Source organism: Adiantum capillus-veneris, chromosome 4 (assembly GCF_014529385.1).
Source record: "Adiantum capillus-veneris isolate H3 chromosome 4, ASM1452938v2, whole genome shotgun sequence".
NCBI classification, from domain to species: domain Eukaryota; kingdom Viridiplantae; phylum Streptophyta; class Polypodiopsida; order Polypodiales; family Pteridaceae; genus Adiantum; species Adiantum capillus-veneris.
In genome coordinates, this window is record NC_140934.1 from 2,116,375 (window position 1) to 2,188,463 (window position 72,089).

A 72,089-nucleotide genomic window follows, 5' to 3' on the forward strand; every position below is an offset into this window, starting at 1 on the left:
GGAAATGAAGCGAAATTAACAAGGGTTAGTATGAAATTAGTGAAATTGGGGGTGGAATTGAGGGTTTGGGGTATTCATAACTCAACATTAGCATCAATTTCTTGCACAACATTATCAAATGAAACCAAAAATTGAGTTACACGCACTCAAAAACCGAGAAATTAGTAATGAAATTACTCTATTCTAAACATCCTATACTCACTAGCTTAGGTTATCGATCCCCGGCAACGGCACCAAATGTAGGGAGGCGTTGTAGTACAACCTAATCGCAACCCACACAAAATTATCAAATTCGTGGATCGGCAACCCGGCTAGGGCATGGAAGCATGAGCATCGGATGAATAGAAATAGAGGATTCAAGAGATCACCTCTCCAATGCAAGTAGAGATTAGCCATGGCAAGACTAACTCTAAACATACTATAATCACTAATCAAACAACTCCTACACACATTAAGTCCACCGAAGTCCGACTTACCATAGACTAGAAAACCCCAAGCACACTACTGATAAGCACATACTAATTACCACATGTTAATCACGGCACTTCATCAATAGCTACACACACGAGGTGAATGGTGCTTGAGTTTCATAAAACCTATCTACACACAAGCAAACAATAGGGCACACCTATCTACACATAAGCAAACAATAGGGCACACACACTAATTACAAGATTAAGACCCAACTTAGTCAACCTAATTAGTGATGCTAAATATCACAAATCGAATGCTTGTAGAAGAATAGGAGTGGTTAATATCAAGAAGTACATACCTCTTTCAAATCTAGAATAATGAGAGTGTAATACTACTCCATGACCTAATAAAATGTAGAGAAGATAAGACTAATGAGAAAATAGAAATTAGATTAATCAAGAAGAGCTTACTCTAATTACAATGGATTAGTCATAGCCTCTTAAGCATGGACATTAAGCTCAAGGCTAGGCCGTAGAGTGAACACTCAAGAGAGAGGGAGCTCTCAAAAGTGGATCCTCAAGAGTGGATAGTCAAGAATGAAGCCTCCTTGCATAAAGGCTTTCACCACAATCCCTTCTACTATGGGTTTAAGCTTGAGCCCTCTAGCTAGACTATACAACTTTGGAACTCCAAGTGAGCCCAAGATTTATACAAAGTGAGTGGGAAATATTGTGCACAACCACAACATATCTCTCGCTTGATGCATATTCGATGTAGCTTGTGTTAGCTTGTTGTTAACATTCTCCCCTTCCTAATTTGGCGCACATCCTCGTGTGCTGGTTAAGCAAAACATGGTGACATGGTAGAAAGCAAGTCCATGAAAGAAATGTTGAGCTGCAAATCATAAAAACAAGTAATGAGCATCAAAGACCACCAAGAATGAATAAAACATGAAGCTCAATGAACAATCATGCAAAGTGAATTTTTTGCTTCCAAAAGATGGATGAATCATAGTCAAAAACTACACAACATAAAGCAAAAAAGACACATAAACTATCGTGAAGATTAAACCACTTGAAATTTCAGTTTTATGCATGAAACACAAGCAATCAGTTAAGACCCTAGGCTAATGCAAGGTCATAAAGACCCTAGATTTGATGTGTGTTGGAGTTGTTTGATTAGTGATTATAGTATGTTTATAGTTAGTCTTGCCATGGCTAATCTCTATTTGCATTGGAGAGGTGATCTCTTGAATCCTCTATTTCTATTCATCCGATGCTCGTGCTTCCATGCCATAGCCAGGTTTCCAATCCACGGATTTGATAATTTTGTGTGGGTTGCGATGATTAAGTCGTGCTACAATGCCTCCCAACATTTTCCATGGATCAGCAACCCGGCTAAGGCATGGAAGCACAAGCATCGGATGAATAGGAATAGAGGATTCAAGAGATCACCTCTCCAATGCAAGTAGAGATTAGCCATGGCAAGGATAACTCTAAACTCACTCTAATCACTAATCAATCATCTCCTACACACATCAAGTCCACCGAAGTTCGACTTACCATAGACTAGAAACCCAAGCACACTAATGATAAGCACACACTAATTACCACATGTCAATCACGGCACTTCATCAATAGCTAAACACGAGGTGAGTGGTGCTAGAGCTTCATTAAACCTATCTACACACAAGCAAACAATAGGGCACACACACTAATTACAATATTAAGACCCAACTGAGTCAACCTAATTAGTGATGCTAAATATCACAAATTGAATGCTTAGAGAAGTATAGGAGTGGTTAATTAGCAAGAAGTACATACTTCTCTCAAATCTAAAATAATGAGAGTGTAATACTACTCCCATGACATAATGAAATGTAAAGAAGAAGTAGATTAATGTGAAAATAGGGATTAGATTAATCAAGAAAAGCTTACTCTAATTGCAATGGTTAGCACTAGCCTCTTACGCATGGACATTAAGCTCAAGGATAGGCCATAGAGTGAACAGTCAAGAGAGAGGGTGCTCTCAAAAGTGGATCTTCAAGAGTAGATACTCGAGAATGAAGCCTCCTTGCATAAAGGCTTCCTTTTAAAGGCTTTCACCACAATCCCTTCTACTATGGGTTTAAGCTTGAGCCCTCTAGTTAGACTATACAACTTTGGAACTCCAAGTGAGTCCAAGATGTATACAAAGTGAGTGGGAAATATTGTGCACAACCACAACATATCTCCCGCTTGATGCATATTCGATGTAGCCTGTGTTAGCCGTTGCTAACATTAATAAAAGAACCAATAAGAATTAAGCTCTCTAGAAGACTATTGGACAGTCTCCCAAGGGGTCCAATGAGCATTCAGTAGCCCAATGGCTTGCCTGATTCCTATTGGCCAGGAGACAAAGGGGTCCAATGAGAGTTTAGTAGCATTAATTAATTACCTAAAGCTCTCACAAAAGGGGAAAGGGGGACACATGTCAGAAGGCTATCACTTATGCTGCTTAAATTCCATTGGCTAAGGCAGGCATGGACCAATGGGGTGTCAGGATTGAAGTCGCGGAGCGGAGCGTGGGTCAACTCTCTCTCTCACACACACACACAGTGAGCTTACACAGTACACAGTACACAGAGATCTGTTAGAAGGGTTATCTACTAATTCCTTAGTATTCACAAAGAATATGTTAGTATATACAAAGAGTTAGAGGAAAGTGAGTTAGGCGGGCGGCCGGCCATATCCGCATAAGAGGCCACTTGGGCTTTAATCCCAACAACCTCCCACTTAAAGTCCAATGTGGCACTTTAAGTAACTGTAAATCTATGAACATAAATGTACAAAGATTTACATGGCTGCCATCTATCCAATGCCCAATAACTCACGACAATGCACAAAGCCCTCTCCTGGAAGTCCCTTTGTGAGTAGATCAGCAGGATTGTCCTTGGTGTGGATCTTCAGCAGTTGTATCTGCTTGTCTTCAAGTACTTCCCTAATGAAGTGATACTTCACATCAATATGCTTAGTCTTCGAATGGAACAGTGGATTCTTTGCCAATTGTATAGCACTTTGACTATCACAATATAACTCTGGCATATCTGCATTGATTCCCAAGTCTGCAACCAATCTACCAAGCCAAATAGCTTCTTTGCATGCCTCATTTGCTGCAACATACTCAGCTTCTGTAGTAGACTGCGTAACACAATCTTGTAATCGAGATCGCCATGATATGGCACCTCCAGCCAATGTAAAGACATAGCCTGATGTAGATCTCCTCTTATCCAAGTCTCCTGCATAATCTGAGTCAGTGTATCCTCTGACACTCAAATCCTGACTACCATAGCATATGCGCATACTCTTTGTATGTTTTAAGTATCTCATGATACCTTTCACTGCCTCCCAATGTTTCTTGCCGGGATTTGACATATATCTGCTAACCACTCCCACTGCAAATGCAATATCCGGACGTGTAGCAATCATTGCATACATCAAACTACCCACTGCAGACGCATATGGAATCTTATCCATTTCAGCCTTTTCTTCCTCAGACACAGGACAATCTTGTTTGCTAAGTTTCACATATGGTGGCAATGGAACACTCAATGCCTTTCCCTTCTCCATATTGAAACGTTGCAAAACCTTGTCAATATACTCTGTTTGAGATAACCAAATCAACTTCTTTGATCTGTCTCTCTCAATGCGCATACCAAGTATATGACTTGCCTCACCCATGTCTTTCATGTCAAACGATTTTGCCATCTTTGACTTCAAAGCTGAAATTTCTTCCAAGTGTTTGCCGGCAATCAACATGTCATCCACATACAAAATAAGGATCAGCCAACTGCCATCCTTAGCCTTCTTTGTATATAGACAGTGATCGAACTCACTACGTTTGTAGCCTTGAGAAAGCATAAACTGGTGGAACTTATGGTACCATGCCCTCGGTGATTGTTTTAAGCCATAAAGACTCTTTAACAACTGGCATACCAAATGTTCCATGCCTTTCTCAACAAACCCTTCTGGCTGCTGCATGTAAATTTCCACATCTAAATCACCATGCAAGAACGCTGTCTTGACATCCATTTGGTGCAACACCAAATCCAATATAGCAACCAATGCAAGAAAGCATCTCAATGTAGTCATCTTGACCACTGGAGAGAAGACTTCATCAAAGTCAATGCCTTGTTCTTGCTTAAAGCCCTTGGCAACAAGCCTTGCTTTGTACTTTGGCTGACTATCATGAGCGGTGATCTTATACCTGTAAACCCATTTACAAGGTAGAGCCTTTTTGCCCTGTGGTAATTTAACCAACTTCCATGTCTGGTTTTTATGCAGAGCTGTCATCTCTGACTGCATGGCCAACTGCCATTTTTTCGAGTCAACCACTTGTAATGCTTCCTTGTAACAAGATGGTTCTCCGCAATCTGTGAGCATGACATAATTTAGAGATGGCACATAACGATCAGGTGGTTTGGAGACACGCTCAGAACGTCTCACCACAACTGATTCTGCCTCTCTAGCCACTATAGGCTGTTCCTGAGCCTGACTATGCTGTCTTGATGTGCTAGCACTAGGTCCATCTTCCCTGAAGACAACTCTTCTGATCTCCTCTGTCTTCTCTGGCTTAGCGTGAAACTTGGCTTCATTGAAATGCACATCATTGCTACGAATAAGCTTTCTGGACTCAGGATCCCAAAGCCGGTAACCCATCTCGCCCGATTCTCCGTAGCCAAGAAATATACACTTCTTGCTCTTTGGTTCTAACTTATTTCTGAACGCCTTAGGAATATGGCTATAAGCTTCACAACCAAAGACTCTGAGATGCTTATACGAAGGTGCCTTGCCTGTCCATAGCATCTCGGCCACTGCACTCTTATCCAGAACCCTACTAGGAGACCTGTTGATCAAATGGACTGCTGTAGCCACTGCTTCCGCCCAAAATCCATCAGGCAACTCAGCATTTGACAACATGCTTCTGACCTTCTCTTGTATGGTCCTATTCATACGTTCTGCAACCCCATTCTGTGAAGGATTATATGGTGCAGTAAGTTCCCGCTTAATCCCTTTTTCTTCACAAAAGTCTTGAAAAGCTTTGGAAACGTACTCTCCACCATTGTCAGTTCTCAAGCACTTCAGCTTCTGACCACTCTGATTCTCCACCAGCTGCAAGAATGTCTTAAAGACCTTGAGCACCTCATCCTTGTGCTTCAAGAAGTAAACCCATACTTTGCGAGAATAGTCATCTATGAATGTACAAAAGTACGCTTTAATCCCAACAAGGATAAGCAAATAGCAAGAGGGATCAACCAAGAGAAAGAGGGGGCTGATTTTCTCAAGGCATTATTGCATACACACTCAAACTAGTCCATCTGTGAAGAAGAAGACTCTCTCTCTCCTTCTCAAGCTTTAATGGAAAGCTTATGACCTACTCCAAGCTTTGTGAGAAGGGAGGCCTACACCAACAACTCTTGGCTTTGTGATGCAAATCCAACCAAGAGCCAAGCTTCGATGCGTGCTCATCTCCTCTACCATGCTAATTACTAAGCTGAGCTATGCTAATATGAGTGATTATGTGAGGAGATGTACATCTTTCTCGTAAGACTACTCCTTCTTCCTCTCAATCTACTCTCGTACCCCGCTAGCTCTCACTATCTTCGAAGGTGTGTGAGGTCTTGGGTCTGAGACCATGAGGGAATTGATGTTGTGTTTGATAAGTGTTTTGCTTAGTGCTTGAAGTTTCCATTTTCATTGCACTAGCTAGTATTGAAGGAACACAAAGAATTGTATTGTAAAATGTCTTTCTTGATGGGAGAAACCATAATACAAAGCCTTTTGGAGGGGGGACCGGCTCCATATAAATCTGGTCCTCAATTGTTGTCAATAGCTTAATTTCTCTCTCTTTTGAAGTATTGTTCATGCTATCTAACTAGGTGTTATACGTTTTATTGCTCTCTCCACCAAGCACTCTTGTTATTACCATTAGGAATCTATTCTAATGAAATGCTCAGTATGTTCATGCTATTTTTCGCTACACACAAGTTACTAGGCCATTAAATGTTGCAATCGTAGAGTCAAACACTCACGCACAATGCACAGTAAGATGAGAGCACATATCCTAGTCAACGAAAACCATTTCTTAAAGGGGTGCCAGCTTACAAAGCCATGTCATATGCTTTTATAGCTACACCATCTTTCTGAAGAACCCCTCAAAATATTTATTGCACAGCATATTGTTTTCCATGCATTTTTGTGTATGCATATAGGATGTTCCATCATTGGACATATGCAATTAGACACTCTTTTTTGCTTCCACCTATGCACCTTGAGTGGACTACAACAACAAAACCAATGTTCCATCATGCTACCCTCTCATATTTGCTGCCTTTTTATTTCCATATCAATCAGCAAATAATCCCTTGAGTACCCCAATAATGTGTGTATCCCAAAGGAACTTTTTTCCCACTGGGTTTTTCCTTTTGGTCATCCAGGTATTAGACCCTAATTTAAAACCTCATCATTATACTTCCCTTCTATATACTTTTCATAAATAAATAGAAGCCTCATCATTATGCTTGGACAAATGCAACATCATCTCTCACAACACATATTCGGACCAATGAAGATGCTGTAGCAAATTGAACCTCATCAACAAATTCAACTACAAATGAAGACAATCAGACCATCAAAAACCAATCAAAACCTTCCAAAGCCTCCACAGACACTTTTCAACCTTGCCCGAGGACGGGCACTAAAATCGGAAGGGGGGAATGTTAACTCAGTCAACGTCAGTTAACAGGAGCTGCTAAAGACTGAAGACATATGGATGCACATCAAAGATCAACATGAAGAAGCAGTAAAAATTAGAGTTACACATTTTCCACATTTTTCCAAAATGGTCATGTATTGTAAATTCCCGATTTATTTCAAGCCATTGTAATATTTTAATGTGTTACGGGCTCAATGGGAGTTCCAAGCTGTAAAGAATAGGTCAGTTAGTGTGCATAGGTGGCAGATTTAGTAAGTGGTGGAGCCCTAAAGGCCTTGGGCACCTCGACATTGGATATTTTTACTCGAGGTATATAAGACAGTGTGTAAAAGAAATTAGGGTCTCAAGCTCATTTGTTGAGAGCACTCTTTGGTGAGAGCTCTTGAGGTGTGTGGCTATGGAGTTCTTGAGCTTCTCCTTGCTCATGTGACTTGGTTAACACTAATCGATGCTTAATTCTCTTTCACTATGCCTCTCTCATACTTCTTATGATTGCTATTGATGCTTAGATTAGCTATATCTTAACTAATTAGTGGTTAATCCCGTTCTAATCTTGTGTAATTGCCATTTTTTGCTTGTGTGTGCATGTAGGTTTGATTGAAATGTGGTGCTCGATAGATCTATGTGTGTGTGTGGTCATGATTAGTGTGTTGCATGATAGGATTAGTGTTGTGTGCGTCTTGGAATTGTTAGTGTGTGTGATTGGGTTGATTAGAGGTGAAGAGAAGTGGATGTGGAGATTGCTCATCATTCCGACTTAGCTCCTCCATAGGCCAAGGAGCTCACCTCATAGAGTCACCATTTGTGTTGCCATGATTAGCTCACTAATCGTGTGAGTGTTTCCATGCCCTAGTCGGGTAGCTCATCCCTCCGGATTGATAATTATGTTGGTCAGTGGAGCTATGCAACGATGGAAGCCCCCAAAAATTATTTATTTTTATGCATCTTAATTCTCATTGGACCCTTTTAAAGCCTGTCAAATAGGATTCAAGCACAACATGAGGGCCACATGTGGAGGATTTTGACATATGTCTTTCATGCTTCTTAAGTCATTTGGTTTGAATTGAACACTTCAAACACTTGGTCAATTAAGCATGGAAACCATTTATGCCTCTTGAGAGTTTATCTTTGAATTGAACACTTCGAGAACCTTAGTCATTTAAACATGAGAATCACCTCAAGCTTGGGCAAGGTTCCCACAAACACTTTAAGCACTTTAGCAAGCCGACAAGCACCTCATGCTTGGGTAGGATTCACATCTCAAAGTCAGTCCTAGCTTGCCTAAGGTCAAAGGACTTTTTTACACTAACTTTTGGAGGTCTTTAATGAAGCTAACCCTAAGGTATTTTAAGATCCATTAGATGCACGTTGCTCTTTGATAGACTACCTTCTTTTGGACCCCTATTGAGATGTAACCATCTCTCCTCTTGGTCCTTTGCTGAGGTAAATCTAGAAGCACTTATTGCACATTGCTCTTTGGTAGACCGTCTCCTTTTGGACCCCTATAGAGATGCAACCATTTCTCCTTTTGTTCCCCTGTTGAGATAGGTTTAGAAGCACATATCTATATCTTAACTCTTGTTCCCCTTTTATCTTCCCATATTAATTGATCGGTTTAATATGAGAAAATCATTTGGTAAAGTTAGATATTATATTTTATGACATGGAAGGTAAGGAGCTCAAGTTTATCACCCAACCACAGAGGGCTAGAGAGTGCTCTAAGCACCACACATGACATGCATCATATGATATGATGAGGATAATAACTCAATGCCTTTCTATATAGTGGTGGCCTACCTGTCCACACTAGCCTGAGTACCCATAGGCAGTTTGATCCCAGGTACACATTCAAAAATGCATTCTTTGGCTGCATGCTCGTTGTGCACGGTTGAGCTCTACAACCACTAGTAGGCGTGGACCACAAGCACCTTTACATGCTACATGACAAAGCATGACCTAGCAATCAATGTACTCATGGACATTTCATTAACAAATCTGCTTGATTAAGCTTTTTTATCAACATCATTATTGTAATGGAATTTGCCTATTCAATTTGAGAATAGCGGAATTTAATGAGAGTACTTTCAAGAAATGATTTTGTGAGCATAGCGGGTAGACATAATTGAAGATAGCAACATAATCATAGCAATTAGTTAACTTGGCATAGACAATACTTTTGCAAGAGAGAGAGTTTAGAGAACATGACAACAATTGAGGACCGGATTTATGTGGAGCCGGTCCCCCCTCCAATAGGCATTTGTATTATGATTTCTCCCATAAAGAGAGACTTGTTACAATACAGTCTTTGTGTTCCTTGTGACCTAGGTGATGCCATGAAGATGGAAGGCTTCATGCACCACAAACATAACATAAACTTGAAGAAAGCTTTAACTATCCCAAGACCTCAAACACCTTCGAAGGTGGAGAGAGCTAGCAGGGAATGAGGGTAGGGAAGAGGAAGAAGAAACATTTTGTAGGAAAAAGAATTAGTTCCTCACTTATCATACTCTTGTTGCTAGCATACATAATAGCATAGTAATGAAGAAGAAGGAGATGGCAAGCTTAAGCATTGAAGCATGGCTCTTGGTTGGATTTGCACTCCATAGCCAAGAGTGTTGGTGTAGGCTCTCAACCTCTACTTGCTTGGAGAGGGAGCTCTTGCACTTTGCATATCACACAATGAGAGTGCTTGTGAGTGTGTGTGGGTGAGTATACCCCCTAGGCACCCCCCTAGCTTGCTTGGGTCGACCCCCCCTTGTAGCTCATGCCTGAAGCTCATTGGACCCCTCCAGGCCTAGCCAATCACAAGCAGGAGCCATTACAAGCAACATGGGTAGCCTTGGGACAAGTGTCCCCCTTTCCCCTTTGAGAGAGAGGACTTGATAAATGCTAAAACAATTAGATAATTCATGTAATTTATCATTGGACCCCTTTGAAGCCTAGCCAATAGGCTTCAAGCAACACATGAAGGTAACATGGGTAGGGGCCTGACATGTGTCCTTGCTGCCTCTTCAAGATGGGCTTCCCTTGTGTGTGTGAGTGGGTGTTCTCTCTCTAGGCCCTAGGAAAAGGGCTCGCCCCCCCTCTTGTTGTGAGTGGGTGTTCTCTCTCTAGGCCCTAGGAAAAGGGCTCGCCCCCCCTCTTGTAGGAATGCTTTTGACTTTTAGGTGATCAAGCACCTTACTCACCAAGCATGACAAAGCACTTGAACTAGGGGGGGTTCCCACAAGCATCTCAGGCAAGCTTCTCAAGGCACCTCAAGTACTTTAATCATGCAGCAAGTCAAGCACCTCAAGCATGGAGCCAGTCAAGCACCTCAAGCATCTTAATCAAGCACCTCAAGCATGACAAGCACCTCAAGTAGGACAAGCACCTCGAGCTTGGGCCGGGTTCCCACCTCAAGCTCAGCCCTAGCTTACTTAAGGTCAAAAGGACTTTTACACACATTTATTGGAGGTCTTCAATGAAGCTAACCCTAAGGTCTTATGCTCCATTGGTTAGCCTTGCTCTTTGATAGACCATCTCCCTTTTGGGCCCCTTTACATTGGCCCCGTGTTGAGATAGATCTAAAAGCACATACCTATATCTTAACACTTGTTCCCGTTTATTCTCCCACATTAAGTGATCAATTTAATATGAGAAAATCATTTGGGTTAGTTAGATATTAGATTTTATGACATTACCTCTCTCTTGAAATCATAGTCGTCCTCGACTATGAGGTAGAAGAGATAAAGTCTTAGTCATTAGTCAATCGTACTTAGCGGGTAAAGGATCCCTTTTTACCCTACGACATCTTTCCAAGATGGATGACTAATCCATTTGGTGCTTGGGAGACATAGCTGCCGCAAGCATGTCTGCTCTTTAGTCCATTTCATTCTCCCAAAGTAGAGTGACAAATTCTACTTGGTGTTTGAGAGACGTCGTCATCACAAACATGATTCTAAGCATGCATACTAGTTAAATTTGTGCACAATTAAAAAGAGGACTAGTCATATAAGACAAAAACATGAGTTATTTAAAAGAAATTTGTACATTTGCTTACTCTAATGTAGCATTGTAAGCATTGACAAGGTTCATACTATCCTTAAGTTGTACTCCTTGCATCCATTTAGCATCTTCAAAAGGATAATTTTTGAACTTAATAAGATACCGTCGGATAATCTTACCATGTCGTAGTACCTTGTCTTCATGCCGAAGGATAGCTTCGGGTTGTAGCACCTCTTCTTGGTCTTCAACTTCGGGAGGGTCTTCAATAATTGGTTCAATTGGTGGCTCTCCTTTGTAGGGCTTAAGTAAGCTTACATGAAAGGCATTGTGTATAAGCCAATGGTTGGGCAACTTGAGTTGATAAGCCGTCTCATTGATAGGCTTCAAGATTTGGAAAGGACCATAGTATCTTTTTGCTAGTTTAGCATAATACTTTTGATGGCCCGTAGGATTTTTGCCCGTCGTTTGCCTTAATCGAGCCTTAGGAAACTTGAGTAAGACCCAATCATTTTCTTTGAACATGAAGGCTCTTCTGTGCTTATCAGCAGCAGCTTTTTGCCTTTGTTGAGAGATGGCTATAGCCTCCCTAATCTTTTGAAAAGATTCTTGTAGGTCACGGCTATACTCATCGGCGGCGAAGATCTTCCCATGTACTTTCAGTAGCAAGGGACTTTTAGGTCTTCCTTCTATGATCTCGAAAGGTGCTTTGCCCGTAGAAGTATGTACAATATTATTGTAGGCATACTCTACTAGCGGTAAATACTTTTCCCATTGTGAGCGTTGATCTACTTTGGTAACATAAGTCTTGAGTAGATCGAGTATCGTAAGATTGGCTATCTCACTTTGGCCATCCGTTTGTGGGTGATAGGCCGAAGAGAAATTCAATCTTGTTCCTAGATTTTCAAAGAGACCTTTCCAGAAATTACTGGTCATTCTAGGATCTCTATCTGACACGATGGATGTGGGTAATCCATGGTGTTTGAAAATCTGAGATATGAAGAGAGTTGCCATTTGATGTGCCTTAATAGTCTTTTTGACAGGAATAAAATGTGCTTGCTTGCTAAACCTGTCCACTATTGTCCATATTCCTGTATTCCCATGGATAGACTTGGGTAATCCAAAGATGAAATTCATGGATATACTCTCCCATGGTGAATTTGGAATAGGCAATGGCTGGAGTAATCCAGGTTGCTTCCCTCTATCATACTTGGTCTTTTGGCATACTACACATTTTGAAACATACTCTTGTATGTCCACTTTCATGGTAGGCCAATAGAAATACGTCTCTACTCCTCGGAGAGTAGGTTGAATACCTCTATGCCCTGCATATGGAGGAGCATGGGATTCATACATAACCTTCTCACGAAGGGAATGGGTAACACATAGCCTATTGCCGTGGAGAAGATAACCATCCTGCAAGGTGAATGGTTCCTCTTTCTTCCCCAAAGCAAGGGCTGACATTATGTCTCTAAAGTCAGGGTCAGTAGCATACTCATCTATCATAGAGGATAGATCATTGTGAGTAGCTATAGACACCGCATTAACTTTTGGTCGTCGTGAAAGTGCATCGGCAACTTGATTGTGCTTACCAGCTATGTGAGCAATATGGAAATTAAATTGCGAAAGAAAATTTGCCCACCTCATTTGTTTGTCGGAAAGCTTGGTTTGCGTCATGAAATACTTGAGACTTTGGTGGTCGGTTCGTAGGATAAATGGAGTCCCCAATAGGTTGTGCTTCCATGTGTCTAGGGCATGTAGAACAGCTAAAAGCTCTTTCTCATAAATGCCCAAGACTCGTTCATCACCATTGAGCCTTCGGCTCTCATATGCTATGGCATGCCCTTCTTGAAGCAAAACCGCTCCAAGGCAATCACCACAAGCATCACATTGGACCTTAAATGGCTTTGAGAGATCCGGAAGCACGAGGACTGGTTGGGAAGTAAGCTTCTCTTTGAGTTTTTCAAAAGCATTTTGCTCCTTAGCAGTCCATACAAACTTAACGTTCTTCTTGGTTAAGTCGTGTAGTGGTCCTGCTACTTGAGAGAATTTTGCTATGAAGCGTCTATAGTATGCACACATACCAATAAAGCTTCTTAGCTCATGTAGATTCCTTGGGTTAGGCCATGATTTTATTACCTCTAACTTTGATGGATCCATACGAATACCATCGTGAGAGATAATATGGCCTAGATATTGAATCTCTTGAAGGAAGAATTCACTTTTCTTTTGGTTGAGAAAAAGTTTGTTCTCCCTCAAGGCTTGAAAAATCACTTGGAGATGTTGCTTATGTTCCTCCAAAGACTTGGAGTAGATGATGATATCATCGAAGAACACTCCAGTGAATTTTCGATATGGTCTAAAAATTTTCTCCATCAAACGATTGAACGTAGCTGGTGCATTAGTCAAGCCAAAAGGCATGACTAGATATTCATAAAGACCAAATGTTGTGCGAAACGCGGTCTTTATGATATCCTCATCCACTATCCTTATTTGATGATAGCCACTCTTAAGGTCAATCCTACTGAAGTAGGTAGAGCCTTGTAGCTTATCAAACAGATCTTCTACCCGAGGTACGGGAAATCTGTTTTTGATAGTGATATGGTTTAGTGCTCGATAGTCCACACACATACGGTATGTACCATCTTTCTTTTGCACTAAAAGGACTGGAGAACAAAAGGGAGAGGAACTAGGCCTCACCATCCCTTTGTCTACCAGCTCTTGTACTTGCCTCATGATCTCCTCTTGTTGAGCTTGTGAGACTCGATAAGGAGGTTTGTTAGGCGGTGAGCTTCCTGGAAGGAGCTCAATACGATGGTCATCATCCCCTCGTTTTGGAGGTAGGTCCATAGGGATATCATCGATGAACACATCTTGGAATCCTTTTAGAAAAGTAGACAAGTCTAACTCTTCTTGATTCCTATCATTTTCATTTGATGAAACATTATTAGCTTTTAGAGACTCTTTGACATAAATCATGTACGCAGAAACTGAGCTCTTCATTGATTTATCAAAAGAAAGAGGATTTACAAGTGGAATAGTGAGACCACGCTCACTAGCATCTATATACATGTTCTTTCCCCTGTAGGTGAAGTAAATTCTCCTTTCAGGGAACTTCATGTTGGCAGCCATGCGATCAAACCATGGTGCCCCTAGGATAACATCCTGATGTTGGAGGGGAGAGATGAAGAAGTCTTCTTTGTCGACATAGCTTTGGACATGAAGCCTCAACTTCCCAATCAAGGGAGTAACGGAGGCTTGTTGTCCCTTGAAAGCTGCATCAGCTGTTACTATATCTCCCATCTCAAAAGCTTGAACGCCCAACTTGGTGGCCAACTCTATTGATATGAAGTTGAGAGTAGAGCCAGGGTCAAACAAGATGAAGGCATCATGCTCTCTTACCTTTCCCCAAGCATAGGAGAGTGATGATCCTTTGCAATGAGCATCCTCTTTTGGAGCTTCAATGGTGGAAGCCCTAGGAGTCTCATTGCGAGTATTCTTCTTGGGGCAAGAACGATAGCCATGTCCTTGCTCCCCACACTTGAAACACTTATGGTCCTTGCGAAAAGCTTCAAGCTCTTCAGGAGAGAGTTTGTTTTTACCTTTGTAAACTCCCTTCTCCTTGGACCGATTGTTGTTGTTGTTGTTGGAAGTGCCTTGGGAATTATTTTGAGCATTGGATTTCCCCTTTGCATCATTTTTATCTTTGTTTTCCATGGGCTTGACATTACGTCTAGCCCCTTGATGGAAATTGATGCGTGAAGCAACCATGGTGTGGTGGATTACTTCGGTAATAGTATCGGGCCGTTGAGAGTTGATATATTCGGCCATCTCTTCAGGTAATCCCGCACAGAATTGTTGTCTTTGCTCGGCAAAGTCTATCTTTTGAAAGACAGTAGCTTTGAGATGTAAATCCCAAAACTTATCTACATACTTGTTGATAGACTCATGAGAGAGGAGCTTCAAGCCGCGCCATTCGGTAAGAACTTTATCTTTAGTATCGCTTGGAAGAAATTGCTTCATGATGGAAACTCGTAGAGTTTTCCATGTCTTTGGGGCTTCTCCATTGCCACGAAGGCTAGCCCACCATTGACGAGCTGATTTTTGGAAGTGCATAGCTACATGGCGTAGCTTGGAGGATTCTGTGAAGCCCTCGTCCCCAAAGGCCGCATCAAATTGCTGGATGAAGGCCAACACTTTGTCGGTAGCACCAAAGGTGCCATCGTAGGTGAGAAAAGAGATACTCTTTCCTCCCTCCTTGAACTTCTTTAGCTTTTGTGACATTCGCCATGCAGGAAATGATTTGCGATGCCCTCCCCTCTTGTATTCTCTAGGAGAATAGCCATAACTTTCATCGGAAGAGAAGGAAGGTGAAGAAGAAGGAGAAGAGGGTGACCTCTTCCTAGCCCTTTTCTTCCTTTGTTTCCTCTCTTGCCTTTGAGAGTGATGAGGAGAAGGACTATGGGTTGCTCTTTTCCTCTTGGGAGGAGTAGGCGATCGTCTAGACCGCCTTCTTCGTGGAGCCACATCTTCAGAAGAACTTAGACTTTCATTGCTTTCTTTCTCTTTGGATTCCTCCTCTCGAATGGGAGAGAGTCTTCTTTTGGGGGTCTCTTCAAGAGGCCTCCTAAGCTCTCTCTCCTCTTGGAGAGGAAGGGAAATTCCATAGGCACGAAGTTGTTGAGTAACTTCGGCTTGCAAGGTAGGGTTGCCCATAGCTTGTTGCAACCTAGTCACAAGATAATTCACAAACATGGGAGCATCATCATTAGCACCTTCATGTGCAAAATCAAAGCTATCAACGTTCATTCTACTCTCTTGATTATTGTCAGCCATGTTAACAAAATTTTATGTATGTACTTAGTGTATGCTTTGGCAATTCAAAACCTTAGTTGCCACTCCTCTTAGCCTTTGAAAATCGGCTCTTAAGTATCTACACCCACGGCTCAAAGTGGTTAATTATAGAGAGTAGAGGAGTAGGTCTAACATAGCAGAGTTGCCAAGGGCTAGCTCCTTTCGGACTTCTTATGGCTCAATAATGGTAAAGCCGTAGGCAAGTCTAAAAAGACTCCATTATTAAGTCCAAAGCTCCCGAGGTGTGCACCATCCCCCACATAGTGGGCTTAACAAAACCGGTATTAGATCCCAGTTCCACTTACTCTATTATAATTAACAACATCAACCATTTATAGGCTACTTAAGGACCTCTCTTCTTAAGCAAGAAAAGAGAAACCAAATGCTCTGATACCAATGTAATGGAATTTGCCTATTCAATTTGAGAATAGCGGAATTTAATGAGAGTACTTTCAAGAAATGATTTTGTGAGCATAGCGGGTAGACATAATTGAAGATAGCAACATAATCATAGCAATTAGTTAACTTGGCATAGACAATACTTTTGCAAGAGAGAGAGTTTAGAGAACATGACAACAATTGAGGACCGGATTTATGTGGAGCCGGTCCCCCCTCCAATAGGCATTTGTATTATGATTTCTCCCATAAAGAGAGACTTGTTACAATACAGTCTTTGTGTTCCTTGCGACCTAGGTGATGCCATGAAGATGGAAGGCTTCATGCACCACAAACATAACATAAACTTGAAGAAAGCTTTAACTATCCCAAGACCTCAAACACCTTCGAAGGTGGAGAGAGCTAGCAGGGAATGAGGGTAGGGAAGAGGAAGAAGAAACATTTCGTAGGAGAAAGAATTAGTTCCTCACTTATCATACTCTTGTTGCTAGCATACATAATAGCATAGTAATGAAGAAGAAGGAGATGGCAAGCTTAAGCATTGAAGCATGGCTCTTGGTTGGATTTGCACTCCATAGCCAAGAGTGTTGGTGTAGGCTCTCAACCTCTACTTGCTTGGAGAGGGAGCTCTTGCACTTTGCATATCACACAATGAGAGTGCTTGTGAGTGTGTGTGGGTGAGTATACCCCCTAGGCACCCCCCTAGCTTGCTTGGGTCGACCCCCCCTTGTAGCTCATGCCTGAAGCTCATTGGACCCCTCCAGGCCTAGCCAATCACAAGCAGGAGCCATTACAAGCAACATGGGTAGCCTTGGGACAAGTGTCCCCCTTTCCCCTTTGAGAGAGAGGACTTGATAAATGCTAAAACAATTAGATAATTCATGTAATTTATCATTGGACCCCTTTGAAGCCTAGCCAATAGGCTTCAAGCAACACATGAAGGTAACATGGGTAGGGGCCTGACATGTGTCCTTGCTGCCTCTTCAAGATGGGCTTCCCTTGTGTGTGTGAGTGGGTGTTCTCTCTCTAGGCCCTAGGAAAAGGGCTCGCCCCCCCTCTTGTTGTGAGTGGGTGTTCTCTCTCTAGGCCCTAGGAAAAGGGCTCGCCCCCCCTCTTGTAGGAATGCTTTTGACTTTTAGGTGATCAAGCACCTTACTCACCAAGCATGACAAAGCACTTGAACTAGGGGGGGTTCCCACAAGCATCTCAGGCAAGCTTCTCAAGGCACCTCAAGTACTTTAATCATGCAGCAAGTCAAGCACCTCAAGCATGGAGCCAGTCAAGCACCTCAAGCATCTTAATCAAGCACCTCAAGCATGACAAGCACCTCAAGTAGGACAAGCACCTCGAGCTTGGGCCGGGTTCCCACCTCAAGCTCAGCCCTAGCTTACTTAAGGTCAAAAGGACTTTTACACACATTTATTGGAGGTCTTCAATGAAGCTAACCCTAAGGTCTTATGCTCCATTGGTTAGCCTTGCTCTTTGATAGACCATCTCCCTTTTGGGCCCCTTTACATTGGCCCCGTGTTGAGATAGATCTAAAAGCACATACCTATATCTTAACACTTGTTCCCGTTTATTCTCCCACATTAAGTGATCAATTTAATATGAGAAAATCATTTGGGTTAGTTAGATATTAGATTTTATGACATTATCATCTTTTTTGGTAGGCTTTAGAGATTCTTCATTTTCTTAGCCAACAATTCCCCATTCTCTTAATTTAGCATCTAGACCCTCAAAAAAAGACTAATGGGAGATAAGACCCATTAAACCTTATTGTCTTTGAACTCAAGTTCTAGTATGGTAATCATAGTTTGATTAGTACAATAGCCATAGTCTTATCTCATAAGTCTCCACTCTTCAAGCAGATTTTGTTTCTTGAATAATACAATAGGAGTGTGAGAGAAAGAGAGTGCATGTAATCATGTGAGATAACTATTTATCTTATGGTTTTTTTAATGCATGTGCAAGGAGAGTAAGTCCCGAGAAAGTTAAATTGGGCTTTCAACCACCGTTTAATCATTTAGTATAGCTAATGATATGCATGCACACGCGAGGCATGCATTATATACATGTAGAATATATAAATTGTTGTTTTTATGTGTTGCTGAGTGCAGGTTCATGTTAATACTCTACCTCATATATTACCTCAAAGTCCTATTTATTGTGCAAATGAAGTCAACAAAACTCCCTTTCTTCTCTCCCTCTCTCTCATATCTGGAATGATGTTGCTTCCTAAGTACAACAACAAGATTGAGTAAGGTCTGAGAGATAATTATTGACATCTTGTTTTGTATACATATGTATGGGAATTAGCCAATTTAGACTTGCAATTGCTATTTTAATAATTTAATACTAGCTATACCACAGCATAAGATGTTTAACTATTTAGTACTAGCTATATCACTGCATAAGATGTATACTTATTTTGTGTGTGTGTGTGTGTGTGTGTTAACTAGGTTAATGGCTATGGTTGCTTGTTGTTGTTGTGTGGACTATGTATACGAGATAGAGACGAGATATTGCTTGCTTCAAGAGCCTAATTACTAGGTGCATGAAATCTATCTTTCTCTCTTCTTCTTCTTCTCACTTTGTGTGTGTGTTCATCTTTTAATCACAACACATCCTTATTTATTTTGAAATCACTTACATCAATTCCACACATACATGTACAAATGGGAAACTAACGTTGCTCTCATAACAACATGGGACTCATAAACTATCTTTATGTCTACTTGAGTGGATATATCATAAAATGTCTATCTTGAGAACTATCTTGCCACTTTTTAAAGTTATATATTTTACAAAGATGAGCTCTATCTTTATGGCATGCTTAGTCTTGAAGCCCTTGGCTCTTTAAACAACACACAACTCACATTCACTTTTGCATACAAGCAAAATTTCCCCCCCTTATATAGCCCTTAACAACAATGAGCATCATAACCATCAATAATCCTCTACCATGGCATCCCACAACAACACTTTCATATTTATTGACCTTATTGGAAACCTCATCAAAAAATCCGGTTTTCTTGACCATACAAGTTTCCACTTTGAACATGAATCAAATATTTATCGATAATTTTGCATCCTTTAGGAAATTATGTTGATGTTTTGACATCCAAATATATGTAACCTTCTTTGACAATTAAGATGTTGCATCAACTAGAACCTAAATTTTCTTTGCACTCATTGCCATATCCAACCTCCTTACAAAGGATAGCTCTCCTTTGAAGTCCTCTCATCTCTGTTGAGTATGAGGTATGGAGCTCAAGACTTGTTGGATAGGTCAACATCATCTACACTGACAGTCAGAGCGCATTGGCAATTGCGAGGAACCTAGTTTTTCATTCTCGCATAAGGCACATTGAGGTGCATTATCACTATGTCAGAGAGAGACTCTCAGTAGGAGAGATCAGCTTGGCTCATGTGTCGACACAGGACAACCTTGCAGGTATGTTCACGAAGGCAATGCCTCGTGAGAAGTTCGAAGCTTTCCGCAAAGCTTTGGGCTTGCTTCCATGTATGGATTGATCATGCACTCAGGGCATGGCACTTCCCTATACACTATGTGCCAACTCCTGTCCACCACATCACTCTTAGGGGAATTTGTTACCATACACATGTGGTAGTGATGTGTGTGAACACACTTAGGACCGTCGAAGCATTTTCCCCCCCTTTTTCCCTCACTAGGAGGTTTTTTCCCCCGTGCATTGATATACGCCCATCATTCTAGGGCTAACTTATCTTTCATTGTGCACTAAGCAATGTACTCTCTCTTATGTGTCTTTAGCTTCTTCATCTTCTCCAAGCTATGCGTTTTCCCCTACAAACCTATTTCCAAAAAACTTCTCAATCTCGTATCAATATAGTGTAATGGCAAACTCCAATAATCTCACAAAAAACAAATCTTATTGCTCAATGATTTTAGCTTTGATGACAAGACATTAGTTTTAAGTGTATACTTTGATAGGCCTAACATCGACCTTTCTAAATCTAAATGGAAGCCTCAACATGTACAAATGACCAAATGTTTCAATTTAAAACACAAGGCACGAGACCCATGCAAATAAACTAGTGTGAATTTCCCATAGTTGCAATGATATTAAAAGTCCCTTTATAGAGTCTTTCAAGGCTTACACAACGCTCATTGGCTTGGTGCCTAATGTACTTAAGCAACACGCATCGACTTAGTGTCTAATGTGCACACTCTTCATGGCTTGGGAGAAGAGATCACAAACAACATGTTGCACCATAAAGTTACAAAGTACTAAGTTTAGGGTAATGTTTTGATTCAATTAATGATTGATTTAGTTTGAAGGAATGAAAATAACAACAATTTCCATGAAAAGAATATTGATCTAATTTCTAAGCAAAAATTACCAAAATACACTTCAAATTTCAATAATTCCCAAAATACCCTTGTATCTATTTTGGTTAGATTGTTCAAGATTTTCTAACTTTTATTCCTTTTTGACAAGTGAGATCCATTTTTGTGTGCTTAGCATGTCATTTGTCACAAATTATCTGGCAAAAAAAGGCAATTATGTCTAAAAATAATGAAGCAATTCATCTCCAAAGCCTACATAACCAACTCAAATTCTAGTTTTAGCATCTTGTATTGATAGACAATTAGTCTTCTTATGGAAAGCTACAATTTCTTTTATCTTTAGAGATATTTAATCTCATAACTAGGGGTATTTTGGGAATTTTGGAAAATTTGAAGGGCATTTTGGAAATTTATGACAAGATTTTGGGAAATTTTGAAATTTGAGGGAGATTTTGGGAAATTCCCAAAATACCCCTCAATTTTTTTTTTCAAAATACCCCCAATATTTTGACAATTTTTTTCAAAATACCCCCATATTTTGTCAGAACTTGCCCTTCAAATTTTAAAAAATTCCCAAAATATCCTCGGTTGTGAGATTAAACATCTTCAAAGATTTTTTTTTTGGTAGCTTTTCATAAGAAGATTGATTGTCGATCATTGTAAGACGCTAAAACCAGAATTTGAGCTTGTTATGTAAGCTTTAGAGATGAATTGCTTCATTATTTTTAGACATAATTGCCCTTTTCTGTCAACTAATTCATGAGAAATTATGTGTTAAGCAGTCAAAAACAAAAACTCTAGAGCAATCACCCAAAATGGAGACAAGGGTCTTTTAGGAATTTTAGGGGTATTTTGGGAATCTCCACAAATTACAGGCGTATTTTGGTAATTTGCCCTTTAAGTTTTGGACGTAGCAGGGATTCAAACGGCCTCGACGTCCTAACAGGCCAAGCACGACGATCATCACTAGTCACTAGTGGGCTTAAAGGACTCGCAGAAGCTACAGAAGGCAGTCAAGAGGAATTGTGACAAATGCCGTCCTTTCCGAACAACAACAGCCCACACTGCACTATGTCCCACCATTCGAAGGGTAGCAGTAGCAGGAAGCGGCCTGCCAGGCAAGATATTCAGGAGCAAAGAAGAGCGCTACCCATTGCATCAGGTACCTTCATCTGCCACTTTTTTTGAGTCTACTCAGAGTGTCCTCTAGGGCTGTGCAAAGCAAAGATCTCATTAGTTCCCTTTTTGCCTTCTTCAGCTGAGAAAAAGTTAGTTGAGGAAGTCTTGAAGAACGATACTCTTGTGGTGATTGGAGAAACTGGCAGCGGCAAAACTACACGTAGGTGCATCTTTATCAATATATACGTTTGAGAAATCACTAGAAGCCATGTGTCTTAAGCACTCAGTAGCTTTCACGTGTGCAGAATTATACTATAGTCTCTCTGTCCTGAGATGCTGTGGTCTTTGCCCAATAATGAAGGGAGCAGGCTCGAAGAGATCCTAGAGTGTATGGGAGTCTCTTGACGCTTGTGATTTATGCCCTAATTACCACATTCTGTGATTAACTAGTTCAAATATGCTTTCAAAGCTTCTTGCGTACTGGGATTTTACTCGAGCTTTCATTGTTGGATAGTTTGATATCTTTCTTTGCTTGATGGAGCCTTATCAAGATGGCGGCATCCATTTCAAGACCTATAGTGGTGACACTTCATGGTTTGAGGTGATTGTTTACCCTGATATGCAAATTTTAGAGTAGGGAAAGATACTGGGCTTTTTGTTATTGCTCTGGAAGTGGCGATGGTGAGCCCGAAGGACATGCTTGAAGTGGGGAATGACAATCATGGATCTCAACATGGAATAGCAGGTGGGCACCTTAATCTATGCTGGATGCAGGCTCAAGCCAGGACTCAGCAGCCAATGAGGCCAAACTCAACCAATTGCTGGATATATAAAAAACATGGCTGGATTTGCACACCTTGGGGCATGATTTTTTTGTAAGTTTGTACAATACGATTCATATAAATGATATTTGGCTTCCTTTTTTCCTTTAGGGCAGTCACGATTAACAGTCATTCGTAAGATATGCTTTGTATGGTCTATGCTTGATGCTGCTCTAATAGTCAGGGGAGAGCTGCTACTTCTGCCCTAAGGTGGTTCCCCCTTGTCTCATGTTGGAGTTGTTCATCACTAGAAGGCGGCATCCTTGGTTCCATGTCATGGTTGTAGGCCAGAGTGGCCCTGCATATGCATTAGACAATGAACATACTTGTTCTCAGCGATGCTCTCCACGATGTTGCTCACCTCTAGGCTGCCATGAGGTGGGACCCCCGTTCCTAGGGTTTTCCGGGGTGAGAGTCTTGAGTGTTCTGCAGTTCTGCTACTAAATATGTGTGTCAGGTCATTTTTAGTGAGTTTACATATTTATTAGCATTTTAGGGCCATTTGTGAGGATCGTGGGTTTTTTGTAGTAGGTAGGGCAAATTTCCTATTTGCCTATATGTGCAACATTTTGGCATGTTGAGATCATTGCAGAGCTCCAACGTTTGGACACACTCTCTCTAGCGTTTTCTCATTGCTAGCGTTTTGCAGTGTGGTCTCATCCTCTCGCCTTTTTGCTCACCATCTCTCTCTCTCTCTCTCTCTCTCTCTCTCTCTCTCTCTCTCTCTCTCTGTGGCGTTTTTCACCTACGTGTAAGGTGCAGCGGAATGAATGTTGTATTTTCTCAAGATTAGTGATCTTTATTGCTCAAGGTTCCTTTTAGTTCTTAGGGAAGGAGAGAGCCTTCTGTCTTGTAGAGTGCTATGATCACGAACAAAGTGAGTGGATATTGTGCATGCAAGTGAATGAGACTGAGAGAAGGAGAGAGAAGAGATATGACACTCGAGAGGTTGTAAAACCCTCCTCCGAAGGCCCCACTCTCGTCGGCGAGAGTGGTCTACTTTGATTGCACGAAGGTGTACAATGCGTATGCAATGGACTGATGCAATGGGACTATGCCGATGACGACAACGGTGATGACGACGGCGACTTGATGGCTGAAATCTGAGATCTTCTAACTGCTGAAATTCGGGACTGTTTCGGTGGCTGAAAATGACTGTTTTGGCTGCGTTTTAATGGCTGAAAATGGGGGAACATCTGCAACCATATTGGGGCTGATCTGCTACTGTTCATCTGCTGAAAATCTGCATTTGTCAAGGGCTGAAAATCTGCGTTTTTGTCAAGGCTGAAAAACGTTGAGATCTGCAAGTGATGCTGGCGTTTTTGCAAGAAAAACGCTGGCTTGTGATGTATCTGCTGAGGTTGGAAAACGCTGGAACTGCTGATGTTGCATAGCGTTAGTGAATGCTGAAAAACGGTAAGGGCTGAGGGTGGTTGGTCGCGGGAAAAACGCCAAGGATGGCCTAGGGTTGGAAACGCTAGGGTGCTGAGAGGGGGGGGGGGGTACTGCTGAGAAGTTGCCTGTTGAGCGGGAAGCTCCTGCTGCCTCTTCTGTCAGAAAGTGCTAATTTGGGTTTGCTTATATATTAACTTAGCAAAATTGCCCTACCTACTTTTGTTGGAAAGTCACTTAAAAATAATAAGTGAAAATAACAAAAAATAGGAAAATAGGCTAAATGCACAGGAAAATTCCCCTGACTGAATCTGATGGATTCTGAAGGGAATACTGATGATCATGCTGTGTGCAACCGGAGGATATGCATCTACACTCAGTGACTGGGCATGCACTGTCTACGAATAGACTCACAAAGGTGCCAGATCACTGCTAATCTAAACTGACTGGACTGACTGAACCCTGCTGTGGTGTAGCTTGTCCACGGACACATAGGGTTGGGATGTGTCACGTGACATCCCCTCCTTTTCAAAGTGAGGTACTGGTACCGAACTATATGGCGTTGAGGGAGATCGCCAACAGCATCCGGAATCGCCAGCCCACTCTGATGTGTGGGTCGTGCGGTACTTGAACTTCATAAATGTTTGCAACGCTTGCTTCTTTGGGCCGCGCCGAAAGCGACACAAAGTCTTCTGTGGCTCCCTCGATGCTTCAACTTCGTCTAGAGATCTGCTTCTTTCGTCTTCAAGAATCTCCATGGCTGAAAATTCCTGAAACCATCTCCAACACAAAACCATGAACATACCCATTCCATGTAAAGTGAATGAAAAAAATCTTGTCTTTCTCAAAGACTGTGTATGCAATGTAGATGAACATAGAGACGGAGTGACAACCCGTTCATCAAACACATGCAAACAATGAGATCGAATTTTTTCTGTTTGATCGAAATCAATCAACTGTGGCAAATCACAATGAAAATGCCCATTCTTGGTGCTCATACGATCATGTGCTCTGTCGGAAACTATGTCATGCCAAGGAAGAGACATGGAATGTGACTTCTTGACATATAAACTTTTCAGCTTTTCATGAAAAATCCGCATACATTCGTGCTCATCCATGAGAGAAACGTGCTCAACATACAATATGTCATGCCTAGGAAAAGGGATCACATAACGATGCCGACTAAAATACAGGAAACCGTCACGAATGAAACACTCGAACAATGCGTGCGTATCAATCATGCGAACACACAATACTTTCTTTGATGGTTCTTTAGACCAAGGCTCGAGAGCCAAGATCGGTTCTTCTTGAATGATCGAATCGTCCTGTGGGGGTTCTTTGGACCTCGACTCGAAAGCCAAGATCAGATCTTCGTGATTGATCGAATCGACAACGAGGTTAGTTTCGCTAGGAAAAGCATCCACTAACACATCATCCTTCTGGACAATCACGTCATCTTCATGCAGCTCATCATGCTTGGGAGAAATCACATCTTGATCATGCAAATCATCATGTTTGTGAGAAATCACATCTTGATCATGCAAATTGTCACAAATACAGAAGCGTAGCTGCTCACTCAGATAAATATCATGCGGAATTTAAGAGAGACAGTTCAACATGAAGAGAGAGAGAGAGAGAGAGAGAGAGAGAGAGAGAGAGAGAGAGAGAGAGAGAGAGAGAGAGAGAGAGAGAGAATTGACACAGTATTTGGGACCAGAAGATTGGTTGGTCCCTCCCCGTCAAGAGTATTCTTTATTCAGGGAGAGTCGTATACAAGCACAAGAACCCGAGGAAACCCCTCCGTTCTATAGTCTTAGACCCGAAGGTCGTTCTTTCCCGTAAAGGGCTTGGGCACAAGGCCGTTCTTTCCCGTAAGGGCTTAGGCGCGAAGCCGTTCTTTCCCGTAAAGGACTTAGGCACGAGGCCGTACTTCCCGTAAAGGACTTAGGCACGAGGCCGTACTTTCCCGTAAAGGACTTAGGCACGAGGCCGTACTTCCCTTGCTGGGTACTTAGGCATCAATTCACTTCCCTGGCTGGGAACTCCGTCGTCAATTTCCTTACCTTGCTAGGAACTCGGTCATCACTCCTGCATCATCCAAACACAAGGACTTAATTATAAACAAAGCTGAAAATCGTTACCTATCACTTCTCGGACGTGGAGGAGAGTTTCTGTCGCGATAGATTTCTTCTGGAACTCGTTCTTCGCGATGAAAGCTTGCTGAAATTGCAGGACAGCAGGGTAGGAATGTGGGAAAATCCTCTTGCAACTGAATTCTGGCGACGAGATCTCTTCACGTGAGCAGTAGGGCAGCGTGAGGGTGCTTCTGCGATCTCTTCCATGGCTGAAATCTGCTAGCGCTGGCTGCTTTTTGCTCCTCTTGCGAATTCTACCTCCCAGAGATGAGAGCGCTGGCTGCTTTTATAAGCCCTGCAGGTCGGCCAGAATAGGGAGGGTCGATTGCTTTTCTGCTAGAATAGTGGGCGCTGGCTTTTTCTTGCAGGTTTAGGAGGCGCTGGCCTTTTCTGCTTTTTGGAGAACGTCCTGCAACAATTTTAGTACTTGGCTGCCCACTTATTAAGTGGGCGGCCGGTCACTTAATAAACTTATTAAAAGTTAGTCTGTTCACTTAAAATTGACCGGCCGGTCAATGTGAACCTGTTTAAACTCAGTTTAAACCTTATAAACTTATTCCAATGCTTGCACTTATGCCTTCTAGGCGTCCCCGGATATGAACTCAAGCATTCAAACATCCGCTTCTCGTCTTGCTTTTTACCAAAGCTTCTTAGAACCCATCTTTATCCATGTGCTTGCGTTCTTACGCGTATTTTCTTACTCAGTTCGGATTTCCTCCTTAGACTCTTAGTGTGTCCCCTTACCGATGAACCTGTCACCCATCTTGTGACTCATCAGGGACCACCATTACCTGGTCTTCTCCCACCGAACTAACAAGCCAACTCCTTCACGATGCTTCTTGTCACCCATCATATGACACACCAGAGTTGTCCGTTTCTTGATGGCTTTTCTTATAGATCTGTGATTCCTTAACTTATTAGTTAACTTGTGCACATTTCTTATTAAAGTCCTAATTCTAGAAAATAGAAATTAGAAACAAAATAGTCAAATTAGTTTCATCCCTCTCACTTATAAACAGTTGTCCTCAACTCTAGAGGTCCAACTGAACTGCCGGGGAGAAATCGGAAAGATTCCAAATCTTACTCAATGGTGAGTTGAGCTAGTCCTTTCTCAAAAGAGAACTTTAAAAATTAAATGAAATAAAATTCAAGAATTCAATACTTACCTTACCGGTTCATGTCCTTCCTCTAGTACCTCGAGGATATCCTTCACCATTCATCAAACTTACGAGCCATGTAAGAACTCGTCATTCGCGTCTTTCCAACAGATTGGAATCCGAGAATTTGTTAACTCAATTCCACCTTCTCAATCCCGAGAAGAATAATCCTCCTAGAAATCAATCTAGGCATCTATCCTTGCGCATAATCCTGCGCTTAAAGAAGGTTCTTGTTTCGAGCCGTTGCTCAACGTAGGCGAGCGTTTCCAATCCGAAGATTCCTTGTGCACGGCGGCACTTCCTTCCAATCTTTTCCTCCTGTAAGTTATTACCACTAGCAGTGTTCTCGTGACGCCTACTAGCGTCTCTTCCTTGCAGAGGCCATCCTTGCAAGCATCTAGGACTCCTCGCAAAATCTTAGGCAAATAAAATTCTAGCCATACCATTCTGTGAACATAAGTTCAAACTTGGCTCACTTAAGGGTGAATCCGCTTTGGATCTCAAGGATGTTCTCCCATATGTGGTTAAGGTAATTCTTACCATTTTAAAATGGTTGGCGAATTTTACTCTTACGAACATAATAGTTCGAATTTATTCCAGTAGCGTGTAAATGCTACTTGACTTGCTCATGGAGAAACATATACCGCAACCAAAAGTTGCTACTGTAATAATAAAAGCACATAGCGTACTCAATAATCAACGACCATCAGAAAACCTCTTCTCTGTAGAGAATCCTTCTACCGAACACATCTCAAATAGAGATTCTCGTGTCGGAATATGCTTGCGCATAAAAAGGCGCTCAAGAGAGTATAACAAACTCTCGTCCAGTTCCTTGGCATAGGTCTGCATTTTCGTGTGTTATCCATGTACTCAAAGGTGTACATAATTCTTAAGCTGTGTTAGAGTTTTGGTGAACCTGGGAAATTACCTTCCCTTCGTAAGATCCTTAGAGCGAAGATGCTCAACTGGACGATCCCTTGGCTCGATCTTAGAGCAAAACCTGCTCATTAAATAACTAGTATTTCAATCCTTGGATTCCTCGAGCACCGGCCGTAGTCGTCGCTTGTTCCTTCTCTCATAAAGAGAGTGTTCATTCGTTTGTGCGAAAAGCACTACCATGTCCTCCCTGACCGGGTAGGGGGTGTGGGCTTAAAGAGTATTCAAGCTTAATGAAAGCTTTGCTTTGCTTGGAATCTCGGATTGGTTCCTTCCTTTCTGCCGTCCTACTCAGGGCATGGCATCCCTGCAACTCTTTTTCGACTTTGTTTCCAGAGTCCTGTTCCTGCATAATAACTCCGCTTTCTTGGACACGAAGTCCTTTCCTTGGGAATTTCAACTTCCGGATCACATCTTGAGAGTCTACCTCTCTTCAATCCGTGGATCTGCTTCCCGAACTTGGGTACGAAATCCTTAGGCTGATCTGGCTCTAGTTCCTCAGAGCACTTTTATCCTGCAGAGGCTCATGCCTTCCTCTGCTCCTACTCCCTCACGAAGAGGAAGTACACCTGCAATCAAATACTTAGAGATCATAACATAAAAATCGTACCTTCAAAGTCACGACGCTCGTAACGCAACTCGGTTCTCGAAAAAGCAATTCCCCGGAAGAGATCTCTGCATAGAAAATCCTCTCTTCCAATCTTACACACAAAAGAGGTGTGTTCTCGGGTTCCTTCTCGTAAATCAGCCCCGTCTACGACGTTTATGGGCTGAAAACAGAGAAAAACAGCAGCTTGTCGCGATGAAAACACGTTCCGTAGGCACTTCTTCGCGAGGGAACTCGCGCACTGGGTCTTGACGACATCTGGTACACTTGGGGCAGCCATGGGCATCACCGGCAACATCTTCTTTACGGCTGAAATCTGCAGCAGCATCTCCTCCTTGCAAAGATTGGTCTTCCCTTACCGGGTAGGGAGTGTTGGTTTGTGAGGTACTTAAGCTTGATAAAAGTTGTTCTTTGCTTGAAAGCTCAGAATGGTTCCTTCATAATTTCCTACCCGCACTAGCAGGCAATTTGTTGGAGAACTACCGGATACCAGATCAATCATGGGCCTTCTGGATGGTTAAGCAAAGCAGTTCATCGTATAAAACAATGTTCTGACTCAACCCTACTCTCATAAACACTCGAGAGTGATTGTCCTGGTTAGACACGTGCATATGTCGTGCATAAAAGCAATACGCATTTTATGAGTTCCTCAAAGATTTAACTTTGATCAAAGATCTTCCCTCTTCAGCACGCTGTATTTACTGGTTTTTGCCCTGTTTTTAGCTAAACAATCCCCGAACTGTCCTTTGCCAGTGGGGCACCATTCCCAATGGTTATGGCGTCTGTGTGGTTGAAAAACAGTCAAATTACAGCGCATACAAAGCGCTGAAAACGCACCTGTTTGGTGAGGTTATGACCCTCACCGGAGCCTGCTTTTGGAGTAGCAGTTAGCTACTCCAGTTCTAGCTCAAGGAGGCTCTTGCCTCAGCACAAAAGCATGAAACCACACAGCTGTACATCAGTCAAATGAAGAGCCCTATTGTGGGGCATCACATAACTGCACGTAGGGGGGGGAGAGAGCAATGTGTAGTGTGCAGGTCATCACTCCTAGCACCACACTGTACATAGAGTGGAAAGGAAGCACTCCATAGCTCTTAACCTGTGACAAGTTCTCAATGAAGCATCCCCCCAGCATAAATCGAGCGCCCCCTCTTCTGCGCTTGACCTGTAATGCATCTGTGAACAAATAGATGCAAAAAGGGAAAGATTTCCATGGCTGCCAAAACCTGCGTAGCTGAAAACGCAGCAAAACAGCCCTGTAAAGACGCATCTGACGCCTTCCAATGCTGAAAATGAGCTCCTTGGTCCTAGGTGAAGTTATGGGAAGCTCAAAAATGGAGAGAAATGGCTGAAAATCACAATTATCAGCCTCCAAAACTGCTCCAAAAGTCAGTTACGAGTTCTGTTCTCCCAAACTTGGTAATTTGGCCAAAGAGTGCCACTTGGCACTCATGCATGCAATTTCCCCGCATTGGGCTTCTTGCTTAAAAATCTCTCAATTGATGCATCAGTTGACTTTGCAGCAGAGTAATAAAATGTTTCCCTTGTCATTCTGAAGCTAATGACGCGAATAGATTTCGTGGCCCAAAATAGCAGTTTCCTAAATTTTAGGGGATGCTTCCGTTGGACTCCCATTGGTCATCCGACCATCAATGCCCACTGGGACCGCATCCAAAAATGCAATGTAGTCGAGCTGTCGGGTACTTTCCTTTGGTGACCCCACCTTGACATTGTACCTTTATTGAGTTCACTTCCTAGTATCCACCAACTTGCTAAGTGCGACGGGGGGACCTACATGATCTTGAACTGAGCGTAGATATCCTTTTACTTTACGAGTTGCAATGCCGACCACCTTCCCGTCTGCGGGTGAAACTACCGTTCACATTGGCCATACAATGTCCGATCATTTGCAACTTCAAAAAGAGGGTCTCAAAAATTAAACAAAAATCATTGGAAAGAAACCAACAACTAAGGTTAGCATTTGCCACGTCCTCGTGACATAATCTCCACCCGTGTAAGAGAGCGAGGGTGCTTGAAGAGAGTATTGGAAAGGAGGTAGCCTGTGTTTATGGTGAAGCCATGCATCTGAAACCATGATGTCATCTGCGCATACCAACATGAAGTGTCCCCCTGTAGAGCTAACTGTCTGGAAGACTCAAGGGCCAGTCTAGCATATCTGTCTCTAGTAGTATCCCATAGGTTGTGCGCAAAGGAGACGTATCTGGTAAGCATCTCAATCTCCATAGGGGGACAGCTAGCTCTGCTCGAATGATAGCGTGAGGTACAATGGCCTTGGCTCTAATCAGTCGAGAGATCATAGATACCAAGGGCCTCTCCATACGTCTCCAACCATCCTGGCCTACTCAAGGTCCCCATACTTGCACCCCATATAACATAGCTGAGGCTACTAAAGTATCAAAGAGCCATAAGTTTGTCTGAGGTTCCTGGAACTGAACCTGCGAACACATCCTCTCCAAGCCTCCCAAGGCCGCATAAGCTCTCATCAATCTAGTCTCTGCTGCTCTGTCACAACTTGGTGATGTGGCTGCCCACTAGACCCTCACACACCTCAGAATGCTGACGTGGCAGGGAAATACAGCCTTGCTGAATTGCTGACGTGACGGCAGCTCCGCAAAACGCGGCGCATATTACGGAATTTCGTACAGGGGCGAGCAGGCTTTTTGCGGCAGTTTTGGCTGCTTTATTTTCTACGTAAATGTGGCTGCTTTATTTTTACGCAAGGCAGCAGAGGCTTAAAGTTTTTAAAGGCTTTTAAAAATACCCAAGCTTTTGAACTTTTACCAGCTTTTGGGGCTCTGGTTTTAGCATCCCTTGTTATCTTTAAATATGCGGGCAGGGCCTCACAACTGAGGGCATCTGGACATAGAGTTTGAGAGTGAGCGTCTGTCTGCACTCTTGTACTTTGAACACAGATTAATACAAAAAGAAATACTGAAAGGGGCGCCAGTCTTTGGGGCCAATATCTCTAGGCACGGAACTCCGCCGGGCTAGTATCGAATCAATTGTGAACTGTGAACTGTTTTGAAGTGATTGTTTGTGGTGTCGTAGTAGATTCTCTACTTGGAGTGTCCAAGTCTGTTACAGTGGTATCAAAGCGCGATTGATTTCTCTCCTTCGGGATATCCGATCCTTTTTACGCGGCACTTATGGCTTCAGAAGGTAGAGATCGATCGACTTCCTCTGCATCCAGAGATGCGGGAAGAGATCACAACGAAGATTCATGCAAGGAATATGGCCCGCCTCGGCCTACTCAGGTGGAGCTCGAAGAGCTGGAGCGTCGATGATTGATCGACGATGCAACAAAGATGATGCTTAATTTTGCAAAGGACCCAAAATTTGCAAAATATATGACTGAGACCTCTTTTGATGAGGTGCACACATAGTGGCGGCAGTCCACAGAGCCACCCCTCAAATCGGCTCTCAAGAAACCTCCTACGCCGAGGATGTACACAGAGCAAGAATTAGAAGAGGTGGTTGATGCACGAATTGCTCAGCTTTTTGACACGCAGAACAAAGCTAAAAAGCACGACAAAAAGCAAAAGAAAGGGGCTGACTTCCCGGGTTATTTGGGTCATCAGTCTACCTTTTGAATCGGCAAGAAAGCAGAAGAAGCGTGTTCGATTTGAAGGAGTACGCAATTCTTCTTCTTCTTCTTCTTCTGACAGTTCTTCTAGCTCATCTGACTCGTGCGAAGAAGACAGAAAAGGCAAAAAGCGAAGCAAAAAGAAAAGCTTCGGAAAGGGCAAGAAAAAGGCAAAGAAGTCTAAATCTCGCCCCGTGGTTGACAGCTCTATGAAGGACTCGTCTTCAGATGGTTCAGACTCTGACGACAACAGCTTTTATGCAAAGAAGAAGAATGCTTTTATAAAGCCAACCAATATGACTTTCTGGAAGACAAAAGCAAGAAAGTTCGAGAGTTTAAGGAAGGTGGACAATCAATTAAATTTGACACTTTTTCTGGTTATAGAGATGCTTTGAAGGCTGTGTCTTTTATACAGCAGTTTGACATAGTTTCTCAGGAGGGCATTACTCAGAGTACTCTAAGATTCGGATAGCTGTCTCTTAGTTTAAGGGGAATGCTCGAACTTGGTTGTCCACGCTTCTATTAAGCAAGACAGAGCCAGTTAAATGGTTGAAATTCAAAAGGCTTTTTATTTCTTCTTGGCTAACTCGAGAGTATGAACGCGACATACGAACTGCTTGGAACCATCTACGGATGACCAAGAAAGATACAGTGGATGCTTATTGCGAGAGATTCTGGAGCTCTTTTCTACCCGCCTCTTCTTATAAGAAGATCTCGTTCAAAGAACAGATTGAGCGGTTTACCTTGGGTCTTCCTACAGAGATCCGAGATCACTGCTTAGAACAAAAGTCAACTTCCATTCAGGAGTTGATGAGTCATGCGAAACGGGGTTTTGCCATTCACTCTGGCAGTCTGACCTCCCCACAGATGAGATCATGACGGAATGAGCCGAACAGACTTTGAAAAATGAAATTAGAAAGAGAAAGAGCAACCCAGAACAAAAAAAAAAGGATGCACGACCCAAGCTCACTCCTCAAGAGAGGGCTCGCTATATTAAGGAGGGTAAGTGCTTTGGATGCGGGGAAACTGGGCATATCTCTGCGAAGTGCGCTAAAAAGGCACAGAAAGAACAGAACGACAAGGACAAGTGAGGCCTGAGAGTTCGAAAGCAAAACTTGACCTTTTGGCAAATTATGCATGCTCGCACAAAGGCATCCACATCTCTCCTCGAGGTAGGCCAATAGAAGAATGTCTCTACCGCTTTAACTGTCGCATCAATGCCACGATGCCCTGCATACGGTGGGACATGACTCTCTTCCATGACCTTATGTCGTAGTGGCCTTGTGACACAAAGTCTGCCATGCATCATCATAGAACCATCTCTGAGGAGGTAGTGCTCATGATGTTGCCCCTCTTGTAACTGTTCAAAGATCCTTGCAAAATCTTCATCAACAGTATACTGTTCCTTCATGTCATCTAGCTCATGATGATAAGGAATTGACACAGCTGAAATTTGTGGCTTTCTTGATAATGCATCAGCCACAACATTCTTTTTGCCTTCCACATGCATAATCTGAAAGTGGAACATGGAAAGAATGTTTGCCCATCGCATATGCTTTTCGGATGACTTTTATTGTGTCCAGAAGTATCGCAAGGTCTGATGATCTGTTTGGACAACAAAATCAGCACCTAAGAGGTAGTGCTTCCAGCTAGAAAGCGCATAAATCACGGCCAAGAGCTCTTTCTCATAGACTTGCATAGTCCTCTCTGGCCCTTGCAAAATTCGGCTTTCATAAGCTACTACCCGTCCGTCTTGCATTAGCACTGCTCCGATGCTACTGCCACACGCGTCACACTGGACCACAAATGACTTCCTGAGATTTAGCAAAACAATTACTGGATCTGTAGTCAACTTTTCCTGTAAGAGACTAAACGCCGAAATCTCTTTTTGGGTCCATTTGAAAGTGACCTCTTTCTTTTGCAAAGTGTGAAGAGGCGATGCTATCTCTGCAAAATTCCTGATAAACCTTCTATAGTAGGAACATAATCCCAAGAAGCTTCTGACATCGTGCACAGTCTTCAAGTCTGGCTATGTCTTAATAGCTTCGACCTTTGCGGGATCCATTCTGACACCATCCTTTGAGACTATGTGGCCAAGAAAGTGGATCTCTTCTAAGAAGAATTCACTTTTCTTAGGATTGACAAGTAACCTGTGATTGTGCAGCTCTTGAAACAGAATGGTCAAGTGACTCCTATGCTCCTCTTCATTCTTCGAATACACTAATAGTCCCAACAAACTTTTGATGCGAGCGGAAAATCCGGTCCATCATTCTGTTGAACGTGGCAGGAGCATTAGTTAGCCCAAACGGCATCACTAGAAACTCATAAAGACCAAATGTCGTTCTAAACACAGTCTTGTGCACATCCTCTGGCCTTATATGAATCTGATGGTACCCACTCTTAAGGTCTATCCTGCTGAAAATTGCAGCACTTTCTAAACGATCGAGAATATCATCAATCCTAGGAATAGGAAACCTATTCTTGATGGTATTCTTATTCAATGCACGGTAATCAATACACATGCGCCATGAGCCATCCTTCTTCTGCACTAGGAGCACTGGGGAGCAAAAGGGTGAAGAACCAGGCTGAATCAGCCCCTTCTCTAATAACTCCTCAACCTGGCCCATAATCTCTTTCTACTCCGCCACGCTAACCCTGTAGGGAGGTCTATTTGGTGGGCTACACCCTGACACCAAATCTATTCGATGGTCCTCAGGTCTCTCTGGCGGCAATTGCGGCGGTAATGAATCAGAAAAACAGTCACTAAACTTTTGCAAAAATGCTGACCTTTTATTATCTAACACATATAAATTTGATTGAGCACTATCTGAGACATCACGTGCAAAAATCAAGTACACAGAAAGATGATTCTTTATTACAGAAGTGATAGCAGAAGCAGATACAATAGGGACTGACTCTCCTTTAAGCTTTACATCCAAGATGTGAGTTTTGCCCCTATGCTGTACAGTGATCTTTTTGTTGTAGGCATCCAAGACTCCATGCACTCGGAACATCCACGGGATCCTCAACAAGGCATCACATCCTTCCAGCGGCATGATGTAGAACTCTTCTGTGTCCACATACGAATGAATATGCAGACGCAGCTTTCCAATGATGGGAGTAACACACTCTGAGTGGCTAGGACATGCCAACCCTGCCTCCGTTGTGTACCCCATCTCTTCAGCTCTGATGCCCAGCTTCATAGCTAACTCTAGTGAGATAAAGTTGGCTTTGGCACCTGGATCAAAGAAGATGAGTGTCGTTTGATCCCTAACTTTACCCCATGTCCTGCATAACTCACTAGCATCTGTACTGGGCTTGTCACCCACCATGTCTGGCACTAAACCTGCCGTGGGTTTAGGCTTCTTGCCTTTCTGGTCCTCTTTATCCTTTGAGTCAGCTGGTCTTCCTTTGTGGACAATTGGTAGCAAAGTGACCAGGCTGCTCGCATATAAAGCATTTGCTTTCAACCATTAGGACCTTCTTTTCCTCGAGCGACTTGCGCACAAAAGGCTTCCTTTTCTGTTTCTTTGCCTGCGCTCCAGAAGTCCCGGCTGAATCCTTGTCTTTGGTGGCCTTTTCTGACCCCTGTGACGCATTAGGAGCCGTTTTCACAAAGGGCTTCTTGGCTGAATTTTTCTTTTGCTGCCCTCCTTTGTTGTTGCTCGGAAACCCACTGTCCACAAGGCAAGACCAGTGTTCGCAACTTCCATAAGCTGAGTGAGGGTAGCCACTTTGTTCTTTGTACAGTAATCGCGAAGCCCTTTAGGCAGCCCAAAAACAGTACATCTCTATCTGCTTTGTCAATGGCACAAATCTATAGGAGGTCATTGAGAGTAACGCTTTACAAAACCTCCTATTGTACTCTAGCAAGCTTTTGCACGAAGCTGAAGTAAGCTGGTGCCAATCTGTCATGACGTCGCCTTCAAATTCATTTGACAGCCAAGCAGATGCAAACATTTGCTTGAAGTAAACCGAAGTGGCGGGTGCGTGTCCTTGCATTAACAATGTCGTCCACCAAGTAAGCGCATTGTCCTTTAAGAAAGTGGCAGCTTTCCTGACCTTCGAGGCCTCTATAAAATTCCCTCCCGCATAAGCTGTATCAAACTGCTGGAGGAAAGTGAGAGCCTTTGTCTTATCCTCGAAGCCACTAAAGGTACTGAACTTTACAGTTGAACCACCTTCTTTGTAAGCTTTTGGCTTCTCCAGTGTCCCCAAGTTGTCATATGGAATGGTCTGCAACATGGTCACTGTAGTAGGCATGATCGGCACATCTTGGCCATTCACATGTTGCGTCAGAGGTGCGATATCTGGCTGCTGTCCAGAAAAACCAGCCATGCCAAAATGACCCTGTGGCACCCCAAATTGGCCGTGGTTGCTCTGAAAACCGTGCTGCATGCCGATACTACGATACATGGGGTTTTGCATGATGCCTTGCATACCGCCAAACACTGTTCTTGGCATGTACGGCTGACTTCCAGACGCATAACCAGCCATACTTTGGAACACTGATCCACCCCCGAAATACCCAGGATGTATCGTGGGTGGTGGAAAAACTGGGTGCATAGCCTGGTGTCCAGTTCCTTGTCCATTCAAGACAGCATGTTGGCTTTGAAAGGTGGCGGGCTGAACTGGCATAACCTGTGGAATAGGCGCTCTAGCCACCTGTTCAAGCACGGGAGGAACTTGTTTTGGAGCCCATGACTCCGCAACATGCGAGCGCTCCCTATCCTCCTGAGCCGCATGAAGTACCTGGGCTTGAGCCTCAACAAGCTCCGTACGCGGCGTAGGTTGCCTATTTTGCTGTTGCACTCGTGGCGCTTGCAAGAACTCCATAAACCTTGGGTTCTGCACCAGCTGCAAAAAGACATTCACCGCGGCAACTAACTGAGTTCTGAATGTATCATCCTCAAGTTGCCCAGTCATAAAGCCCTGTACTACTGGAGGGACATTCACATTGATAGGAGGTATAGACTGACGTTGCCGTGAACTCTCGCCAGTCTCGAAGACCATAGGAGTCTCCTGCCTGTCCTTTGAAGAGGAACCCTCTTCCATAATGCCCTTCCCTTTGTCGGCCATATAGTGTAATCCCGCGTTTGTGTACTTTGTGTCTTTACCCAAAACAACCGAGGCTCACTTCTTGAGGAAAAAGTGATTGATGTCCCGGCAACGGAACCATGAAACCGGCCCGTGGGGCGGTAGGCTTTGGTTTTCACCCGAAATTCTTTTCTTTAGACACACACACACACACACACACACACAGAGCACTTTGCGAAAAGAACCTGCGACGGGAATTAACACTTGAATACACACATGGCTCGGAAGCTAGAATGCCCCGAGTAGACGCCGACAACTTGTAGGCCCCAAAATTGGCGCCCCTTTCGGTATTTCTTTATTCTTTAACAGAGGGAATAAAACCTGTGATCTCCTACGAGCTGCCCCTCATAATCCAGGTTGAGAAACACCTGTTCTGGCCCGATTTCTGCAGCATAACTGTACTAGGACGCTTCACAGTCAGTATCCCCATGCAATAGATGACTTTCCCGACGCATACGGACAGTTTGCAAAACGTCGCGAGAATCTGCAGCATGCTGTTTTCTGCCCCCAAAATGCGCCAGATCACTTCTACAGTGGTCTCCTCGCGTCCCCCAACCTCCTGGGGGTATTAGGGACCGTTTAGGTCCGAAACCCTAAACCTGCAAAAATACACAGCAGGCTGTAATTCCTTGTTTTGGGCTCGTTTCGCGTGCCGGTCGCATCTGTAGCAAGACCTCGAGCTCCTGCACCTGTAGAGCTACTTGCCTTTTGAATCGGACGAGATTTCTCACGTGAAACCTCTCCGAATTACCTGTGCCTGCGGGGGATTAGCCACTAGCTAACCTAGTACTTGTGCAAGAGGCTCTTGCCTCGGCAATCGCGCATGAACCCACACAACTGTACATCAGTCAAATGAAAAGCCCTCTTGTGGGGCATCACATAACTGCACGTAAGGGAGAGAGAGAGCAGTGTGTAGCGTGCAGGGCATCACACGCTGTAGGGCATCACTCCTGGCACCACACTGTACAGAGAGGGAAAGGAAGCACTCCATAGCTCTTAACCTGTGACAAAAACCCAAATGAAGCCTCTCCCAGCTTAAAAATCAACGCCTTTTTTTCTGCATGAGGCAAGTTCCTAAAAAATTGCCACTTGGCGCATTTACAAGGTTTTGCCCGTTTCGGGGTTGCCACCTAAAAATCTCCCGACTGGTCGCCCAGTTGACTCCGCGGCAGAGTTGTAAAGTGTTCCCCTAGTCATTCCGGAGGTAATGATGCGAACACATTTCGTGGCCCAAAATAGCAGTTCCCTAAATTTTAGGAAATGATTCCATTGGGCTCCCTGTGGTCATCTAACCATCTATCCTCATTGGGACCGCATCCAAAAATGCAATGTGGCCCAACTGTCGGATATTTTCTGCTGGTAGTCCCACCTTGACTTTATGCCTTTATTGAGTTCACTTCCTAGTGTCCACCAACTTGCTAAGTGCGACGGGGGGACCTACATGATCTTGCTCTGAGCCTAGACATGCTCTTACTATACGAATTCCAGTGCTGACCACTTCCCGTCTGCGTTCACATTGGCTATACAATGTCCGACCGTTTGCTACTTTAAAAAGAGGGTCTCAAAAATAAAACAAAACCCATTGGAAAGAAACCAACAACTAAAGTTAGCAGTTGCCACGTCCTCGTGACATAGTTAACAGCTGCCACGTCCCCGTGACAATATCTCATGGCTCGGACCTTTTTAGATTATTTGCGGGAGGAGTGATGAGGGAGTCGTTGGACAGCTCGTGGCCCGGACCTGGATGGTTATTTGCGGGAGGTGTGTTCATCGGCGGCTTTATGTTTCTATGTCTTGTAACATGCATATGTAAGCATTTGTGTTGCATTTTGATGTGCCAACTACTGAATATTCCTAATTGGATGAGATTGCCTAGGTATGTAATTTTAGTGCATCAAGACACCCGTGCAAGATCAGTACGGTTTGGGTGTGATGGCTAATTTTACTACGCTAGAATATCAAGAGTTTCGATCTGGACGAGTTAGGCAATCCTTGACGTAGATGGGGAAGGGGGAGGGTCGGAAAAACCTCTTGGTGGGGAAAATTCTTCTTCGCCTCTCTCATGCTCATCACCTCCTAGCGAAGTATCCATTCCGCTTCGAGTGATGACCATTCTAAAGTCGTGGGGTCTTGTGGGTTCTTGTAGGTTCTTGTGGGTTCTTAAGTTAACGAGGAACTTGGATTCTTGGGATTCTTGAGGTTCTTGCGGTTCTTCTTTCGCTTGCAATCTGTGTTTGAGAAGGATCTTCTCTTCACCCGAGTTCTGCTCTTTCCTGCGGGTGCACCCCTTGGCGGCTTTGCGCTCACACCAAGGTTGCTTTTTCCCACCTCACGTGGATTGGCCGGCCACTAAGTGCACGTTCCGCTCTCAATGAGTGAAAAGAGGCACAAGGGGAGGTTGGACAAGCCCTTCTTTCTTGGGTTTCCTGTCACTCTTCAAAAACACGATTAGGAATCGACACGCCCAAGCGAACTTGGGTTCGTGCGACCTCAACAAGCAAGAAAAATTATGTGGTTCTTGTGGTTCTTTCCTTGAGTGATACAGAACACTACCAAAGCTCTGATACCAATGTAAGGTGCAGCGAAATGAATGTTTGAACTTTGCTCAAGATGAGTGCTCCGAACTGTGCTCAAGGGTTCCTTTTACTTACGGAAGGGAGAGCCTTCCGTTCCTTTAGTGAGAGAGTGCAATGGACACAAACAAAGTGAATGGACACAGTGAATGGAAGTGCATGAGACTGAAAGATAGAGAAGAGAATACAACACCAGAGACGTTGTAAAACCCTCCTCCGAAGGCCCCACTCTCTATGGCGAGAGTCGTCTACTTATGATTGCATAAATCTCTACAATGCTTGGACTTGCCGACGCTGTTGATGACGACGAGACGGACTGAAATCTGCAAATCTTTATCTGTTGAGTTCTGACTCTATGTCGGTGACGATGTCGATGACGTCGATGCGACGACGACGCGCTGAAAACGCAGATGCTGAAATCTGCGTTTTCCAGGCTGAAACTGTAAACCTCGATGGGTCCCACCGTGCGGCGAGGAACTACTGCGGGAAGGTGAGATCTGCGAGGTTCCAGATTTGTTCTGCGAGTGCTAAAGGCTGAAAACTGAAAACGCTGGTCCTATGGCTGATTTTGTCGCGATGATCTGCAAAAACGCTGAGGTTGTTCTGCAAACCAAAAATGCTAGGGCTGAAAACTGATCTTGCAGGGAAATCTGCTAATGCTAGGAAATCTGTTGTGTTGCTGTGGGAATCTGCTAACGCTTGGGCTGATCTGCTGTCTACTGTCGCCGGGAATCTGCAAGTGCAAAAACGCTGGCTGATCTGGTGCAAAAACGCTAGGCCTTCTGTTGAGAGAAAACACGAGAGTTGTCGCAGGGGTTGGTCTTGCTGAGAAGTTGCATGTTGTGCAAGGTGCTCCTGCTGCCTCTTCTGCCAATTAGTGCTAGTCTAGGTTTGCTTATATACAAACTTACTCAATTTGCCCTACCTACTTTCCAACAAAAGTCACTTAAAAATAATAAGTGAAAAATGTCAAAAATAGGGAAAATAGGCTAAATGCACTAGAAAATTCCCTTGATGGATTTTGATGGGAATGCTTATGATCATGCTGTGTGCAACCAGAGGATATGCATCTACACCAAGTGACTGGGCATGCACGGTCTGCGAACAGACTCACAAAAGTGCTAGAACACTTCTAGATCTAGACTGATTGGACTGACTGAACCCTTGTCGTGCTGTAGCTTGTCCACGGACACCTAGGGTTGGATGTGTCACGTGACATGTCTACAGGCTGTCTCCCATCTGTATCCACTAATGTGAGGTATAGACTGCCCAGGTGCTTGATGTGTCTCAGAGTAGAAGACGATGTCTCTTCCCATAAAACTATCCTCAAAAGCACCCACATCAAGGCGCATAGATCCATTACAATTCCAGGTGGCAACTTTGAATGTGGTCCCATAGGTCTCACACCGTCATGTGGAGCGCCGCTCTACAATCACCACCCGACCATCTCTGTAGAAGGCCGTCTTTCCCTTCTCCCTTGCCGCTTGAATCTCTGGCATTACCTCTCTCATATGCGCAAGCTGTGTGAGAGTGAGGTCATCTCCAAGGTATATGCCTGTTTTCTTTAGTGTAGGACGCCTCTTCAAGAAGTCCTTCTTTGCCTCCACGGATGAAAAACGCATGATTAAAGCTCTCTCCTTTGAAATCTCCCCATTTCCTTGTGTCTTCTTCCCTACCCTCCATGCCTTCGTATGAGTAGCCTCACTACCCATCATGCGGAGAAGTTCTTTGACTTCCCCTTCCACATCATCTCGGTCTTTTAGACCGGTGACTCGTATGTGCAAAGCTCTAGTTTTCCTTCGCTGCTCTTTTTCTAGAGTCATGGTGATGATTGTAGGAGTGGGGACAGATGTGGTTTCTTTCCCTTTCCCTTTCCCTTTCTTAGCGACTTCTATCCATTTCTCGGCCTCATCCGCCTTCTTTTGTGTCTTCATGATCGCATCCATCCACGAAGACATCTTTACCACATTCTGTTTCTCCTCCTCTTTGATCATCCGTACCTGCTCCTTGATAACCTTGATGTCCTCTTATCACCCGGGGCTGGAATTCCCCTTCCTCTAGTCCACCGCTTGCTCTATCAACCAGCTCTCGCTTGAGGGCTGAGACCTCTTCTTTGAGTGCTTGTGAATCCGTCTTAAGTGCTTGTAGCTCTGCGTGCAAGTCTTCTTTCTCCTTCTTCCATTGCGCACCCTCGTTGAGGAACATTTGAAGAAGGTTGGCCTTCTCTTTCCACCATCCTTCTGTATCTGCTTTCCATTCTTTCATCTCCCTTTCCATTTGTGTTATCCGCTTGTTTGTACGCATGAAGGTTGCCTTTGTATGGGGCTTGCAAGTTGGTGAAGCGCTTATGACCTCGGGAACGGGCATGGGTTGGTTGAGCTCGCCTTCTCTAATGTCTTCAGAAGCTTCCTGTTCCTTCACAAGCTTAACATAACGGGACGGGTTGTTACCATCTTCTGTCGCCATAGCTCAATGCGTGCGTGCGCAGGATGATAAAGAGAGTGGCTGGGATGTGTGTGTGTGAGAGAGAGAGAGAGAGAGAGAGAGAGAGAGAGAGAGAGAGAGAGAGATGACACGACATGTTGGGTCCCAACCACCCTCAAGGGTCCCCTTGCTCTGTTGCAGAGCAAGGTACTTGCTTCATTTCTTGCACAGAAATGCTGATATAATGATGCTAAATGTTGAGATGCTGAGATGCTAATGGGTACTTGATGCAGATGCTTGGTACTGTTGAGATACTAAAGGGTATTGTAGTAGATGCTGAGGGTACTGCTGTGGATGCTTGGTACTTGAGAGTCTAAGTGCTCGGTACTGCGGGTACTTGGTGCTTGATACCGCGTGTACTGCTGGAGATGCTTGGTATGCGACGACGACGACGACGACGACGATACGGCAGAGATGCTTGTACGGCGAGGCTAGGGCTGACTGCTGAAACACTAATGATGTTGATGGCTTGGGTTTGCAACCATGACGAGGCTATGGGCTGAAATCTGATGAAAACACTGAGGGCTGAATGCTGAAAACGCCGGCGATGATAGCTGAAAAATGCTGGAACTGCTTCTGGGAGAAAACGCTGAGAGGAGGCTGATGATGCTGCGGGTGCTGCAAGTACTGCCCTCTTCTCCTTCTTCTTCTCCCCCCTTCTAGCGCCCAAGGGCTGCCTATATAGGCACTGCAAGCTGGGTCGAGCATTCACTTCCTGGGCCCTCGATATCAATAAAAATGCCAAAGTCAGTGACTATTAAGTGAGCACATAAAAGTCGGTTCACACGCTTGAATGCCTATATGCCGACTGATTGTACTGTGCAAGAGAAACCATGACCAGCCTAGACATGCACATCCTGCTAGAGGCTCACAAGGGTGCCAGGCTAGGTTTTAAGCTAAGACTGATGCTAGACTTTAGCAGAAGCTTGTCCCCGTGGCACAAGTGCAGTGCGCACGTGACAGGCTTCTTTGTTTGTGTCCCGCCGGGGCAAACTTTGTTATTCACAAGAGAGATTACAAGGCTTACAACTCTACAATCTGCAAGAATGCGAAAGTGCCCCCCCTCGAAACCCAACCCATATATAGGGAAGTAACAATAATCCCCGACCCACATTTCAATAACCCATGCCAAATAAATGGGAGTATGAAGGGTCAAAAACATCAAAATAGGGCGCCCAACAAAAAGGCCACAAGTGACACTCCAGATTTTGTGGTAAAAATCCCCTGTGATGCCTACATTCTAAAAAAGCCTCATGAGGCGGGCACTGCCACAAAGAAGCCCTCACTCTCAAGATCTAGGCAGGAAAACCCAGGAGATGACCTCCAAAACTCTAACAAGACCTAGTAGACAATCTTACTTTATGCTTAAAAGAACATAAAGATGGACCCTAATGGCACAATTTTTCTTGCTCTTATTTTCTAGCCTCAAGAGGTTGAAAGTTTGATCCTTTATTGTCAATGACCATGATTTGAGATGACTAGTCGCTTTTGGAGGGAAGTATGGAGTAATATGGGAACAATTTTACATTTGATAGAATGGGGACAAATCTCAAACTGTCCTCATCTATTCATCCATATTGGATAGACTGTTTGGCAATCAAAGAAAACAATTTCCACTTTGTTTCATCGAAAACTACATACTTCTCAGAAAATGTTTGTTGCAAGTCAGAAGAATGATCAGTATAGCTCCCGCTGGGTGAATCTGCTTTAACACAAGCAAGGCACTTCTTGAAATCATTGAGTAATCTAAAAACGGACCGTTCTCATACCAAAGACAAGAGTTTGAAGGGGATTGCTTTGTACTGCTAATTTTTGAAGAGGATCACTTTGTACAAGGTGAGGTTATTGCAATTGTTATGTGAAACAAGCTTTGATGAAATCTTAAGCGAAACAAAATAAGGCAACAAGCGACTGCAAGTTGGTGATTGGGTTCTACTGTGGTCTGAGAGGAAAAAATATTCTGTATCATGGGCTGTTCCAAGTAGTAGAATATGTTAACAAGGGAATTCTTTAGAACAGATTGGCAAAGTTTTTCACAAACTTTATTTCACCACCTTAATAATCTAATTCCGTTAGACTTGTACAATCATTGGAAAGAGAATGCTCTTGACTTACGATTATTTATTTTACTGGATCGATACTTGCTCATGAAGAGAGGAAATTCAATGAGAGGATTTTGACTAGGTATCTTGTCGCTCAGTGGATGGATGAAGAACACTTTCACGGTTCACCCTCTAGTCGATCTCTGAATCTTCACTTGAATTTTGAGAATATCAAATTAATATCTGCATTTTGTGTTTGTAGATTAGAGGTGTACTTGAGTCTTTCTCTTTCTGCATATGTAATATTTATATCTTCGTGCAATCAAAAGTGATGCCAGTGTTGATAGTGCTTGCTAGGATGGCCAATTTGTAAGTGTTGTTTGTGATGGTGAACTTGCCTTTGTTACTTCCAGAGTTACCACAGTTTCTTCATGCTGGAGGTTTTTGTGAGAGAGGGAGAATTGGCATCACTCAGCCTAGGCGAGTTGCTGCTGTCACAGTAGCGGCACGCGTAGCTGAAGAGATGGAAGTAGATTTGGGTCAAGAAGTTGGCTATTCCATCAGATTTGAAGACACAACTTCTGCCGCAACAGTAATTAAATATCTGACGGATGGAATGCTTCTCAGGTGTGCGATAGTTGATTCTTGTTTTTTTGTCCTCTGTTTTGACTACCGAAACAATTACTGATGGGTCGGTTTCATCTTCAAAAAAACGTTAGGGAGGCTCTTTTGGACCCACTGCTTCACAATTACTCTGTCATTATTGTGGATGAAGCCCATGAGAGAACCATTCATACTGATGTGCTCCTGGGGCTCCTCAAAGCAGTGCAGAAAAGGCGGAAGGCTGTAAAGCAGGAACCTGTTACAGAAACCAGACAATTTGATTCTAGTAAGAGGACGGCAATCTCTAAGCACAGTGAAAATTGTAACCAAGCCAGAATTAGTCACTTGAAGCTAGTAGTTATGTCTGCAACATTAGATGCAGAAGGATTTTCCCAGTATTTTGATAATGCAAGGACTGTGTATATTCAGGGAAGGCAGTATCTTGTTGACATTCTGTATACTTATCAGCCTGAGCCAGATTATCTTGATGCCGTTCTAATCACAATTTTCCAGGTCAGGACCTTTCATGCCCAAAGACCCACTTTTAATAGCCATTTTTAATTTTCAATCTTCACAATTTAAAATTCCAAAATATTCTCTGGTCTTTATCCTCAAGGTGCACTTGGAAGAAAAGGCAGGAAATGTCCTAGTTTTTTTAACAGGTCAAGAAGAAATTGAGGCAGTTGAGCGACTCTTACTGGAACGCTCTGTTCATTTACCAGTTGGCTCCTTAAAGCTCACGGTAGCTCCTATTTACGCAGCCCTGCCATGCAACCAACAGATGCAAGTTTTCAAGACTACTCCTAGAGGATCACGCAAGGTATATCTGCTATTTGAGTTGTTTGTCTCTAGGAGGTGCAAGGCTTGCAGGTCTTTAGTAATTTCCATTGTGTCTTGCAGGTAATACTGGCCACTAACATAGCAGAGACGTCCGTGACCATTCCTGGAGTGTGTTATGTGATTGATCCGGGTTTAGTGAAAGCACGCATTTTCAACCCTCGAGCAGGAGTAGAATCTTTATCTGTTATGCCTGTGTCAAAAGCCCAGGCCCTACAACGAAGGTATGTGAGGGATTTTCTTTTTCTATGATTTAGGTAGTGACGAGTGTAGGTCCTGTCCAGCTGCCCAGACATCTTTTTGTGGAGTTATTTTTTGTGTTTGAGTAACTTGTATTGCGTTTTGGAGCACTAATCAAGATTAGACCAGGATAGCTAAGACCTTCCTGATGTTTTGTGACGATCTGCAGTCAGTTATCGTGGAGTGAAGAATGTGATTTCGCAAAAACCTTCAGTATTTTTCGGTTCTTAGCTGCCGAATAGGTCCACTTCCCTACTTCTAAGTAGACATAAACAGGACACTGTTCTATCTGCTAAATGGGCTGGATAATCATAATGCCGAAGATTGTCAGTCAATTGCTCTATGTTCTGGTTGCTCTTTGTGCTTTCTACTGGGATTACTCCACCCTAGTTATTGGCAGCACAGCGTTTCTAGCTCTTTAACTTGCTCTATTTTCTGGTTGCTATTAGCTAGGTGTCTAGTGCGGTCACTTTTACGGACTTATTGGTAGGGCAGAGTTGTAGTTTTGTAACCAGAGAATCTGTTTGTATGGTAACCTCTTCAACAGTGGTCGTGCAGGTCGTGAAAGGCCAGGGAAATGTTTTCGACTTTACACAGAGGATACTTTTTATAAGCTGGAAGATGCTTCAATCCCTGAAATAAAAAGATGCAACCTTGCTAGTGTCGTCTTGCAGCTGAAAGCTTTGGGTATTGATGATATTCTTTGCTTTGATTTTATGGACAAGCCATCTAGGCAAGTTTAAGGCCCAAGTTAATAATGCCATCAGATTCTCAACTACTGTCAAGGTTTATACGGATTTGTTGTTGCCCCTTGCAGCACAGCAATTAGAAAATCTCTGGAACATCTTTACATCCTTGGTGCTTTGACAGATGAAGGAAAGCTATCAGACCCACTAGGCTTCCAGATGTCTCGTTTTCCTGTGGAGCCTCTTTATGCAAAGGCTGTAATTATATCCTGTGAATACAAGTGCTCTGCTGAAATGTTGGGCCTAGTTGCCATGCTTTCTGTGGAGTCTATCTTTTACCAACCTCGTGGGAAATTAGAGGAGGTACTTTAGTTACTTTGCACAGTCAGAATGTTATTCGGATAAACATTGTCAAATGCTTCTCCCCTCAGTCAATTCTCTGTTTCAGGCCAAGGCTGCCAAGCAGCGATTCTTATGTGCTGATGGTGACCATATAACTTTGGTCAATGTTCTTTGTGCTTATGTTAGCGAGGTGGAGAAGACGGGTAATGGACATGTGCCAGGCAAAGGCAACTCGCGATGGTGCAAAGAGAACTTCATTAATGGTCGGTCTCTTAGACGGGCATTAGATATATACAGGTCAGAACCTTGTAAAGCAGCTAAGATCAAGCTGCTGTTCAGCTATGGCTGTCCAGAGCATTTATGTTTCTTTTCTTTGCACAGACAAATAGAAAGATATTTGCCTGGCATGGGCTTGTCCACGGTGTCTTGTGTGGAAGAGTGGATGCTGTTTTGTAGGTGTTTGACTGCTGCTTTTTTCCTCAATACAGCTCGTAGACAGCCAGATGGTTCCTACAGGTATCAATCCTATGCTTTTCTTCTTGTTCTTTAAATACTAAACAATTGTTCTGCCACAGTTAGGTTTGGTTATCTGCATACTTTTGAACGTGGATTTCTTACGAGAATGGCAGGGCTATGTCGAGTGGGCAGACTGTTTTTGTCCATCCATCATCAGTTCTCTTCGGAAAGAAACCTGATTGTTTGATCTATAATGAGCTTGTCTGCACCACACGACACTACATCCGGAATGTTACACGCATAGATTCAGCCTGGCTACCAGAATTAGCCTCCCAATATTTTGTCACAAAGTTGGCAGCCTGATTATTAAGCTTTGATTGGCTTCTCCTGTGCAGTAAGGAGATTGAAAGCCCTAGTGTCTCTCTTGGCATGCAACCGTGGCATATCATGCGGTTTGCTGCTTTTCTCCTCAGATTTAAATGTCTCAAGCATGCGTGTAAATGTTTGAGCTTGTATACCGGGGGGTGGACATGTGTAAACTATCGGTGTTGTCATGTCACTTCAGGCTATTGGTTGTGCTGATGTTGCAGCTCACATTTTTTCTTTTGCTTATGATATTTTAGGCCCAGGAAAGGGTGTGTAGAAAAGCTGTCCACGTTGAAGGTACAACTCGTTGTATAGTCACACGTTAATTATGATCTTTCCAACAGCCGGTCTCAATTTTAATAATGGAATTATGTGATTTTAATTTTAACAATGTGAATTATGTGCTATGGTCTCAATTTTAACAATGGAATTATGTGATTTTTTTATTTTTTATTTTGTTGCAAAAATTGAAGCGCTGTTACACCAATCTTAGTCGAAATGATGTAGCATAGGCTCATAATAGAGTTTTGAGAACATGATCAAACTGGGGTTGGCCCATACGGTTTAAACTTGAGATTATTACTTTTAATTTTGTAATAACCCATAATTAATGGCCTTGAAGGATGGTCCTTAATAACAAAATAATCCTCTTCGAAGAAAATCTTCACCCAAGGTCGCATGATTGAACCTTGCAACTTGATTAACTTATGGCAAGCATATACAAGCTCCATAGTGAAAGAATTACAAGGATTCCAAATTGTAGTATAGCTTAAATAGCTTGTCATTTATACTAAAAATTAAATTTGTTCTCTTGAATAATAGGTCTTGAGTTCAGGACTCGTTCGAAAGATCTCTGAGGTCTCTTGGGATATGAACTACAAAGTAAAACCTTCTCTCTCTCTCTCTCTCTCTCTCTCTCTCTCTCTCTCTCTCTCTCTTTGCATGCACGCACGTAAAAGTGTTTGCGTATGTCGAAAGAAAAAAAGAAAAAATTGTTAAAAAGTTAAGTAGAAATTAAATTATAAGAAAGGAATGTATTTGTGGTTTTCTTCTAGAAAAAGTGGCGTTAGTTTATGTTTTGATTGAATCTTAGCAAGATTTGTCAAGAACCCATAGCCACAACTTTGAGATAGACTGTCATATACAGCAGCTATTCACTTACACATCTAGACACCAAATGATTATAAATATTCTTACCCTTATATCCTAGTGCCTCTAAGCAATCTCTCTCTCTCTCGCTCTCTCTCTCTCTCTCTCTATATATATATATATATATGTGTGTGTGTGTGTGTGTGTATGAAGTCTTGACCTTGCCTTGTGATGTAGACTTCATACTCATAATTTATATGTGAGCAAGTATCTATCACTATCAGAGTCTTCTTTTCATTCAATATCACCATTAGTTTTTCAATAATCATCTAAAGACTACGATACTTAGAAATCTTTTGAAAGCCTCTTTATGATCGAGGAGTACCATCGTTCATGTTTCCAAAAGCGTTGAAAGAATGTATAAAGAATTGCAATGAAAGAATTTAATCGCTAAGTGCAAATGTAATGTTACGACTTGTATCCTTCATTTGTGTGAATAAGTTTTGTATTTTCTTTCCCAATATCAATAAATTAGCCACATATATAAGCATAATACATACCATTTACTCTAAACGAGGCAAGTTATGTTCACAAATGGTTGGATTACTTCTACTCACTACGTGTCTTGAAATTCTAATTGTATGTCCGTTTGATTGGGAATTATTTTATGTTTGCATGCTTGAGAAATCTAACAATCAAACCTTTCATCTCTATCTACTACTATGAAAGGATGCTCATGAAGTATAATTATCAAAATTTCCAACTCTACATTTTATATAGCCAATCAAATATTTTCGATAAAAAATCTCATCAAGTTTTGCATCCGTACATGTTTGAAACAAAAATCTTCGCATCTTAGTGAGCATGTCAACTATCACAAGATTGGCAAGGGTTTAAGTAGTCCACTTCTATTTAGGCACTCATGCTTACCAAATTGAAAATTTGCCACCAAATCATTGATAGACAAAACTATGGATTGACCATGAAAAACATCTTCTAAATTTTGGAACTTCTTGCACTTGCATTGTTGTTTCTTGAAAACCTTAGGTCATCCCAAACAATGCGATAAGGTATTTCTATCATACCATTAAAAATTTAGTTACCCTAAATATAAAAAACTAGAAAGAAGTCGACCTTGCTAATGGAAACATCACCCCTAAGTGGCCAGAGCTTGACATTGGACATTGGCATGGTTGCCAAAGTTGGTACTATCATCATTTGACTACCAAGGTTGGTAGTATCTATCATGTGACCCACATAAAGAAAATCTGTCACTAAATTTACTTGTTCATTTTCTTAACCAACTTTCTTTCGCTACAATTGTCCATTATATAGAGAGAAATTAAGAACAACTGAAGGTTCAAGAATTACATTGACGAAAGAAAATTACATACATGGATTACTAATACCAGAAGGATAATGCTACCATCAAAGGTGCCTAGATATTTATTCTGGAATTTGACAGGTTTTATGGAACCAAAATGGAATCTAGATGTCTTGAAAGCCTCTGGGAGTGTGCTAAAGAAAGAATCAGCTAAAGGAGGGAGAAGTGGGCAAAGTGATGATCATTTTTATTAGTACTAGAATGGTAATTCTACCTTCGAATATGTTGACATAACTCATGTTGGATTCCACTATGATTTTATGAGATCAAAAAGGCAGTAAAAGGGGTTTTGAATGCATTTAGAAGAGAGGAAGTTGGGTGGCTAGGAGGGGGAAAAAAGGCATAGAGGGCCTAACTTGAGCAACAAGGAATTTGGTGTGCAAGAGGTGGGAATGGGGGCCAAAAGAAGGCACCCTTTTTGGCCCCTAGAGCAAGTAAGCTCCTCCATCCACTTTCCTCATAAAACGTGGGCTCTTTCCTCAAAATAGGGAGAAGGTAGGTCAATTTCTATAGTTAGGGACACATCAATGATTAGATTTTGGTGTAGATAGACTCATATCATAGCAATACATTTTTTTAATTCTCATGTCAAGCTTCCATAGCCGTGAAGCTTGATTATGCACTGTTATGCAAAACTATGTATATGGAAAAAGCCAATGTACTATGAGTAGAATCACCTCCTTCTTTTTCCACAAAGCTCTTGACAACCCCGATGCTATTATAACTTCTAGGAATCTAAACGAGCAACAACAAGTACATAGATTTCAAGTCTCTCTTGTCAAAAGAATTAAATTACTACAATCCTTTTGGAGCGGTGGTCAACTCCATAAAGCCGGTCCTCTATCATTGTCAAGTCCCCCCCCCCCCCCCTCTCTCTCTCTCTCTCTCTCTCTCTAGGGTGGTTGGCCTACGATTGTTATGCATGTATATGCACTTGTTACATGCATAGTGGGTGGTTAGCCTACGATTGTTATGCATGTATATGCACTTGTTACATGCATAGAGGGTGGTTTGCCTACGATTGTTATGCATGTTTATGCACTTGTTACATGCATAGAGGTTAATCTTGTTAATCAAATTGTATGTTAGTGCATAATTATATTTACTCTAAAAAACTCCATGAAGGAAAATCCTTAGCCAAGGTTGGCAATATCTAATATTTGTCATAAAATATGGGAAAGTCTTTGGACATGAAAGGACATTACTAACTCCCATATACACGTTGATGTCATTTATTCAAATATAGCTAATTTTTGACATTTATTTGATCTCCTAATCAAGCTTATGTATGGGTTACTGACCTCACACTTGTTTTGATTTGATTCCAACATTTATTTCTTAAACATAATAAATATTCTCATTTATGATTTGCAATCTACTTGATCTTCTTGAAACATTCTAGGCCAATGGTCTTATGTTAGCTTTGAAGCCAAGTGAAATGACAACGAGAATGATACATACATGGCACCAAAAAGGGGTAGAAAGCCATGAAGGTTGGTGTAGAGAAAGCATAGTCCAAGCACATCACACCAACTTTTATAATGCATGTAGCCTTTTTATAGGGCTTTGTTGAGACATGCTTTATGGAGTAAATTTTTGAGATTTCAAAGTAGCTAGCAATAACCTTCACATAGGGGGTTTAATTATTAATATAGAAATCACTTCTACCTTGTTTGTGATGGATTAGTTGATAAAAGGGGGTTCAAACATATGTTATAAGGAGTGTATTTCCAACAATCCCTACCATAAGAAACTTCTGTGACCACATGTGACCTAAGAATGATAGTGACATGGAGACATCCAAGGATAGTAGTAGTGATCATGACCAACCAACAAGGGCATTTGAGACACAAAATTTCCCCCTGTAACACCATTTATATGCAAGATCTTCTCTCTATAAAAAAGCATAGAGACAAAACAAGTTAGAGAATATAATCGAGTGAAGCTGCACAAGATAAGGCTCACCAAGAACAAGTTTTTCAAAAAAACATTGAGACCTTGGATAAGAGTGTGATAGACATGCCATTTATGTATCTTTTTCTTTGATCATCGTCTTTTCTTGTTGCCTAAATATAGTTTTGTTTGAGGAGAGACATCTTCAAAGGGCCACTACTCGTAAACACCTCTTTTATGTAGTTTAGAAATATGTGCCACAATTCTTTGAGACTGCATTTCAAATAAATACTTTCTAGTACTATTGTTTGACAAAAAGTTCTTATCAAGTAGCAATTATGTTAATGGAGACTTTACAAGTCTTTTGATTTGAAATAGTCACATGAATAGGAGCCTAGGTGATTCACAAATATAAAGCAAGTAAAGAGCACAAACTCCCACTTCAGTACAAGATAAAATAAAACAAGGGTTGAGACGAGCCTTCAAAACTTTTATTGGGCTTTCAAAGCTCTTTTAAGTCAAAATTCAAAGAGACAAGAATGGTGTATAAAATCAAGGGAGCCCTCTACAAGGTTGGTCTCTGAAAGGGACGGTGGATTAAGGGTGTATAAAATCAAGGGAGCCTTCTACAAGGTTGGTCTCTTAAAGGGATGGTGGATTAAGCATGTATCATTCATTGCTAATACATGTGATTAGAGAGAGAGAGAGAGAGAGAGAGAGAGAGAGAGAGAGAGAGAGAGAGAGAGAGAGAGAGAGAGAAACTAAGAGGTTTAACTCAATGCACAATAGACTAGAGTCTACACAAACACAACTTGATTATGCAACTTCAAGAAAGTGATTACAAGGCTTATTATATAGGCATAGCTTATAATGCTTAAACCTCTCCAAAGGCCACTTGATTCTTCTTGAAAGGCAAGATGCCACTTGACTTTTGACCCTTATACTTGGCTCTTCACACGATGCTAAAAACTTCCAACAACAGATGCTTGAGAGGGTTTTTAAGCCCTTGCAATAAAAAGTGATTTGTAATTTTCCTACCAAAAAACCATTAGATCTCTGTTCCCTTTTTATTTATGTAGGTACCAAGTCTATGAGCTTCCCATCTGTATCATAAGTTAGACAAGTTTCCCGGATATGTCACTTAGTTTTGAAGAAATTTTAGCCTTTGTACATATAAGACCCTTAGCCAGGGTATATAAGACAACTTTGTAAGGTTTTGAAAACAGAGTTCTATTATCATAAATAAAGAGATAAGGTTTCTTTCTACATCTTGAGCACTCTCTTTTGCACCGCACATCATGATTAGCGTATTGATAAGATAAGAGCATCAATGTGTTAGCCTGGAGGAGCTCTACACGTCAATATCTACATTGCAAGCGTTTTGCGAGATCCGAGCGTTGACTCCCACGACCTTCCAAGTTACATTTCTCACTGTCTGAGCATCTTTTTGAGATTTCATCAGCTGATTCATAGCGCTTCGGAGCACCTATTAGGTGTTCCGACATGAGATTGGAAGACCTGCAATTTTGTTGTTGGTGTGATTTTCTCCAGTGTGAATATTTTAGGTTGGATAGTCCAGAAGTGTTCTTGACCTAGTAAAGAATGTGTCTACCATTTTTAGTGTTGATCAGAGTTGATTTACTATTGGTTTTGCATGTGGATGTATGATAAGACCAAAGAGGTAGAAATCAAGTTTTTCACAATTAGAGAGTTCATAAACTGTTTCCACAAAGTGTGTTGTGTTCAAATAAGAGATTGACAACCTCTTGGAGTGCCAATATACCCTAGTCAAGTCACTTGCTCCCTTGGATTGACATTTTAGTCTTGGGACTGTGAGATGTGAAAGATACTAGAAAAGCCCCCCGAGACATTGGCACCATCATCGGGGAACGTGTACCTAGACTAGTGTGAACACACAAAAAAACTGGTAGAGTTAGTTGAGACAGACTAATTAGATAGAGTAGGATAGGAGTGGAGATCGAGGCATCCTTGGTCTTTGTGTTTTTAGTGGTGAATTTCTTGCCATAAGAGTAGTTAGAAGATAGAGTAAAGTGTTGAGAATAGATTTAGAGCTTGGTGTGTGGCGTTGTGGGCTGTAAGAGCAATGAAGTTCGCACTAGGCTGAAAAAGCGCAAGAAAAACGTAGATTTCAGAGTTTTTGTAGCTAGTTGTTATTTTGGGAAATTTTTTCTCTTGTTTTGGGGGTAGGGTAAGTAGATACATCTCTGAATGAGGTTTTATCCGCATTTTGAATGAGATTTGTGTTATCATGTGCTTCATGTGAAAATCAATAAAAAGAGTGAACAAAAAGTTGCTTGAGCGGTTGACTTATTAGTGTAAGGAAAGAGGAAAATTCATCGACGGAGTTCAATTTTTGTTGAAACTTTCATTTCGTGTGATACATTAGACCTAAACTGATAGCAAAAACCTATGGAAAAGTGAAATCTGGGAAAAACTGTGATTTTGTCAGCTGACAAAAGAAATCTGCGGTTTCTCCCAACTACCTTCTAGAAAAAGAATTTTTGGTTAAGATTTGGTCCAATGGTAGGTCTTGATGCAAGGACCACTCCTATTAAGTCAAAATTGAAAAAAGTTACCAGAAGCAGTAATAGAGGAAAAAATCACATTTTTCTCCCAACACCCAACTACAACAGTCAAAACTTGACAACACTTAGAAAAAAGTTTCTTCTTCACCCAAGAAAGCAAGCCATCAAATAAAAAATAACTCTGGACAGAGTGTGTGAGTGCGAGGTCAAGCTTTCAAGTTGAGAAATTGCTAAAATTGGGACTAAACTTAAACCAGGTGACCAAACACTGTGAAATTTGGTGAGTGTACTCTTGAAAGGAGGTAAAACACCTGGGAATTGAAAAAAGTTTCCAAAAGCAGTAGCATAGGAGAAAATTGTGTTCTTTTCCCCAGCTACCTGCTAAAAGAAGATTTTTCAACCAAGCTTTGGACCAGAGGAGGACCTTGATGCAAGAGTCATACTCATCAAGAAAAAAATGAGATTGGGAAATTACACATTCAGGCTAAACCAAATCCAAGTTAGAAAGGGTAGAAAATTGCTAAAATTGGCCTAGAACACTCAAAAGAGGTAAAAAATGAACCAAACTTGGTAGGTAAGATCTATAAAGTGTGGGAAACCTAACAAAATAGAAAAAGCTTAATTTTGACAAATTTGTGTTGACCTTAGGAAATGTTGCGTTTTTTTAATGAAGGCTATTAATAACAACTAAAAATATGTGAGATTTGGTGTGCTCATAGGCATTGGTCTTTTCAAAATCAAATTTGGACACTCAAATCATAGGTTGTTAAGCTCAAAACTGTCAGAATAGGACTCTAAAAGTGCCAAAACAGAGTTTAAAAAATCTATTGAAACTCCAAATTGAACCAAAATTGATGAGAAGGCTATTCATAACGTGAGTAACCTAACCTAAGTGAAAAAGTTGAAAAGAGAGCATCTTGAGAAAAAAATGAGAAAAAGAGATTGCGTTTTTTTCCAAGTACTTCTAAGGTTGTTAGACTAGGCTCAATTTCAATGTGCTTGTAGCACATGATGTGTTAAGTGCACATATAATTCGTTGAAGAGCCAGCTATGAAGTATCTAAATGGTACATATGTGGATCGCAATGGTGTCACTTATAAAGCACTACATGATTCAAACCTAGTAGACAACTTAGGACAAGTGATATCTCAAGATCGAAGAGATGTAATGCCTGAATCATGGCCATGTTCATCTTCAAAACATCTCATGCAAGTCCATTCCTTGAAAAAAAAACATGCCTTGATAGATGATATATCCATAGCTCTCTATTGGGCATCCATAGGAGAAGATATCAACATGTATAGAGGTAAGTCCATTGGATACAAGGCGGTCACAAAAGAGAAGATCCTATATGCGCTAAGAATGCTACTATGATGTGATGGTTATACATGAGCTAGGCTGCACAAAACAACACAAAAGGAATTTTCAGAAAGTGGAGCAACGAGACAAAAGATGGAGTAATTTCCAACCTTCACTTTCCTCAAGGAGACAGAGAGAGCTTGACGAAAGACTCTGAAATTTCAGACCTTGACTCGTGTTAGGGACGACATAAAGTAGGAGGGGGGAGTGTTGGAAGATTTCAACAATAGATACTTGTTCATGAGAAGGAAATGCTTGAGAGGTTTTTAAAGCTCTTGCAATAGAAAGTGATTGTAATTTTCAGAAAGTGGAGCAACGAGACAAAAGCTGGAGTAATTTCCAACCTTCACTTTCCTCAAGGAGACAGAGAGAGCTTGACGAAAGACTCTGAAATTTCAGACCTTGACTCGTGTTAGGGACGACATAAAGTAGGAGGGGGGAGTGTTGGAAGATTTCAACAATAGATACTTGTTCATGAGAAGGAAATGCTTGAGAGGTTTTTAAAGCTCTTGCAATAGAAAGTGATTGTAATTTTTCTGCCAAAAAACCTTTAGATCTCTGTTCACTTTTTATTTATGCAAAATCCGAAGCTATGAGCTTCCAAGCTATATAGTAAATTAGAAAAGCTTCCTAATAGGCTACTTATTTTTGAAGTGGTTTTAGCCTTTGTACATATAAGACCCTTGGCCAAGATATAAAAGGCAACTTTGTAAGGTTTGAAAACAGAGTTCTATTATCGTAAATAAAGAGATAAGGTTTGTACGTGGTGAGCACTCTCCTGCTATCAAGATTTCATCTCTTTGCACTGCACTGCAATATTGCCGTATTGACAAGCCGAGAGCATCAATACGTTAGCCTTGATGAGCTCTACACGTTAATATCTACATTGCAAGCGTTTTGCGAGATTTGAGAGTCGACTCCCACGACCTTCCAAGTGACATATCTCACTATATTCAAGCGTCCATTTGAGATTCCATCAGTTGCATTATATTCCCATTGCTTTAGAGCACCTATTAGGTGTGTTTGACATTAGGTTGGGAGACCTGCAATTTTGTTATTGGAGAAAATTGAAATTTTTCTTAGTGTGAAATTTTAGGTTTGATAAACCAAAAGTGTTCTTGACCTAGTAAGGAATGTTCCTACCAAGCTTGGTGTTGATCAGAGTTGATTTACTATTGGTTTTGCATGTGAATGTGTGATTGGATCAAAGAGGTAGAAACCAAGTTTTTTGCAGCTAGAGAGTTCATAGACTATTTCCACAAAGTGTGTTGTGTTCAAACAAGAGATTGACAACCTCTTGGCATGCCTCCATGCCCTAGTCAAGTCACTTGCTCCCTTGGATTGAAATTAATTCTTGAGACCATCTCTTGTGAGATGTGATAGATAGTGTGAAATCCCCTCAGACACAGGTCTCTTCAGACATCACATGCCAACACATGGGTTGTCACATGGTTCTACATACATGGTAATCTACATGAATAGGGGTAGTTCTTGTGGTGCAGCAAACCCGGCACCTCAACAACCCTCCCTGTGTGGATTTTGTTACACTAATCACACACTCTCCTCCCCTCAAAACACACTAGCGGATAGGTACACAAGTTTTCCTCCCCTTAAGAATGATCGTTCAAATTTATTGGAGTAAGTGATCCAACTTGTTTTAGGTAAAGATATTTTCCCCAATCTTGGATCAATTGTGTTTGACACACAGGATGCACAAACCTACCCTTGGAATAAAGTAGGGTTTGAAACACAAAATCCCTCAAACACAAGGTAAGATACATAAATCCTCCCCTACAGAAAAAATGAGACAAATAAAAATGATAGTGCTTCACAAATTTGTAGTGTTATGGCATGCACTTCTTGCGCGCATGTCTCATTGTTTGTCTTCATTATTGTTGTTCTTTTGGCTTTCCTTGTTTTTGTTGTAATCAACGCCATGTGGTTCTTGTGTTTCTTCATTTTTGTTGTTTATCTTCTTTGTGTCGCACTTGTTGTTGTTGCTTGCTTTGCCAATCAAAGGGTATAACTCATCCACTACCTACCATAGTGGGAATGCCATACATATCATAGATGCACATAAGGGTGGCCCTTGAAGAAGGTCTTACCTTATGTAAGGCAGTGTCTAGTCCCCTCACAAATATGGCATACATGTGGAAGCATAGATATATGCATACATATCATGAGTGGGTCAAAGTGGGTCTTGGAAATTAAGGCATACATTGCTTTTACACAATATTGACTAAGGAAATTTCTATGCATGATTGTCAACAAGTGCCTTATGGGAGAAATCTTCCTTCTGAGGATACAAGCTGAGAATGTATGTGCCATCACATAAGTGTGTGTGGCGAGCTTCTCAAAGGCAAAGCCAAGGAGTCCTTGTTGATAGCATGCAAAAGGCCTTCAAAAACGAGAATTAAAAAGATTTTAAATAGATGGACATGGCTCCCGTATGTGTAGCCGGGCCCCCCACACGAAATTGCCAAGGATATGCAAGCTAATTGATAGGTCATGGTGAGTTGTGGCAAGATGCAAGAACTTGGTATAGGCTCAATTATCTAGCCGTCTTGAAGACAACATGCAACACGGGGAATAATGATTGCCGAGTGGGCCGTTGATTACAGGTGTGGGCAACAAACTCGTGTTGGTGAACTGGTTATCTAACACAAGCACAACAAAGGCACTATAAATCGATGCATGCTATGGGAGGTAGAATCGAGTATGTATCTTGATTAATGTGAAATTGTGCTATTGTAGCAAATGCGATAGAAGTGCCAATTGTTGGATTATGGTGCATGCCATTTCAATGCTAGCTGATGGCTGACTCTTGAGGCAAAGAATGTGGACATTTCCACTAATGTGATGTGCTCCTTTATAAATAGGAGGTTCCCATGACCATTGGTAGAGATTCGAGAGTCTTTTTTAGTTTATCTTTAGGTATGAAAGTAGAATATTTCCAAGCCAAGCATTAAATGCTTCAACCTTAGTCTACGAGAATATGAAACAAAACTTTAAAAAAAAAATCATAGAGAGTGAAGCTTCTTAAGAGACCAATTTGGTTAAGCCATTACTTTGTGTGAGCATGGTCAAAATGGAGCTCGAAAAGATGCCATGGAAAGCTCTTGAAGAGGGCAATGCACACACACAAATTGGGGAAGCTACATGTGCCAATTTTGAAAGCAACTAGGCATTTTTTCATGCAAGAAAAACACACACTAAATTATTGTATAATAATCAAGCTCCTAGTTATCCCTAATTACCTCATGAGGATAGTGGCCCATGGACATGCCCTCAATGGGATAATTGGGAACTAATTGGAGTGCTTATTAAAATTATGAATGACAATTGTATTGGCCAAGAGAGCGTGCAAATCAATCTAGCATAAAAGGTTATGTTTAGGACCCAATGTGATTAGGAGATGCTAATCACATCCACACTTTGATACCAACTAAAATGTTATGGTGGATTAAGCAGGGTAGCATTCATTGCTAATACATGTGATTAGAGAGAGAGAGAGAGAGAGAGAGAGAGAGAGAGAGAGAGAGAGAGAGTGTTAAACTAAGAGGTTAAGTCAATGCAAAATAATCTATAGTGTAAATAAACACAACTTGATTATTCAACTTCATGAAAGTTATTGCAAGGCTTATTATATAGGCATAGCTTGTAATGCTTACACCTCTCCGAAGGTCACTTGACTCTTGTTGAAAGGGCAATATGCCACTTGACCCTTGAACCTTCTACTTGTCTCTTCACATGACTCTTGAGACATCACATGCCAACACATGTGTTGTCACATGGTTCTATACACATGGCATACTACATAGGAGTCTACATGGATAGGGGTAGTTCTTGCAGTGCAACAAACCCCACACCTCAACAGTCTCCAATCCTCAACTCTTCAAAAGATTTGAAGCTATTGTGGGGTCATTTTGAGTAGTCACATATTCTTAAGCTTTGATCGAACATTTTTTGACTGCTTTTGCAACTTGAGGGTTTCAAGAGTGCTTGTAATTGCACATTTGTAAGCTTTGACTGGAAATTACACACACACACACACACACACACACACACACACACACACACACACACACACACACACACACACACACACACACACACACACACACACACACACACACACACACACACTTTTCTTTTTTTGTAATGTCAGATTGAATTACAAATGGGAAACCTCAAGGCGAGGAAAACCCATAGAAAGTATTACAAACTGTAACTTGGAAACAATCAAAGTAGAGCTGGTAATGGGTAACATGGAGCTTGTCAGAAACTGTCTAAGAGTTATCTTGAAGAAAGAAACATACTCCACTTGAATCTACTGAAACATGAGGAAATTCCATGCTTTCCACAATGTCCATAGTACCCAAAATCTAACCCAGCCAAAAAAGTAGGCATACTATCGAAGCAAAGGCGGAAGCACTCCAAAGATCCAAAAAAACTTACCAAATTGTGAGCTAGGGGAAACGTGAGTGAAGAGCTGAAGAGATGCTAACCACAAACTATTTCGTACAAAAACAAGACCACAGTAATGTGGAATATTCTCAATGGCTGCACCACAACAAACACATCGTGAAGAGGCCAATCTCCTAGAGCACAATAATTTGCAAATGGGGAGAACCCCAACAATAATTTCCACATGAACAAACTCTCCTTGAGAGGTAACTTAGCATGCCACACTTTCATAACTTCACTCCGCCACAAGTAACACTCTTATTCATATTCCATACCTTGTTACAGTGTTCTTGGATCCAAGAAGATGACTGCAAATGATGGTACACTTTCTTTGCATATATTGAACCAATCAAAGAACCAGCGTAGAGCCAATTGCAAATTTTGATTGTCTTCAACCAGCAACAAGATGGGAGATATAGAATCAACCAACTCCTTAATGGTGTCCCACATGCGCCTGTAGTGTAATCCAAGTCCAAAGGTAAGAGCAGCCTGTCTGAACAGAGCACCCATCCTTCAACATCTATCACATCTATTATCCTGTGAATACCTTTGTGGGAGAGAAAGTAAGCATGTCTAGGAGAGCATTGAACAAGAGTTTGAGAAAAAACTCTACTCCAATATGCAGACTCTCCAATCGAAGTGAATTTCCACAGGCGTCATCTCTACCATTCCACAACAATTCCCTCGTGACCTACTTCCAATCTTCCATTAGACTGGAAGCAAAGGGACATCCCGGAATTGTAGCTTGAAATTTTTCAAAAACCACATCCCAATACGACGACTGCCAATGGCTGAAAGATGACATGGAAATCGTATAAGAGCACAAAAATGCAAGTATTTGCATCCAAGGCTGGTTTTGCTCAACCAGCACCAACAACAAAGTAGCCTTCCTTGCTGTATCATGAGAACACAAATGAAGGATATTCAGACCACCACAACATTTTGGAGTACAAAACTTATCCATCGCAAGCAATCGCCCTTTTTTGTGAGAGGAAGTAGACCAAAAGTGCTCCAAAATCGAGACATGAAATCTTGAAGACGACGGGATGGCCAATGCAACAATGGTGCATGAAAAATTGCATGTATGCCACCAAGATAGATTGCACTATTATGAGTCTTACATGGAGTAGCTAGGTAGACAATTTCCAATAATGCAATTTAGACCTCAGTTTATTCTCAACCCATTGTAACAACTTTGCATTGTTAATCAACCAAGCCAACAAATAACCAAGATGCCTCACAATTTGATCAGGCTTCACTATTTTACATGGCCATAACATAGCATGCCAATCCATTTGATGTGATGACAACAATTTAGATTTTTGGAAATTCACTTGTAGACCCGCAGCCAACCCATAAACATGTAGTGCTTCCATAACACAACGAACATCCTCAGGTTGATTTCTTGGCCAAAACATGGAGTCATCTGCAAACGCTTGTGCCACAAAATGATCATGAGCTATTGCAATCCATGTAGCCGACCAAAAGCTGTTAAGGAGTCCAGATACAACAGCAAAGGATGTGCAGCAATAGTATACAACATGGCACTCAAAGGGAATCCTTGCCTAACCAACCGACCAAGATCCCATAGTCGAGTCAGATCACCATCAAGAATTTTGGTAGATTGATTGTTTTCATAAAGAAAATAGACTACTCGACGCGACCTGGGCCCAAAGCCCAAAGCCATCATGATCTAAGCAATGAAGTCCCAATGAGCAGTGTCAAATTCTTTCTCTATATCAATCTGCATGTACACATCTTGTCCAGTATATTTTGCATACTCAATTCCAATAAAAGCATTAGCAATATTACCCATAATTTGTTGACAAGGGATAAATCCATACTAAGCCGGATGTATGCCAAAAAACAAATGGCCAGCAACACATGTAGGTATCATTTTCGACAACAATTTGTAAACAAAAGGCATAAGAGTTATTGGACACCAATGTGAGAAGGATTCACACAATGCTTGCTTAGGCAACAATTTCACCAGTCCTTCTTTCCACGATTGCGGCAATGATTGCAAGGTCCATGCACGATTTATCATGAAAAGGAGAGGCTGCTTAAGAGATTCCTAAAAGCGAAGGAAAAATTCAATCGTAAGCTCGTCCCATCCAGGTGATTCCCAACAGCCAAGATGTAACAAACGGTCGTGCAACTCATCCTCAGTAAAACTGGCCACAAGGGTAGTTGCATCATTTAATGTCAATATAGGATGTACATAAGACAACTATAGCTGTCTGGCTTGCAAAAACTCACTTGAGGGAGCGTCAGGCTTGGCAAAAACTTGTTGAAAATGATCAACCATTGAGTCCAACAATTGACCTTTCTTGGTTATCCATTGCCCAACCTCGTCTTTAAACCTTTTGATAGAGGTAGATGTCCTCAAATGATACAAGTGCTTAAAGGATTGTTTTGGTGAACAACCTTTATCCATAAAAGCGTATTGCCTAGATCTAATTTTTTATTTTTCAAGTTTTCTCTTATCATTATGTATCAACAAGGTCTTAGCTGCGCATAATTCTTCTTGTTCTGAATCAGTAAGCCTTCTAGTATTTGCAAGACTTCCCAAGGCTTGAAAGGTCACCTTATCTTCCTGTACTTAATTTCTCAAATGGTACTTGTACCACGTACCATAATCCTTTACGACTGCCTAGATGCGCATGATAAAATGATACCATGCCACATCCACATCAATAAACATATGAGAGACAAGTGGATGAATTACCGCTTCAATCAAAGTTTGAAATGCTCTATGCAAAAGATATGCATTATTAATATGCAACAAGCACTTACGAAGGAACGGAAAATCTACATCCAATGCCTCAAAATAGACCCAGAGCCAAAGAGAAAAATGATCAGATAAGGTGAAAGAGTGATCGATCCTCATATCATATGCAAACGTATCATATTATGGAGTGCCTAGTATATACCAACAATCCAATCGTGCCCTATATCTAGAGTGAGCATTATGAGTAAATGTATAACCTCGATCTGAAGAGTGCGTGCTGGCCCATAGGTCCAAGACACTCATATTACTGACCATGGAATACCAAGAAGAGCATTTCAAGTGTTGGTATAAGGGTTGCAGAGAAACACACATAGCTTGGAGAAGATGAAGGAAGCTCAAGGCACACAATACAGAGTGTATTACTTAGTGTTCGATGGAAAGATAGATAGCCCTAGAGTGATGGGCGTATATACAACGCACGAGGGAAAAACCTCTTAAAAAGAGAAAAAATGCCCCGGCGGTCCTAGTGTGTTCACACACATCACTACCACATGTATATGATAACAAACCCCCCCCTGGAGTGATGCGATGAATGAGAGATGGCACGAGTAAAGGGAAGTGCCATGCCCTGAGGACATGATCAATCCACGAAGGAGAGTAAGCCCAAAGCTTTGCAAAAAGCTTCAAGCTTCTGACGAGACAATGCCTTTGTGAAAATATTTGCAAGGTTGTCCTGTGTTAGCACATAAGCCAAGCTGATCTCTCCTGCTGAGAGCCTCTCCCTGACATAGTGTTAATGCACCTCAATGTGCTTTGTGCGAGCATGAAAAACTAGGTTTCTTACAACTACCAATGTGCTGCGAATGTCAGTGTAGATAGTGTTGGCAGTGTCCTATCCAACACCCAAATCAACCATAAGGCGTCTGAGCCATACACACTCAATCGTAGCTGTGAAGACTGCCCTGTACTCAGCCTCACAACTTGAAGTGGCCACAGTAGGTTGCTTCTTGCTCAACCATGAATAACATGAACTGCCAAGCATGAAACAAAAACCACTTGTGGAATCTTGCGTGTCAAAACAACCAGCCCAATCTAAGTCCAAAAAGGCATGTAAGTCTGGTGGCAATGATCCCCCCTTGGGATAAAACAAGCCAAGATGTAAAGTGCCACTAAGGTAGCAAAAAATCCTCTTGACTGCAAACTGAATATCCGGCCTCATTTTGCATACATAAATGAGGCATCCACCAACAGTTTGGTAAAGAGTAACATCAGCAGAATCTCCAACGTCATGAAGACTCAATTTCAAACCTGTTTTCATGGGAGTGGCAATAGGTTTGCAATCCTCAAGTCCAAACTTACATAGCAATGTCTCTATGTAACGTTTTTGACACAAGGCAATACCACCATCACACTTCTTAAACTGCATACCCAAGTAATGATGCAACATCCCCAAATATGTCATCTTGAAAGTAGCATTCAAATCAGCCTTAAATTCAGCAATATGTCTCTCATTTGGTCGAGTGATAAAAAAATCATCTACATAAAGAGCCACAAAGAGAAGTGCATCACCCTCACGCTTTACATACACTGTGCTTTCTGTTGGACTATTATGAAAGCCTTGTTTGACCAAATGAGTGTCAGCTTTCTCATACCAAGCACAAGGAGATTGCTTCAACCCATATAAAACCTTCTTACATCTGTACACTTTGTCCTCTTGTCCTTTCTTGACAAAACCACGAGGCTGTGTTATGTAAACTTCCTCAAATATGTCACCGTTCGAGAAAGCAATAACAATGTCTGATTGATGTACATCCCAACCAAAATGAGCTGCCAATGCACATAGAAAATGCACAGTAGTCATACGACAAGTGGGAGAAAAAGTCTCTTCATAATCTATGCCTTTTTGCTATGCATAACCCTTTGCAACAAGTCGAGCCTTATGGCGATCGATCTCACCATCCGGCTTGCGTTTCAAATTGTAAACCCACTTCGTACCAATAGCCTTTTTGCTAGGAGGCGAATCACATAAAGGTGCATCCAATTTACTATCACACAATGTATGCACCATCCATTTTGGCATACCTCTAGCCTTCTCATTTTCAGCCCTTTCCTCATCAAGTACATGATGTACATCTGCATCAGTAATAGGCTGATTTGTAACATTTTCAGAAACTCCATAGGTTGTACATTTGCCTCATTGGAATTTACATTCGTATTTCCACCACTGAAAAGAGGCAACAAAGTGTCATAAATGTTCTGTGAGCTTACATTATTGTCTCTAGTACATGATAGCAAGGGCTCAACATAATCTTCCACAAACAATACATCCCATGAAACCAGAATACGCTTTGTTTGCAAATGATACAACCTGTAACCTTTGCTTTCAGCACTATAATAAACAAAAATACATTTGACAGCCTGATCATCCAATTTTTTGTGCTGTGTTTGTGGCACCAAAACATATGCCAAACAGCCAAAAACACGCATGTGCTCAATAGAAGGCTTTCTATCATGCCATGCTTCATATGGAGTAATAGACTGCAAAGCTTTCGTAGGACACCTATGTAGTACATAAGTGGCACACATGATGGCCTCAAGCCAAAAACAACATTGCGACAAAGCTTGACTTTTGACCATACATCGTGCCATTTTCGTAAGTCACCTGTTTTTCCTCTCAGCAACACCATTTTGCTGAGGTGTATAAGGCACTGTACATTGGTGTTTTGTCCCACGACTAGCCAGAAATGCATTAAATTCATGAGACATATACTCCCCCCCTCGATCGGAACGGAGTGTGCCCATAGTACATATCGAGACATTTTCAGCCATAGCCAGAAATTGTTTGAAGCACATAAAAAGTTTGGACTTCACTTTAAGCGGAAATACCCATGCATGCCTGGAGTAATCATCAATGAAAGTCACGAAGTAAAGGTAATTGCCCAAGGATAGAGTTTGCATGGGCCCACAAACATCATTATGCACAAGCTGCAACCCGCATATGGCCCTAATTGAACCATCCTTTGGAAACTTTGCACGCTGCATCTTACCCACAATATAGCCTTCACAAGCATGTTTGACATGTGCTTCAAGAGGCGGCAAAGAAGCAACCATATCAGATTTCTGCAAACGCAGCAAACTGACAAAATTCAGATGACCAAAACGTGCATGCCAAAGTTTTGCATCCGAAATAGCCCTTGAATCTGCAAGTGCATTTGCAAAATTTTATCCACACTTGTCATACAAAATGAGCTTATACAGCTCACGACACAAAAGCCCAGATGCACAATTTCATCACCAAAATTGAGATCATGAACTGTACATCTATCATCCACAAATTTGACTACAAGTCCAAGTCTAGCTAGTGCAGATACATGCAAAAGATTCTTCTTGATCCCAGGTACATAAAGTGCATCAACAAGTGTGAAAGAACTGCCATTTGGAGCAGTAAGCACAATCTTTTCAACTCCCTGAATCGGATAAGAGGCATGGTTGGCACAAGTGACTGAATTCCCATGAGGGATAGACTCGAGAGAGGTGAACAAATCACGATGTGAGGTAATGTTCTTTGTAGCACCACTATCCAAATAGCACACACATGAATCTGTAGCAATTGACATGCACGCATCATGGACAGTAGGATTGTAAGTGCACTATGCACTAAAAGCATCAACATCAGCATCACAGTCTCCTTTCACAGAAGACTCAATAATGGCTGCATTTGTAGTGGAACTAGCATTTGCAGTGGAACCACCCTCTTTCTTCTTAGCCTCTTTGGCCTTCAACTTAGGACACTGCTTGATCAAGTGATCATTAGCTTTACAATAATGGCAGCGCATCTTCTTTTGGCCCTTATCACCAGAATTGCCAGACGAAGTGCTGCCAGCAGAAGCATTGGGAACATAAGTTTTGCCACTCACAGCAGAACCATAAGAAGTGGCTACATTGCTATTACCACCCTTTCTTTGAGAAGCACTAAAAGCCCGTTCAACTGCATGCTGTCTAGTCCTTTTTTTTTTGGAAAGTGGCTCTTGCTATAGCAATGTGCATAATGCATCAAACTTGACAACTTCAGGATTTCCTTGGGTCATAAATCTCCAAGTACTAGCAAAAGTCTGGTAAGAATTTGGTAAGGCATCAAGAACAATTTGCACAAGGGAACTGTCTGAAATGCCTTTACCTGTATAAATAACTTGCTCATTGATATCCTTGACACCAGCAAGGAAAGTGTCCATATCATCTTCCTCATGCATAATCTTTGACTCCAACTCTTTATGCATCAAAGCAATTTTAGCCTCATTGCGATTTGCATAAAGACCAGCCAAAATATCCCAAGCCTGTTTTGCAGATTTTTTTGAATGAATGTGAGGAACAATGGTGCACTTCACAGACAATGCAATCAATGCATGAGCCTGCGCATCCTTTACATCCCAACGAGATTGTTCCGCAGTAGGCAAAACAATTCTAATAGCAGTAATCCTTGCAGCAAGACTTGACACATCCTCAACATTGCATACATCCTCAAAACCAGGACGTACATCAATGCCCTACACAATATTCCAGACGCCCTTTGACAGAAGGACATGTTGCATCATGTAAGCCCACACAAGGTAATTGTCCCCATCCAATCTGCCCTCAGCAGCCTCGGGGGGTGCACTATGTAATCATGTTAATGTATAACGTGAGTTTGAAAGGAGGGATTTTAAAATATAAATTTTTAAAGGCAATTTAACAGAGATACATTAAAATAAGGGGGTTTTATATTAAACTTTGGAAAAATCTCCTAAAATAAGGTGTCATTTTATTCATTCAGACATGTTAGAAAAGGTGTTTTTTTAATAACCCACGAACGCATGTTATATAGGGGGTACTGAATGGTAAGCCCCTCAAGTCAGCAGCAAACATCTTGAACACAAGTGTGTTGTTGTCAGCCATGGTAAATGCTGCACTTGATGTGAAAACTGCCCAAAAAGAGAAGAAACAAAGTCGGAACAACACGTGCTATATAGCACAAACCCTAGAAGACTGTAAGACACCTGTTATGCAGAAAACGGCACTGACAAAAATTCTACACAAAATGACAAAATAACCTGTGCACTATTGCATGCAGTAGAAACGGAGGCTGAAATGAGCCCGAGTCAAAAATCTAAGCAGACTGAGCTTTACGAGCACACCCAAAATTTTTGTCAACTTGCGAACGCTCGCCAAAGCTCACTGAAATTGGAGAAAATGAGCAGGCGTGTACTGGAGCTGCTGGCGACTAACCTCGAGAGGATGCAACGTGCTCTGATACTAATTGTTGGAATTAGGATTGCAGAGAAACACACACAGCTTGGAGAAGATGAAGGAAAGCTCAAGGCACACAATAGAGAGTGTATTACTTGGTGTGCAATGGAAAGATAGATAGCCCTAGAGTGATGGGCGTATATACAATGCACGGGGGAAAAAACCTCCTAAAAAGGCAAAAACTGCCCTGACGGTCCTAGTGTGTTCACACACATCACTACCACATGTATATGGTAACACCGAGCTCAACATATGTGAATGACCAATTGTGTTTTTTGTGTTTGCAAGTGCATTATTAAAATCCCTGCACCAAAAAGCATGTGAATACCAGAGGTATTTGACCAACTCTTGCCAAAGATGACTTCTTTGTGCTGAGGTAGTATATGCATAAATATAAGAAAATTCCAGAATAATCCCTTGGAAAAGACATTAAACTACCATCCAACACCCCGTCGGATCATTATGGGCTAAAATCGACTGCAGTTCATGATGCACCATCATCAAAACACCCAAGAAAAAACATCTACCAGCATAAGAAATCTAGAATCCCACATAATATGTTGATTGACCTACAAAATCATGTTGGTTATGCTCTTGTAACACCACTGTATTTGCTTTATTTGTATGTACATAATGCAAAATTAACTTCCACTTGTCGTGGTTGCACAATCAACACACATTATACATAAAGCATTTAAGAGGAAATGCATCTAAACAATATTTACAAGAAAAGCATGGGGCACCATCATCAAGTGGTATTGTCCATGGGCACATCCGCTTCCATACAAACAATCAATGAAGCGGACTCCATATGCGTTCCTTGGTGAGAATTTTGATGCAGTGGCAACGACACAGATGTTGACCCAAGTAGAGCATCTTTATATGAGTGCATCACTCTGTCCCACGCTTCAGTGATTGACTTGTGATCATGAGATATAGATGTGGAAGGTCCACATGTTCTTTTATCCAAAGCAGACACATAATTTCTTGAAACAGGCAAAACACGAGGCTTAACTAGCTTCTTTGGAGTTTGCCAACCATCAATAGAATCTGTCATTTTGGCTTTACCTTTTCTATCTACCTTTGCAGCAAGATGCACATTAGGCATGCTTTTATTTTGATCTTTTCCCTGTTTGGCCTGCATGCTTCCATTAGCATCCCCCATCTTTGGTCTCACAAATGAAGAGGATGGAGAGACAACATGGGTTCCAATTGCAGGAACAACAGAGGGTGGTAGTTTCAACAAAGATTCCTGGCATTCATACTACATATGGCCAAATTTTCCACAACTAACACATGCTCCTGCAAATTTTCCCCATTTGAGGTTAAGCGGCCTTTTGCCTACCATTGGATTATTAGAGTCAACTGTTATTCCTAACGGTGTCGACTTATCCGTATCCCCAACACACAAAATCTATTGGAATTAGTATCCAAGTCTGAGGGGCATATCACTTTTGCCCAACTAAGCAGCTAGGAAGGCAAGAAATGCTTCCAAGTTCCAAGAAATCCAACTATTTCCACCTAAACTTGGCACCTATGTCGTATGAAGCTCCGATAGTCTTTAGTAAGAGCCCAAGGCAATACATGTGTCATTTGCATATTGAAAACAAGGGCGACAGTTCCAATAATTGCGAGCGAGCTTCCATGTCTGCCAGTAACACCTCATAAAAACCATGGGCACCAAAATACACTCCTCGGATAGCTTGTCTTTTCAACAGGAAATCAACCCATTGACCTATATCTTGTGCCGAGGGCATCTTGCTAGGGAAGAAAAATGAACGCATTCAACGCATACTGTGCAACTAGATCCATAAGCTGTTGAACCGGAATAACCACTTCAGTAGCTGGCTGCTGACCTTCCCAAGCATTCGGAGCATCAGCAAAATCCTTCGCCAGATACTCTTTGATGACGTTTGCAACATCCATCGAGGAAAGATCCACCTATTTCCTACGCTTATATACAACTTCTTCTTCCATAACCACTCAAAACTGCACTTTCTAGAGCACACACTAGACTAGCACCCACTTTAAGTTTTGTTTTTTCAAGATTTCTAGGAAATACTCTGCTGAACACACCAACAAGAACAACCTCCTGCTGAAAGTAAATACACAGACACACCCACGGTCACTCACACCAACATCAGACAAAAAGGCCACGTGCAAGTGAAAACTATCTTCAACCACCGATACACTGAGAAGGGCCTACGTAGTGTAGGAGTTGCACAGGGAAAAGTCACATGACAAACAAGTGGCAGAAGGATTCACCACACCCAAACCAACCGTCCACACACACACACACACACACACACACACACACACACACACACACACACACACACACACACACACACACACACACACACACACACACACACACACACACACACACACACACACACACACACACACACACACACACAAAATGACATGAGTTCTCTCATTGGACAAAAAAGCTTAGCTGATAGTTATTTCGGGATCCCTTCATCTACATCTCTATTATGCTGCCCATTACATGATCACACAAACAACTATCACTGTAAAAGCATGTGTTTGGACGCTCAGCTAAAGGTAGTATACGAGTCGCCAAGGCTACCCCCATACTCCCGAGTGCGGGGAGTATAGTTAAAATATCATCTTAGTGGATGGCTATAACTACGATACAAAAAAATCTTATGAGGAGGTAGGAACTGGGCTAGCAGGTATAACTGATCTAAAAAACCTTGATTGATTGAATGCTCAATGTAATAATACTGTGACCCTAGGCCCAGTGCCTCAGTAACCATCACCAATCAGATATTGTTTCTAAAATGCTCACGACCCCAAAGTGTCACACGCGTCACTCGGTCCTGATATGTACACCACTTAGTTTGGGAAACAATTGTTCCTAACTGCGGAAATAGATGAAGTTCATAACGGAGTAACGTTGCTCTCCGAGTAGATTCACTTGACTGATAAAGATGTGCAGTTGCTATGGGAAAAAACCTGTTCTTGACTGTATGCCATAATATGTTTGATACACTCGGCGAGCAGATTAGCTGGTGTTTCTTACTCCGAAAAAGTTACTCTGGACTCGGTTTTTGTAAAAATAACACTTATCTTTTATAGACCC

The 72,089-nt window shown here is 41.9% G+C and overlaps 1 protein-coding gene across 6 annotated transcripts; it reads left to right on the forward strand.

Moving 5' to 3' along the window:
- Positions 1-21,615: 21,615 nt before the first annotated feature.
- Positions 21,616-48,569, forward strand: LOC147458613 (pre-mRNA-splicing factor ATP-dependent RNA helicase DEAH10-like). 6 transcript variants are annotated; one of them, XM_086510070.1, is made up of 12 exons: positions 21,836-21,893; positions 21,990-22,070; positions 22,156-22,451; positions 22,596-22,725; positions 45,112-45,325; positions 45,418-45,814; positions 45,918-46,121; positions 46,202-46,362; positions 46,926-47,111; positions 47,196-47,427; positions 47,513-47,922; positions 48,036-48,569. In XM_086510070.1, the coding sequence occupies exons 5-12, from the start codon at positions 45,222-45,224 to the stop codon at positions 48,223-48,225; spliced, it is 1,884 nt and encodes a 627-aa protein (XP_086366196.1). In that variant the 5' UTR covers positions 21,836-21,893; positions 21,990-22,070; positions 22,156-22,451; positions 22,596-22,725; positions 45,112-45,221; the 3' UTR covers positions 48,226-48,569. The 6 variants fall into 6 exon arrangements, with proteins under 6 accessions (XP_086366193.1, XP_086366194.1, XP_086366192.1 ...); XM_086510067.1 differs by lacking the exons at positions 22,156-22,451; positions 22,596-22,725 and having other exon boundaries at positions 21,616-21,893; positions 47,513-47,703; positions 47,788-47,922; XM_086510068.1 differs by lacking the exons at positions 22,156-22,451; positions 22,596-22,725 and having other exon boundaries at positions 21,616-21,893; positions 47,513-47,703; positions 47,863-47,922.
- The last annotated feature ends 23,520 nt before the right edge of the window (positions 48,570-72,089 follow it).

Coding starts and splice junctions, on each gene's coding strand:
- LOC147458613 (XM_086510066.1), top strand. CDS start 21,764: ATGCCGTCCTTTCCGAACAACAACAGCCCACACTGCACTATGTCCCAC. Junction 45,326..45,417: donor ACGGATGGAATGCTTCTCAG/GTGTGCGATAGT, acceptor AAAAAACGTTAG/GGAGGCTCTTTTGGACCCAC. Junction 47,112..47,195: donor TTTATGGACAAGCCATCTAG/GCAAGTTTAAGG, acceptor TGCCCCTTGCAG/CACAGCAATTAGAAAATCTC.